General features: G+C 36.2%; 2 protein-coding genes across 2 annotated transcripts; one reads left to right on the top strand and one right to left on the bottom strand.

Moving 5' to 3' along the window:
• Positions 1–1,426: 1,426 nt before the first annotated feature.
• Positions 1,427–7,366, top strand: SAP30 (Sin3A associated protein 30). The gene is made up of 4 exons (XM_051964883.1): positions 1,427–2,180; positions 4,724–4,849; positions 5,211–5,309; positions 7,029–7,366. Exons 1-4 carry the CDS (start codon positions 1,839–1,841, stop codon positions 7,149–7,151), a joined length of 690 nt encoding a protein of 229 aa, XP_051820843.1. The 5' UTR covers positions 1,427–1,838; the 3' UTR covers positions 7,152–7,366.
• Positions 7,367–19,775: 12,409 nt separating this feature from the next.
• On the bottom strand, positions 19,776–35,945 carry SCRG1 (stimulator of chondrogenesis 1). The gene is made up of 5 exons (XM_051965250.1): positions 35,607–35,945; positions 29,279–29,369; positions 28,734–28,787; positions 23,911–24,160; positions 19,776–20,120 (listed from the first exon to the last, which is right to left on the bottom strand). Exons 4-5 carry the CDS (start codon positions 24,144–24,146, stop codon positions 20,066–20,068), a joined length of 291 nt encoding a protein of 96 aa, XP_051821210.1. The 5' UTR covers positions 24,147–24,160; positions 28,734–28,787; positions 29,279–29,369; positions 35,607–35,945; the 3' UTR covers positions 19,776–20,065.
• Between the last annotated feature and the right edge of the window lie 36,144 nt (positions 35,946–72,089).

Below are 72,089 nucleotides of genomic sequence, written 5' to 3' on the forward strand. Positions count from 1 at the left end.
TTTATATGTTACTGTTTTCAGTGACTTCCAACTCAGGATATCCAACAAGCTGCTGGATCTCTGGCAAAAAGTTTTGTTAAGTGGAAAGAACTAAACGCATCTAACAAAAATTGAAGAGATTTGAGGGCTCCATTCGAAATCAGCGTGTGTGAATGGTTCAGATCACCGAGGAACATCTTTACACACTAGCTGAGACCGAGAACAGGATAGTAAGAAGTGAGTGCAGAGAGAAAAGGGCCTAATTGTTTCGTTAGTCCAACCAAGACTTGAGCAGGCAATTCTCACTCCATTACCATGCTACAGGCGCAAGTAAAGCTGCAACTTCCAGCCAAATCCCTTAGCTGCTTTAGCAGCAAAGTGGAGGTGGGGAGGATGAGGGACGAGCTTTTTCATTTCCGCAGGCCAGGGAAAACAGGACGGTCACATAGACATTTCCAAGTTTCTACAAAACTGGGCTTGCGTTGCCTGGAGCCTTTAAAAGGATAAATTGCCTAGTGCATGCCCACGCCCCCTTCCCTTTCGCGGTTTGGTAGCGGAGACTCTCTCCGCCTCTTTATTTTCGGACAAGTTGTTAGCTCCGCCCTGGGAAAGGGATTGACTTTGCTCTCAACAACAACAAAGCTGAGAGGCTTAGTGTGCCCGGATATGCTGAGGGGAATAAAAAACTTTTCTCTCCTCCCACTCTCCCCCAGTCAACCGGGGAGCACGAAACCCAATCGCGTTGGGGTGACGGTTGCGACTCTCACCAAGAAACACACCCGTTTGGCTCCGGGCTTTTCCTTTCCACAGCTTCCTACAATCAGTTAGAAATGTGGGGCTGGAGATACGGGAAGAAATTTGGGAAAGAAATCCAACTGGGCGGGATGCTCGGCCCCAGCAGCAGCAGGGGCCGCGAAAGGCACACCGGTCCGCGGGACACCGAGCCGAGTGCGTGCAGACTCGGACGAGGCCCCAGGATCCCTTCCCCACTTTCTCTACTCCCTTCTACCAAATCCACACGCTTAACGAGCACAGCCCCAGCGAGGGAAGCGAGCGCCCAAAAGGGCACCTCGGGCATTCTGGCTCCCAGATCCCAATTCAAAGAGGGGAAAACCCCAGGCTTCTAATCCCGAGAAACAGACCCCACAGCTCCACCTTTTCTGAGCCAGCCAGGAGGGAACTGCGAAAGAGTCAGGCCTGCCAGCATCTAGCTGCGCAGTGCATGCTGGGATTGGTAGTTCTTCAACCACCCCGGCGAGCCAAAGAAGGGAAGAGATAGGTATGGGGTAGGAAGAGAACTGGGAGGGACTACATTTTCCAGGATTCTTCCTTCTCCGAGGTAGGAGGGGTGGGAGGGTAGAGTGTTTGTGTTGAGAGCTGGAGGGGAGGGGGCTGGCGGAGCGGAGAGGTGTCGCGCTTGCGCAATAGCTGCGGGCTGTGGAGAGGCGGAGGAGGAGGGAAGGGGGAGCAGCTTAACAGCTGAAGAGTCTCCACATGACAGAGTGAGCGCGGCCGGAGCCGGACGCCCCTTCCCGACCCGGGACACGGAGCCTGCCGGCCCGGGACGAAGAGCGGACGTCGGGCACGGCGTGTTGGATTGTCGGGGATTGTCGTCTACCCGTCCGGAGTGAGTTGCCGCCGGAGCCGGGACCGGAGCAGAGCCTCCCCGTCCTCCCAACGCAGGTGCCTCGGGGGCCGGGGAGCAGAGCGAGGACCGAGGCCGGAGCGCAGGCTGCTGCCTCCCCTCCGCTTTCCCACTGTCCGGCCCGGCCCGGGACTCGCCGCGGTTCGGAGGGGTGCGTGAGCGGAGAGAAGGAGGCTCCCCCGGCCGCCGCCGCCGCCTCGGAGGGGAGGCCACCATGAACGGCTTCCCCCCGGACGAGGTGAGCCGGGGAGGGGACGCGGCCGCTGCCGTGGCCGCCGTGGTGGTGGCCGCTGCCGCCGCCGCCGCCGCCGCTGCCTCGTCCGGGACCGGCGCCGGGGCCGGGGCGGGGGCCGCGAGCGGGGCCGAGGTGCCGGGCTCCGGGCCGGCGGCGGCCGTGGCGGGTCCCCCAGGCGCGGCGGGACCGGGCCCGGGACAGCTGTGCTGTCTGCGGGAAGACGGAGAGAGGTGCAGCCGTGCGGCGGGCAACGCCAGCTTCAGCAAGAGGATCCAGAAGAGCATCTCCCAAAAGAAGGTCAAGATCGACTTGGACAAGACGGTGAGTGACCCCGAGGCCCCGGCGCCTGCTGCGAGCGGGTCCGCTGGCAGGGGGAGGGGCTGGGACATTTGGGGCTCCCCTCCCTTCTTCCGCCTTCCCCTCTCCCCCGATCCAGCTACCGGGCGGCGATCCCAAAGTCACTGCAACTCCTGGCATCCTCTTCCCCTAGCCCATCTAGTACCACACTCCTCTCCTCCTCTCATTCCTTCTCTCCCTTCAGCTAGCTCTAACTCTTTCTCTTCTCTCTCCTCCTGTCTTCTCCCATCCACCTCCACCTTCTTCCCCCTGTTTACCTTTAACTCCTTTTAGCCTCCCACTTTGATCTGCGGCCCCCGGTCACTTCCACCTCCTTCCCTTCCCCCCCTCGTATCTAACTAACATGTCCTTCACTTTCCCCACTTCCTTCTTCAGCCCCCCGTGCACCTCCACCTTCTCCAGCCCCCTATCCATCTCCACCCCTTCCTCCCTTCCCTTCTCCCCCTCTAACTTCTTCCTCCCCACCTTCTTCTTCAGGCCCCCATTCTTCTTCACTTCCTCTCTTTCCCACCTCTAACTTCTCCCCCCATTTATCTCTAACTCTTCCTTTCCCCCCACTTTCTCCTCCTCCTCCTCCTTTTCCCTTCCTCCCGCCCCTCGGAGTCTTTTCGGGCACGATTGGGAAGCGAAACAAAGCGGGGAAGCGAGCAGGGGAAGAGTTGTTTTCCTCACAGCCCCGTGGCCCAGCCTGGCAGGGAAGCTCCTTTGTTAGGCTTCTGGAGCTGGGACTCGGAGCTTGGCTCCGCTAGTGGTTGTCCCTCCGTGCCGTGTTTGGAGCTGCCCGCCCGGTCTCGGGACAAAAGTGGAGCTGTAACTGGCCGGGGGCTCTGGTCGCTCTCCTCCCCTGCACACTCGTGTGTACACACACACAGGCCCGGCGGGGAGAGCCCTGGGCTCCTCCCACTGCGACCAAGAAGCTCTGGCTGTCTGTTGGGTCTGGTTGTCGAGGTCTTAGCCCATGCCTAGGGCAGTGCCTCGTGGGTGTGTTGCACGTAGGTCTTTGCCATTTTACCTTCTTCTTGATAGCCTTCCGGGACTGGTCTGGTGATCGTGGCTGAGGTTTTTTAGAACTGGTGGTGGGTCTTTTTAGTTCATTTATCCGGAGAAGGTAGAACTATTAGCTCCAAAGAGTAGCCAAAAGTAAGCCTCCTCCTTCCCCCCAAATTAAGCACGCTCTTTCCCAGATTTTAACTTCTTCAATATTAGAAATCAGTTCGTGAGGATCTGACGAAAAAAATCCTTCCCCTAAGACAAAAGAGCGCTCTTCAGAATGTGTGTATTGGAAAAGTGCAAGAAAACAACTCGCACATCTGTTAACCGACTATAGTATTTACTGAAACGTTCTGCTTTGAGGCTTGGTGAAACAAAAGATGAAAAATGACATTCTCTCAGAGTCTACTTTTAGTAGGCTTAATTTTAAAAGTAATATAATAAACGGTTGATAGATAGTGTTGGAGGCAAAGGAGAACCACCGAAGTACTGTGAGAAATGTGAAGAGGGAGAAAGACTTTTAGATGAAAGCTTTGGAAATGCTTCTGGGGGGAGGCACCTGAGCAAATCCTTGAAGGAATTTTGATTGGCTGAGCGGTGGAAGCATTCCAGGAACTGGGGAACCAGACCAGGCCAGAAATGCACAAAGAAGGCATTTCCAGCTCAGGGACTAGCTAGTAGTGTAGTTTGGGGAACTTAAAGTAAAAGAGGGGAAGTAATGTGAAATGATTTGACTCTAATGTCAACACACAGTTTTTAGTGGTTACTGTTACAACTGAAAAGGTTGTAAGTAAATTCGTTTGTTAAAAAGTTAAATTGTATTTGTTTCTACCAGTTTTGCCTTCTTGCGTTGGGGGTAGTTTCCATTTGAAAAATAAAAACTGGCATAGTAAAGATAATTCAGCTTATTAAAATTCAAGAAATTAAATAGACTAATTATTAGTAAAGAATATGAAATTAGTCGATACTTTAAAGTTATCTCTACTAAGTGTTTATGATACTTTGATTTAAGTTGGAAGTTATGCCTGGAAGAAAGAAGGGAAAAAATAGGGAACAAATAGAGAACAAACTTAAGAATAATCCTTTCTAGAGAAAGTAGTGTCATAGTCATGGGCACTCTATAATAAGACAGTCCTCTTATTTGAAAAAGACAACCCTTGAAGAGTCCTTCTACAGCATTTTGATTCCAGAAAGTAAAGGCCTAGAAGAAACTTTTCATTCCACTATCTCTCTTTAGCAGTATACCATTTCTGAAGCAGACTAGTCACAACACAACAAGGCAAAGTGCTCTTTGTGTGAAGTGAATCTAGGATGATTTAACATGAAGGATTTTTTTGGGGAAAGGAATATGATGGAAATAAACTTGTTCAACTTTTTTTTTTTTTAATCATAACTTTCCCCTTTATTCAATATAGCATGTGGACTTCCAGATTAGAATCTAGATTTTATGTAGTAATGAATTCTGTGGGAAACTTGATTTTTTTTGTTGTTGATGATGACTTTTTCCACCCCTCCAGGCAAGACACCTTTATATATGTGACTTTCACAAAAACTTAATTCAGAGTGTTCGAAACAGAAGAAAGAGGAAAGGGAGTGATGATGATGGAGGTGATTCACCTGTGCAAGATATAGATACTCCAGAGGTAGATTAATAGTTTTTATATCAAATTTAATATGTTGGCTTTATTTTTTATTTTTCAATTCCACAAATATTTATTGTTTCATAAACTGCCTGTTTCATAATTTTCTTACGCTGAAATAATTATGTAGAATATTATTGTTAATAGCTTTCCTGTAAGTAGATAAAGTTTGACTTTAGGGTCTTTTCTATTTTAAGTAGAAAATTTCTAGAATGTTTAATGTCTCTTTTAAAGAAAAGATTCTTTAAATTAATAATAACTGATTTTTTCAAATGAATTCGATAAGTTTTATGATAATTATAATTAACCTGTTTTAGCAACATGTACACAAATTAATATTAATAAGTATCTTAACTCTTTATAGGTCGATTTATATCAATTACAAGTCAACACTCTTCGGAGGTACAAAAGACACTTCAAGTTACCAACAAGACCAGGACTTAACAAAGCACAACTTGTTGAGGTAAAAGTCATTATTTATGCTATTTAATAGAAGTAAGGTTATATTAAATGTGCTTCTTTCCAGAAACTGATGCCCATATTTTGAGTAACGCTTTCTTAAATTTCTTGCATATCTATCTTTAGGCAAATTTTAAAATTTTGCATGATTTTAGCCAAAGTTTAAATGCATATTGAACCATAAGTTAATAGAAAGTTTACTTTGAAAAAAATTAAGTACCTTACAGTGTTTGTTTACCCTTTAGAAAATACATGCATAGGCCTTTATGTAATAACTAATGGATGATTGTTTTTGCTGTCCTTTTAAACATCAAGACCTATAAAAAACACTACTTACAGGATTTTGCTATACATGAAAAACTTTCCTTTGATATCAGAAATCACATTTTTTAAGATGTGTTATTTTAAGACTTAATACTCTTTACTATTAATGAGTTATTTTGAATTATAAACAAGGTATTCAAGCTTTAGTACAGGAACATACCGTTTCATAGATGAATTTAGTAATTAGCAAGTTTCCCAATATAATGACTTCATGAAAGTGGTGGACTAGCTCAGCAATGTTATTTCCTTGGTATGCTCAATGTAGTGAATTGAGTTTTACATAAGAATTATGATGTGATATCTTTATAGTTTATTACTTTTGTCCATTTATTATTTCATGTAAATGAAATCCAGCATTCTTAAATGTGGTTGAAAAAAGAAAAGTAGTATGTATCCTATGCAAGAACCTATAATCAGTACTTAGTAGATTTTTTTTTTTTCAGTGTAACTATTTATTTTACTCCCTCCCCTCCCCTCAATTAAGATGTGGATTTTAGAACATTCTATTTAAGACTAATAACAAAGTTAAGGTATTTAAAATCAAAATAAATCAGTTGAAGAGAGTGCAATGAATGTTTCTATTTTGAGATTTTATTAAAAAAAAAAAAAACCACAAATCCCCATACTATTAAACTTCAGACAGACTAACTTATTTTTTTTTAAAAATTATGTGGAAACTGGAGCAATTTTATGTTCTAGAGAGAGAAATGCTGTCTCTAATTCTAGCAGGAGTGTGTGTGTGTGTGTATTTTTTTTTTTTTTTTTTTGCTGAGGCAATTAAGATTAAATGACTTGCCCAGGGTCACATAGCCAGGAAGTGTGAAGTGGCTGAGAGCAGACTTGAATTCAGGTCCTTCTGACTTCAGGCCTGGTGCTCTATCCACTGTACCACCTAGCTGCCCCCCAGGGATGTATTTTTTTAATTTATTCTGCCTGTATATCAAATATAGAGGTTTTTAGGAGGTGTCAAGTTTCATATGTAGGTAGGGGTTTAGGTTTTTGTTTTGTTTTGTTTTGTTTAATTTATTTTAAAAAGGTACTAATTGGTAGTTACATATCACTGATCCCCAGCATCATAAGAATTGAAGAAAAAATATGATCAATGTTCTATGAACATTGATTTTTCTTCTGTTTTCCTTTGCTTATCTATTAGAAATAATTAGAAGGATGCATTTGTGTCTTCACATTGTCTTTTATTATGCTCCATTCAAGTTAATAGTTTAAAAAATGAAAGTATTAACTTCCTAATTGTTTTTAGTCTGTTCTATTCAGTCTGTATATGCATTTTTAGAAGGAATAAATTAGCATATAACACATGTTTTTTTTTTTTGGATGTAACTATTTAAAATAGTAAGCTAAACATATTAATCTCTAATTTCCTCAATTTTTCTCTTTATAGATAGTTGGTTGCCATTTTAGGTCTATTCCAGTAAATGAAAAGGACACCTTAACATACTTCATCTACTCAGTAAAGAATGACAAGAACAAGCCAGATCTCAAGATTGATAGTGGTGTTCATTAGGATGTCTGAAAGTGGGACTAACGCTTGGATATACAGATACTAAGACTGTTTTTTGAGATACAGAAACATCCATTTGTGCTTCCTCCCTCCCCCTACAGAGGACTTTTCTCTGTCTTTATTTTCTTTATTTTTGGTCTTCATAATTAGATGAGAACTCATGTGAAATGAGTTTTCATAGATGAAAAAAATATTTTAAATAAATGATATTGCTATTATAGTTGCTTCAGTGTATTTACTCTTTGAATCTTGACTGTTTTCTTAATCCTTTATTCTCAATGTATCTGTAGCTATATTTGTATGTATAGATATATACATGTATGTATATATGTCTAGACACACATACAGAAGCACACAGTTATCTTTTGAGTTTTCTCATTATAGAATCCCCTTTTAAATTTAATTAAAAGCTAAGTAATCTCATTTAGAAACAGTAACCAATGTAGTACACTTTATTTCTTTGAAATAATTTGTGATCTGTGATTTAGGATAGAACATTATTTTTAAAGTGATGATGATAAGTCTGAAATAATCACCATTTTTTACCAGTTCTTTTTTTTTTTTTTTTTTTTTAATTTTGAGATTCAACTTCACAGCTATGAAATTACTTAATTCTTAGAGTCATTGCTTAAGGAAAATGACATTGTGGCAGCATATTTGGAAGGATAGGATATTAGCACATTTAGAAGAAAAGAACATGAGAATTACTTCCATTCTTGAAGGAGTTGTACTGATTATGTACACCATTTAAAATGAGTTGCATTTTATCAGTTTGTTGCAAAATAGTTTTACATAAGAATACAAAAGATCCTTAGTATCCTGAAGATTTGACTTTTCTTTTTATTGTATGCTTTATCTTTTATTCACAAATCAGACATGCAAAATCTTCACATCTTCATGGGAATTCAGGTCCAGTAGGGCATTTCAGGCTTGATTGATAGTTCCCTTATTGCTCCAGTATATATATCATCTCTGCTTTGAGGAATTTTTCTCCTCTAATATGTAGTTTGCTGCATGAGATTATGTTGATTAACCCATTTCTTATAAATGTAAATCATATTTGCCAGCTTATCACACACACAAAAAAACTTGAGTTGCAATGAGATTGGCTGGGAAACTTAAGAACTGGTTCTGAAGGACAATATTATCGTAGTTAAAAGATTACAAAGGCCATACCAAATCTCTATTGATCTGAATGTGTTCTATAAGTAACTCTTTGAGTAGGAAAAAAATTAATTTTTAAATCTTGCTATATTTTAAAAAGTCAACTGATAACTTTAAAAAGTCAGGATAGACTTTGCTTTTATGAGCAAACCCAAAATATGCTCTAGAAAACCCTAAAAAATCATTCCTTAATTTTGCCAATAGAAGACAAATATGAAATAATGTAAATTTGGTCATTAAAATTTACCTTTCATATTTTTTATTTACATAAAGAAAATATTAATTTTTTAAAATGAGGATAAAATTGACAACTAGTAACTTAGGAAATTTTTCTCTGTAGATGCCATCTTTTCAAAATAAGGTAGGAAAAATTTATGTAGTTTCCCATATTAAGATGGCATTTGTGTTATCCTTTTCAGTTCCTAGAGTTATATGGTTTCACTTAAAATGAAAGGGAGTAAAATCCTGAATATATATTGTTATTATATAATAAGTTAAAATGTTATAAAAATTAACTTTTAGATAGTGTTTTGTATTTTACTGAGTGACAAAGTGCTTTTCTTAAGATATCTTTATGAAGTTAGTAGTTAGATGCAAAAATTATAATATCTGTTTTACAAATGAGAAAACTGAGGCTCAAAGAGGTTAATTTTCCAGTGTCAAAGATTACATTGAAATGCAGGTCACCTCAGAAGGCCTCATTTCATCCCAATATTAAATCTGAACTAAAGGTACTGGTATTAGAGTCAAATTTGCCTTGGTGCTTGAATTGGGAAATAGCCCTGCAAATACAGAGAGATGATCAGTGATGAAAGGTTTCATGATTCTAATCACTAAAGGGGATTCATCTCTGTGGGTTAGAGCAACCAAAACCCTGCTCAGACAGCAGGATTAACTCAATGGGTGCTGAAGGTGGCTGCTTGATAGGATAAAGAAAGTGTCAAGGTCAGGATTCTCTGGTTCCTAACCCACAGAAGTTGGATTTCTAGTCTAAGACTGAAAGTAAACTGGACGGGCCCATTCTGAAGTTAAAGAGGAAGTTCTTAGCTTTGTGCAATGACAGTTGAGGGGAAGCTGATGTATCTGGTGCTATACAAGTGAAGGGGTCACTCCTGATGGAGTTGAGATCTGAGAGGCCCTAGTCACGAACCCAGCCAATGGTTTATATACCTCCTGAGATAGGAACCATGAGTGTGGAGGAGAGTAGACTTGTGCAGAATCTAGAAACTCACTCAAAAAAAAAAAAAAAATAGATTCATTCTTTGCTTCCAGAAGGAGGATAATTACTCTCTCCCTTGAGGGAACTGGCTGTAGATAGACTTTCTCAAATAAGGTGCTAAGGCTGCAACTGTAGAAACTTAAAGGGAAACTGAAAAAGAGTTCCTGGAGCAGTGAAATGAACAATATCCAATCTCCCAGAAGTCACATCTGGGATGAAATCAATGCTATTTTAAAAAGGAGGAATACTCTTGTCCTGTGCTTTCTTGAATTCTCTCTCTTTAGGAGATTCTTACCTGATAAAATGGCTTCTTTTTGTACATCAAAATTCTGGTTACCCCTCTTTGTATCTTCTGTCTTCCCTAATGCAGAGTTGCTTTGGCATCAAGGTCCTTGCTCTCTTAAATGGCTCCATAAGCTCAGAAAAGTAGTTTATGTCCTTCTCAATTGTCAAACGTGTTTCCTCTGAAATGTTTTGGAGAACTCATTTCCAGAAAGTGTGTGGGGAACCAAAGGGTGATACTGTTGAGAGTTATCTTATTTTTTTTTTCCCATTCATCAAACTTTTGTTCCACTCACATCAACTTAATACACTGTTCTTAACAACTATACATGGATTTTTCATGAAAAGATATTAAATACAGCTAGACATCATCTCAAGTTGTTTCCCTGTTAATTTTTATATCAGTATCAAGTATCAGGCAAGTATCAAAAAAAATTACAAAGGCAAAAAACCTAAGTTAGATACATGAGATTTTTGTTTTATGGCTGTGCATAATATATTGTGACCCCACCTGGGGGTGGGGAATTACTCTTTCAAAATTCAGACCTTTTTTTTTTTGTGTGTGTGTGCTGCTGTTGTCAGAGCTAGTTCTGAGAATCTACAAGTTTTTGGTGTTTCCAAGGTGATGAGATCCAAGGAGAGATGCAGTCACTGCTCTCAGTCTTTCTTCAGAAAGAGTCCTACTCCTCTGCCACTGCAAACACTAATGCTCCTCTCTAACTTAAAACTGTGTTCAAAGTTCCTGTTCTCGTGACCAGTCACTGGCATTCTCCACCATGGAACTGCAACCTAGAAGTACATATAGGCAACAGAACTGTCAATAAGTGCCAACTGTACCCAGTGACAACAAAGGATCCTCCATAATTTTGATCTAGTCACTGTTTCTAGGCTGAGAGTTCCTGAAGCTGCTGCTGTTATAGCAGCTTTCAAAGGTGGTTCTCCAGCTAGTGCTCTGTGCCTGTGTCCACCTCAGTAACATAAACCTTTCTGCCAACCTCTTATGTGGTCTTAAGCTGGAAAAAATGTCTTCCTCTGACCTTTTGTTGGCTTTGCTGCTCCAAAATTTGATTTGAGGAGTTATTTTAAGATTGTTTATAGGGGAATATTGGGAGAATTGGGGTATGCTGCTGCCTTGGCTTTACCCCAAAAAGGTCCAGAAATTTTGGGAAGTTCCTTGGTTCTCTAATTGGTAAACCAGTCTAGGAACCTCAGCATACGGCAGTCCCTATCTACTTTCTAACCAAAGTATAATCAGCATCAAGGAATATGACATGCATGATACTTTGCTGTAATTGTTTCTAAACACAAAATCTTTATTATTTTTTTCTCAAAAAAGATATCACATAATATTTGGCTCCAAAAGAGATAAGGTAATCATGACTTCATTTTATCTATCTTTCTATATTTCTATCTTCCTACCTCTTCATCTATTATTCATTTTACATTTGACTCAAATAAATTTGAGTAGCGAAAGTTATGAACAGATTCTGGAGGCAAAATTCTCAAAGTCCTGCAGTAAGTATTCAGAATTGTTCTTTTTTTTTTTTTAATAGTTATTTCAAATATTGTATAATGCGTGGTTACAGGGAGTTACTTGTCTTTATAAAGATTGCCTTACCCTACAAAAAGAGCTAATTACATAAGTCTCAACAAAGGAAAAAGAGGAGGAAGCAGTGATATTATATAACTTTTCAAAAAACTTTTCCTTCTTAATTTTTATTCCTCTAAAAAGATTGTCAGAGCCATAACAGCACTCATTTTCCTCTCTTACCCCCCCCCCCCCCACCATATACATATGAATGAAGACTTTCTACAGTATCCTCAGGAGTTCATTAAGATGGGTGCTAGTACTTGGGGGGGAGGGAAGGGGAAAGCTTTACTTATGCACAGGCTTAAAGCCAATTCAAATAAAAGTGTACATGTTAAGCAAATTTTTAGAAGGACACAGAGTCACCTGAATCCCATAAGGAGATGTCAGAGGCTGTATAAGAAACATTTCTTATATAGTAATATAAAATATTTAAAATGGAATGTGACTATATAGAGTTAATATATCTCAGATCAATGGAATTTCCCAAATTGACGAATTGATAATGTTGACATTAAAATGTTTGACTTTCATTTTTATTTAATTAATATTAGTTAATGATGATTTAATAAAATTATTTCTTTTTTTATGAATATTCTTTTTTTTAATAAAGAACTTGGTAAACATCAACGAACACCACTTCCATATACAAAAAAAACCTAAAAAGAGGATAACATATGAAACCATGAGTCTCTTTTGTACTTCCTAAGGTTATTTTAAAAGATTTTTAAAGCACATAATGAATTTATCATGGTAGTTCTGTAGTTCTATTTTCTGTATCTTCTTCTGCGTTTTTTTCTTTAGAAAATATTTCATTGATAATTTTGTAACCCCCCCCCCCCTTTTAATATATCATTATCACTATCTTCTTCTGCCCAAATTTTTTTTTCCTTCCCCTAATAACAAAAGTCCCTCTTTGTAACAATTCAGTATGTAATGTATAGATATTCTGTAACTGACTGCTCTGCTAATTATTTACATGGCTGATGGCGGCATCTTTGATTCCAGATGTGGATCCAGATCTGGGAGTGCTTTCAAAAGGCCTTAGTTGATCTTAGTTTTGTTTGTTTGTTTGTTTGTTTTTTCTTAGTGAAGACAACTAAGAGACTGATCTAAATTTGACTCCATTGTTGACAGCATGACAGTAAGGAGCAATGACATAAAAGATGGGCCTTTGACTCTTTCCTCTTTGAGGCCAAAATGTAGTCCTATGAAGAAAGAGAGAGAGAGAGAGAGAGAGAGAGAGAGAGAGAGAGAGAGAGAGAGAGAGAGAGAGAGAGAGAGAGATTAAACAACTGAGTGAATGCTGTTCTAGCTCTGAGAGAATACTCCCTACAATGTACTTATATTGGTCATTTTTTAGTTATGTCTAGCTCTTCATGACCCCATTTGGGGTTTTCTTAGCAAAGATACTGGAATGGTTTGCTATTTCCTTTTCCAGTTCATTTTGCAGAGAAGGAAACTGAAGCAAACAGAGTTAAGAAACTTGCCCAAGGGTCAGACAGCTAGAAAATATCTGAGTCTAGATCTGAACTCATGAAAATGAATATTTCTGATTCCAGGCATGGCACTCTATTCTCTATGCTACCTACCTGCAATACTATAATAAAGCAAAAATAAATAAAATAATCATCACATTGGACATATCTAAAATTTTATGTCTATACCTTTAGACTATTATCCTTATGTCAAAATGTGGGAAGTCTAATTCATGATCAGCCTTCTGGAGTTGTGGTTGGTCATTGCAGTGATCAGAGTTCTTAATTCTTTCAAAGTTGTTTTCTTCAAATATTGCATTTATTACACAAACTGTTTTTCTGATTTTGCCTACATCTTTTTTATTTCAAAACTTTTATATAGTGATTGTTTTCCTTGGAATTGAAAAGCTTTTTTGTTTTTGTTTGAGATACAAATTTTCGTCTATCTCAACATCTGAAGATCAGAGGGATACATTTTCCAAATAAAGAAAAATGCTTTACTCACTGAACTCACAGATTGCCTCAGGTATTAGAATAAATAAAGGATAACATAAGTAATAGAATATAGATGGGACTATTAGATCTACCATTGTATTCATGTGCTTAAATAGTAATTATTTTGTTATTGAATGAGTTATTTCACTTCTATTGAATGACTTTAAAAAGGGCTAAATATTTTTTCTAATGAAACTCAATTGTTATATAGTTTTAAAAGTTTTAAAAGTTGTAAATAGATATAAATTAAAAATGATAAGCACATACATCACATAAGCATTTTTGTATACAAGTATGTGTTTTATCTTTCTGGCTTCAAGGTTGTCTATAAGCCATACTGATTTTCATATGTGGACATATGTAGGTGTGTGTGTTTTTGTACCTATGCAACCATGCATCAGATGATTTATGCTTGCTAATTGCCAAATGATATTTTTATACCTTCCCAGAAGCCATTGCCTGTCTGTCCAGTGGAATTAAAATCTACAATACCACTTTCCCCAATGAATCTTTCCTATTCATATTTATTTACAACCTTGAAACTAAGAAAACTGGTACATACTGATACATATTGACAGCAATATGTATGACAGCATGACTAGTGCTCTAGGAAACTTTCATAAATTATAGAGGAGGTGCTAACTTACATTGGTAAGTTTCTTTAGCAGATTCCTTTGTCAATGAAAATCATAGATCTGGTATCGATCTCTATATTAAACTTAATGTGATAGCAAAAACAAAAACAACAAACCAAATTGTCCTCTGTCTATATTCTCTTCTAAACTTTCTTCTCTCTTAAATGATTCATTCACATTATTTGTTTTCCTTCCTTCCTTCCTTCCTTCTTTCCTTTCTGCCTTCCTTCCTTCCTTCCTTCCTTCCTTCCTTCCTTCCTTCCTTCCTTCCTTCCTTCCTTCCTTCTTTCTTTCCTTTCTTCCTTTCTTCCTTCCTTTCTTCCTTCCTTCCTTCCTTCCTTCCTTCCTTCCTTCCTTCCTTCCTTCTTTCTTTCTTTCCTTCCTTCCTTCCTTCCTTCTTTCTTTCCTTCCTTCCTCCCTTCCTTCCTTCTTTCCTTTTTTCCCATTCTTTCCTCCCTTTCTTTCTTTTTCTTTTTCCTTCTCTTCCTTCCTTCCTTTCTTCCTCCTCCTTTCTTTTTTTCTTCTTTTCTTTCTCCCTCCTTCCTTTTTTCTTTCCTTCATTTTCCCCTCCTCTTTCTCTTTCTCTTTCTTTCCCTCTCTTCCTTTCTTTCTCTTCCCTCCCTCCCTCCCTCTCTCCCTTTTTTCCTCCTTCCTTCCCATCATTAGCACTATTCACAAACTCTTCTCCATCCCACCTCCAAATACAATCATCTGTATTTTGCAAGAAATAATAATAGTTAACCAAAAGAAATTCATACATTGGCCATATCTGGAAATATGTGTCTAATTCCCATCTGAATCTATCACTCTGTACCACAAAATAGAGAAGCATGCTTCATCATCAGTATCTGAAATTGCTCATTTTATTCTATTTTAATTCTCAGAAGTTATAAACTATAATACCTAAGAATTGGCCCTGCATTATTCTTAAGTAAAGGCCTGATATTAGAATCCATAATATGATTTCTGGGTCAGTGATGTGATATCTGATTAAAGCCTTTGCTATAAGTAATTTTTTTAAATTATTAAACTGATCTTACTTTTTCTCATTTGAAGCTTTTTTCCTTTTATGAATTTTTCTCACCTCCCCAGCTATATATTGATAGGCTTTCGGATTTAAAAGATAGTAAATACTTTCTTTCAAGACATTTCTTTATTAATAATCATGCAGTTTGGGTGTCTTGCACTTATGCTGACTAAAAAATGATGTTTACCAAGTAGAGAATCAAAATGCATAGCATTTTAGTTCAAGTAATATTTGTTTAGTAGAATAAGATATTCAAATATCCACCTTCTCTTTGATCAACATTAAATAGCATTAATGTCAATATTTATATAACTCAGTCTAGTTGTTAGATGTTCTTTGTGTTTGTGTACTAACACGCCCTAGTACCTTATAAGAGTGAACTGAGGAACAAGAGAGTTGGTCTAAAAGCTTGAACAACATCATCTCCAAAGATTTTTAAAACACAAAGATAAGGCATAGGTTACCATAAATGAGTATAGACACAGAAAAAACTAACTCTGGAGAAAACCCTAGAAAGAAAACTCCCCAAAAAGGTAACAACTGTGGGAGAGGGAAAAAAAACCGGATCTGGTTCCTGGATTAAATTTTTTTAATTGCCACAAAGTGGTACCATCTTTAAATAGCACCAACCTGCTTGAGAGCCCCAAACACTAGCTACCAACAAAATAGGTATCTCTGGGCAATGAAAATAGGTACTCTTTGCAAGGTGTACGTTGTGGGAGCTTTATATCTGGCTTAGAATTTAATCATAGCTTTCTAATTATTACAAGTAGCCAATTAGCAATAGCTATATTTTTCCTTTTTGAAGTGCCTTACAAAAGTTGAAGCATTTACGAGCACAACATTTATGGTAGATGGTTTTTCTAATATGATTGAATAATTGAGTTTTTTGCTAACTTACTACCACTATCTCTCATCCAAAATTTTGTGAAACTTGAATTATTTATATTATGCAATATATATGTGTGTGTGTGTGTGTATATATACTATTTGTTTGCCTTCCATCCTTTAATTTTTAATAGAGCCTTAATAATGAATTGTATTCAGAGTGCTTGCAACTGGAGAATTGGTGCCAGTTTATAATCTGACCAGTGGAAAAATGACCATCTTAGATGGGATTTGAACAAGGGAAGCCTGGAATTTCCCTCTACTCCTCAAATAATCAAATAAGCTTATATCAAGTAACTAGACACCCTAGTATAAGGACAATATTTACAAATGTAATATTGTCTGTCACATAAATTATTATCACACACAATATTATGTCACATACAAATCTAATTTTAAAATCGCTAGATACAGATCATATCAAGTATATATTTAAGAATTAACCATAGTTTTAAAAATTACTATAAGTAACATAATCAAAAGATGTGGGGGGGGGGTTTCTTACCCTTAGAAAAATTACAGTGTTCAAGATTATGGCATTTTTGTGGAATTCAAATAATTCAATCACTCAATTGTATTATAAAAGTATTAAAATGATTTAAATTAAATTGAATGAATGCTTTGCAATTTTGCCAGCCACTACCAATCATCTACAATTTTGGGAGGAAGGGGGAGAGTCTAAATATGAGCTATTTGTGACCACAGAATATTTTTTAAAAAAGAATCAAGCCAAAGACTATCAGTTGAATGATATTCAGAGAAATTTTATGAAGAAAGAATCATTAATCAAAAAATATTATTACTTGTTTTCAATGTCAGTGGACTATATGTGAGGTGTCCATAGTGAAAAATTAGCAAATGGATATGCATTGGATGAATTTGGTGGTCCTACAATATTATTTTCATTGTATAGAACATTTTTTTGTGGGTGGCAGAGGATAACTGTGATTCTATTATTCATGGAGTTCTAAAAGAACCTATTAAAATTTCATCTGAAATCATCTTTAATGGAAAGGCATGTAGTTGCATGTCTATAATTATAGGATGGCAAATTTGCAAAGTCTTTAATTTTTCCTCTACTTATTTGTTTATCATTTTGGTAAAATGCTGCCAACTCTGTAATGGTTCTATAACTTTTAAACCATGGAATATTTTTTAAAAAAGAATCAAGACAAAGATTATTGATTGAATGATATTCAGAGAAATTGTATGAAGAAAGAATCATTAATCAAAAAAAATATTATTATTTATTTTCAATGTGTTCAGTGGACTATATGTAAGTGAGGTCTCCCATAGTGAATATGCATAAAAAAATAAAATTTTATACCTTACTTAAGTGCTTACCATCTGAAATGGATTTATTTTTATGACTAATAGAGGGTAGCTTAGTTGATTTTTTAATGTAACCAGAAGTTGTCATAAAGCTTGAATGCTAATTTGTAGCATCAAGGCATTGTTTATTCACTATGGTTAAACAAAGTATTTGCTTTTTAGGAATAAGTGTACCAGTATATTGAAAGAGCACATGTAAACATTCAAAAGTTATATAAAACGAGGTTTTTAAACATTTTTAACTTACATGTAATATTGTTCAAAAAAGCTTTTATTTGGAAATGACAAAGAATGTTTTTCCTTCTATAATGTGCTATTGAAGTTAGAAACTGAATTTCATGTTACAAAGTAATCTACAAATCAAGCTGAACAAGTCTTGAACAGTTCTTTTTTTTTTAGTAACTTGGTAGTATCTTTGCAAAATACTAGCATTCTTATTTTCCCAGTTGTGGTGATTCTTGTTCTTCTTTATAATAATAATATAGGATAGATGGTTCTCTCTGGAAGAAAGAGCAGGTTTCTCAGGGAAGGTTTTCTTGGAGGCAGCAATTACCCCAAATGCAGGCAGCTAGTAAAAATACAAATGTTTATTTTTCCCCTTCCAAAGTAGCCTGGTTAATTGAGGCCTCTCTCTCTGCTTGGTTCCAAGAGCTCCCTCCGAATGTCTCCAGATCCAAAGGTTTTGTCCTTCAGCCTCTGCTTCTGCTTTCTTTAGCCTCCAGAGCCAGCACCAAGTTGAATCTATCTTGCCTCTGAGAGAGCCTTCTCAATCTTCACTGAACTCTCGACTCGTAGCTTCTTCCTCTGAAAACTCTTCTTCCGGGGAAAAATCGGAACAGAAGTGAATGCAAGGGATAATGTTGTAAAAAATTACCCTGGCATGAGTTCTATCAATAAAAAATTATTAAAAAAAAAATGAAAACTCTTCTTCCGCCACCAGCCAGCCAAGTGGAAAATATTTGAATGAATCACTCTTCACTGGCTTATATATGACTCTTCTGAGAGAATGGGATTATGGATTTTCTCCCATAGTGCTCTCTGGCCCTAAGAGCTTCAAGGGAGGTGTGAATTCAGATATCTCATACTAAACCCTGACATTTCCCAAATGAACTCCAATGAATAAAGGTACAAACACAAGCATTGTATCAATTAGTTCTACTTAGTACCTTGTTTCAGGTTCTGGCCCAAAATATCTTCTTGTAAGATCAGATCAATAATCTATCAACTCTAATGAGTTAGTAGTTTGTAAAGATTCCAACACCCAGTACCTTTTGTTTTTCTTATTAGATTTTGGTCACACAATAATCGAGTTATTAGAAAGATCATTCTTTCCACACATATTCTCTGATACTAATATATATATGATATTCATGAACAGACAGAATAGATCTCTGAAACGTTCTCCTTCAGAAGTATGGAGCATGGAAGAAAGACAGGATTACTTATTCTGTGTCTACCTAAGCTCAAAAAAAAAAAAAAAGAATTATTTCAGAATCAAAAAGGCAATAGACAGGAGGTCAAATCATCAGTCTGGCATTGTATAACAAAACAACTACTAGGGGCTTAATATTTTTTCCACTTTTAAATTTTGGTCAATAGAAATATACTAAAATTATTATTATTTTTATTATTCCTATTTATTAACAATAACAACCAACATTTATTGTACTTTAAGGTTTGCAAATCACTTTAAATTTATTATCTGTGTGATCTTAACAACAATCTTGTAAAGTAGATCAGGAAACTGAGATAGAGGTTAAGTGACTTGCCCAGAGTCATTTAGCTGGTATATGAGATTGTATTTGAACTTAGATTGTCCTGATTCCAACTTCAGCATTTTGATTCCTTGTGCTACTCATTAATTGAATTTTGCAGAATGTATTGAATGCAGAACACCTCAAGGGTGGTTTAAGTTAGCATACTTCGTGAAAGTTGAACTGATATTTTATCATATACATTTAGTGACCCACTTCCCTTGAATCCATGTGATCAACAGGTAACTGAAGATCCTTGTATCAGTGGCATTTTATATATTTTATTTGCAGGATGAAATGACATAGGAAGTTATTTCTAATCCTTTTGTTAAGTTTACTTTAGATTAATGAGCAAATCAGTAAAGGAAATAAATAGTTGTGTGAAGTTATATAAAGTGGCAGGTGTGTATATTAAAAGAGTATATTTTCAAGGAGGCCTTGAAAATGCCTTTTTTGTGTAAATACTGTAAGTGTCAAATTAGAAATGAGTGTGTTCTCAGCTAAATCTTTAATCAGAGGTTATAGATGTTAGTAAGGTGTGGAAAATGTTCTGGCTATACTGAATGGTTACAAAATTTACTAGTCCATTGACTTAACAAAAAGTGTGTGTGTGTGTGTGTATGTGTGTGTGTGTGGAAGATAAATATATTTGGAAATAACTGTGAAGTATAAACAAACTTGCCACTATCCTGGCCAACTTTTTGCCCTGGACAACTAGGATTTACCTTTTGCCTTAAGGTATTATTAAATAGAAGCAAACTCTCATAATGATTAAAGGTTTTATTATGATGATAATTGTACAAATTTGTTGGGGGAATGCTCTAGAATACATATGACACTTCAAGGTTTTGCAAAGCATTTGATCTCATTTGATCCTTATATAACATCTTTAGGAGGTAGGTTCTAGTATCTCCATTTTACAGATAAGCATCTTAGGCTCCAAAAGATTAAGCAGTTTCTTCAAGATCACAGTTAGTAAGAGCTGGAGGCAGAATTTGAACCTGGATAAGCTGCGATTCATATCTTGCATTCTATAGATAATATCATGAAGATTCTCACTGGTTGTTGCAAGGGATCACAAAAGAGATTTTTGGCCCAAAGAAGATGTCTCTGAAAGAAATTAAACCCATTCATTAAATAAGTGCATCCTGGATTTCTAATGTAACCATTCTTCTATGCAGATAAAATACATGGTCATAAAACATATTGGATTTTCTTTGGAAAAACAGAATAATTAATCTTTGTTTCTTTTTATAGACTCAATCCCATTGTCCATGAACAAAATATGCATTGAGTTCTGGAATACAGAAAAAAAAGAAAGATGTTTAATTATAATAAAAAAAGATTAGTGGACATGTGTAAATTTTATTTTTGTTTATAAGTATAATAAAATGTTAACTTTGTGCTTCCTTCCTTCCAAAAGCCCTCTCACTTTATGCCACAGATTTCCTTTTCCAGAAGTTACAAATATCTCTTAGGGATCATTTCTTACACATAAGTCAAATATGAAAGTTAGGACTTTTAGTCAGTTAATAAGTCACTTGTTTTGGGGCAAGGCAATTGTTAACCTCACAGTGGCAACTCCTTAAGACAAGGGTTCTTAATTTGTTTTTGTTGGTAAGCTTCAGGTGGTCTGATTAAGCCTATAAACTTCTCAGAGCAATATTTTTAATGTATAAAATAAAATATATAAGGTTACAAAGGAAAACAGTTATTTTGAAATATGTCTTAAAAAAAATCACAGGCTCCAGGTTAAGAATCCTTGTTCTGTGACAAATTAGAGAGAAGGTGTTTGATTTGCTTTGGAAGAGGAAGATCCTCATTTAAAGCTTCCTACACTGACAAAAATCACAGGTTAACCACAAATGATCAAGGTGATAGAACAGATAGAATAGATCTATCCATTCTTTCTAATTAGGAATGAATCACCTCTTTCTTCCAGAGAGAGATCGAGGGAGGGAGGAAAGAAGGGAGGAAGGGAGGAAGGGAGAAAGGGAGGAAGGGAGAAAGGAAAGAAGGGAAGGAGAAGGAAGGGAGGAAGGAAGGAAGGAAGGAAATATTTGGTTTAATCTGGATTCTAATCTCATCTGAAATGCAAAAATGAAGAATTTTCAGAGTACAATTTTAGGTTAGAAATCACAATTAGGACTGTCTAAGATTGAAACGAATTGCTTTGGTAAAAAGTTTGTGGTGAGGTTCCCATGGGATAATATTGTAAATGACATAGCATATAGTAGGTGCTTAATAAATGTTTGTTTTCTCCCTCCTTCTTCCTCCCTCCCTTACTAGACATCTTTTAAAATTATTTTAAAAATAATATTTTATTTTCCTCCAATTATATATAAAAACCACTTTTAACATTCTTTTTTTTTAAGGTTTGATTTCCAAATGCTATCCTTCTCTCCTTCCTCCCCTCCCTTTGACATGATAAACAATGTGACAGGTTATACAAGCCTTACTAGACATCTTGAAGAGGAGGCTGAACACTTGTTCAATTTTGCAAAGGGAGTTACTTTTTTAGATACAAATTGGACTAGATGATTTCCTGAGTGACAGTTACCTTATTTCATAATTTCCTTGCAAAGATTAACATAAAGATATGAGAGGAAGTATAATACAATGAAGAAAGAAATTGCTTTGGACTTGGAGGATGTGAGTTTAAATTCTACCTCTGCCACTACCGGTGTGACCTTGTACAAGTGAATTTATCTTCCCAGGTAATTTGATGATGCAGTGGAGTCAGAAAGTTGTTATTGTGGAGTCACATTTGACTTTTCATGACTTTATTGGCTGTTTTCTTGGCAGGATAATGGAGTGGTTTGCTATTTCCTTCTCCACCTCATTTAACAGATGAAGAAACTGAAGTAAACCAGATTAAGTGACTTTCCTAGGGTCACACATCTAATAATTGTCTGAAATCAGATTTGAAGATGAATCTTTCTGATTCCTAGCATTCTATCCACTACCTAGAATGCTACCTAGGTAGCATTCTACCTAGTTGCCCAAGAGTCAAGGAGACCTGAGTTCAAATCTAGCTTTCGATACTTGCCAGCTATGTACTCATACTGGGTAACTCTTTTAACCTCTGTTTACCTGAGTATCCTTATCTGTAAAATGGGGATAATAATAGCGCATTGTTTACTAAGTTGTTGTGAGGAATAAATGAGATAATATATGTAGATTCTTAATAAAAGTGTTTCCTTCCTTCTATGTCACAGTTTCCTTTTCTATAACATAGGGGCTTAGACTAGATGGTCTATGGTTATATCTTGAGATTGATGAACCTGTGATCTGAAAGCACTTTGGCAAGTTAATTGAACCACAAAGATACAAGGTATCCAAAATTGGATAGCTCAACAATTACCAGAAGATTATTTGAGGACTAGAGGAAAATGCATAACTGACTCACCTACTTCTGTTAGCTTTCAGGACTCCATGCTGTACAGTCTATCTCCATGTCAGTTACGGAATTTTCAAGTGGCTTGTTTGGCTCAGTTGTGATAATTTTAGACATAAAACTGGCAACTCTTTCCTAGACATGAGATTCTTTCTCTTCATTTTTACTTTTCTACCTCATTGATTAAATATTTTCATTCATAATTAAAAAAGAAAGCCTATTACTCTTAATTAATTCTATGATTGCAATCTGAAGTAAGTCCTTCCTGGAAAAAAAGGACCACTCTGTTAGAATCCTTACAAGGTGTTAAGTCCCTAGAATTGGTAGAAACAATGCTTATGTTTACACCTTTGAGAATTCACACATTAGCTCACACATTAGTTCACGAGTTTGGGACATTTCAGGATTCAGTATGAGATTCACAAGTTTACACCTCCCACAATCCCACTCTCAGAGGAGGAGTCAACCTTTGGGTTCACACCTTTAAGAGATCATATATAAGAGGCTCTTTGAGCTTCAGTCAAGAGACTTGAAGAGATTGAGAAGTGAGAAGTCAGTGGAGGAGATTGAGAAGCTAGAGACTGCAGTCGGGTAGAACTGGGGATTTGGAAGAGGAGAGGCTGAAGCTGGCAGAAGCAGAGGCAAGGGACTAGCAACAAGAGCTCTAGGAACCAAAGAAAGCTAACTGGTCTATTTTGAAGGAGACAATAAAGGATTTAAACTTTTAACACCTGGCTGCATTTGAGGTGATTACTGATTTGAACTGAAACTAAGGCTGCCTCCAGAACCTCCCCGAGAAACCTGCTCCCAGAGAACCATCCTATTTTAGAAAAGAAGAGAACACCACACCACTCTTCCTGGTAGGTTGAGTATCACTCAGTCCCCATACTCAACTGATATTAAAATTCTGTTTAGGAATTAAAATTAAGATTCAGATAGGTCTGAGTATTCATTTACCTTTTAAGCTCTGCAAAAAAAAATCAATTTCTTTTGTTAAAACACTTGGATTCACACATAAAACTGATGAAAACCCTTCTTCATCAGAGCTTCTCTAATAAATATGATTATATAACTTCTTCATATCAACTTACTTTCAGCCTAATCACTTAGTGGACATTACAGGATTGTAGTTTTACTATTGGAAGGGACTTATTACTTAAGAATCTATCTAGTTCAAATTTGTCATTTAAAGATGAGAAAATGTGACCCAGGAAAGTTAAGTGACTTTTTAGGTCAAAAGGTAGTAATTATTAAGTAGGTTAAAACTTCAGAGGCAGATTTTTCTCACTGGAGTCCAAATTCTTCACTTTACAAATGAGGTCTGGGCATATTAGGTGAGTTGCCCAGCATCAAGAAGGCAGCAAGAGAGTTAGGATTGATTTCTGTTCTGAGTTCCAAATCCAGGGTTCTTTCTACTACATTACGGGACTTAAAAGGAGGTGCTCTCTACATTCTCATGTAAGTTCATTGTGTTATTGAGGCATTGAAAGAAAATGTCCTTACTTTGGGCAGCACAACAATTCACTGAAGTTGCAATAACAGATCATCTCGCACCCTTTTCCATCCCAAAAGTGGTCCTGGAGATGTCCATCAATCTGTTTAAGGTCTGCCACTCCTTCAGGAATATTGTGACAGTTGCGATCTTTTAAAATCTTCCTGTAGCATGAGAGACGGCTGGTGGACATGGCATGTGCCCCTAACAACAAATTCAGCAAAACCAGCAGTGCTGTTGTTTTCATTTTGCCTTTCAGTTCTAGAGGAAAGGAGAATAACAAAAATGTCTCTTTAGGCACATTTCACATTAGAGTCTATCTTATTCTATTGTATTGATCAGGACATAGGATGGGTCTCCCAAAATAGAGCACCACACCTCTAACCTAAGTGCGTGCTCTCTCTCTCTCTCTCCATATATCCATATCTATATCTATATCTATATCTATCTATCTATCTATCTATCTATCTATCTATCTATCTATCTATATCTTTCTGTTTATACAAATCAGCCGCTCCCATTAATGACACGTTTTAGATCTCAAACATAACCACACAGTCAGCAAAAACAATCACAGATACAGGAAATGCATAAATGATAAATCATAGATCACAGTCTATGTTGAGTTTGGTTGATGTGCTCTCATCAATACACTCCATATCTGGGGGTTCAGGTTGGGGTGGGATGGGAAAATCTATCAGGAAAGAGTACTGGGGAGTAGTTGTACTCCCGTGCTTGAGATGAATCTCAACTCTGGACTGTTAAGACTTGGTATCATAGTCCCAATTGGGAATGCTTGCACCCACATCTAACTGCTTCACTGCTAAAAAGTGGCTCAGGATGCTTACAATTTTACAGCTGGGTAACTTTCTACTTTTGAATCAGGAGGGACTTTACAAGCTCTTCAAACTAAAAAACATCTTTAAAATAATTTTGGAAGTGTGTTTAGTTCCCTTTAAGCCAGAGAACTACCTAGCTAGGGTAGGCTGATTCTGAGAACTACAGCCCAGACCAACCCAATCACCTACTTTATCTGGACACTGTGTTAGCCAATCAAATTATAGCAAACGGAGCTCAGAGCAAGACAGTTCAAGCTGACTCCGAACAAATCAAATAGCTTATTCCGCTTTTCGCTCACCAGGATTCTGCAACTTCCAATGAAATCTCAGTATTTCTTCCTATGTAGCAGGGCAAAACTTCTTTCCCCGTTTTGCTTTTCCCTCTCAACCAGAGGAGGACAGCAGAGAGCAAGAAGCATGCCTCAGAAGCTTCATCTCTCTTAAAATCAATACTTGGTTCAATACCGCTGAGATTCTCTTCAAATGTCGCTGATTATGTAGGAGAAGACTTCTATTGACTGACTGCTCCTGCCCATCATCTTTTCAAACATCTTAGACAAAGCTGCTTTCTTTTTCTTTTTTTTTAACCCTCTTTCACCAGCTTATTCTTCCAACAAGTTCTTCAATCTCTTGAGTGGCTAGGTAGCCAGTAACGGGAAAGGCGGCCAGGAATGAAGTCAGGAAGAACTGAGTTCAAATTTGGCCTCAGATACTTACTATCTGGGTGACCCTAAGCAAGACACTCTACCTCTGTCTGCCTCAGTTTAATCAGCTGTAAAATGGAGATGATACTAGCACCTAATTCTTAGGGTTATTGTAAGAAATAACTGATGATATTAGCATAGTGCCTGGCACAGAGTAGGTGCTATATAAATAAACATATTCTGTCCTCTTTTGGAAATATGTTTTTGTGTTCATATTTTCCCAGTTTTAATAAAAGTTCTTTCTCTGCTTCCTTTAAACCACCACATTATTCACCTGCCTCAGTCTCAGCCTCTTATCTCCTACCTTTAAAAGATTTAAACCAGACCTTCCTGATATTCTTTTCTCATTTCTCACTTAAAAGGTAATAACTCATCCAATATCTCTCATGACAGAAAAAGTCCTTTAAAATCATAGATCAATCTTCAAATTGTTATGATTTCTCTCTTAAAGTTTGATCATCTTAAAACAGTTATATGCAAATGAGATTAGGTACATATCCTGTCCTCTGTCTCATTTTATGTCCTTGGAAATTTTTTTTTTGGTACTCATATTTTCCCAATTTTACTGAATAAAAAGTCTTTGTTTGCTCCCTTTAAACTGCCACATTATTCACATGCGATAATTTATCATCTTACATCTTTTACAAAAAGACTTGTTTTCATATTTAGTTCATTGTCTGTCCTAAACCACCTGATTCCATCTGAAAACTTTTTTGAACACATTTTAACAGTTTTTTAAAAATCAAAGTTCTTTTCTTTCTCACCTTCCCACCATCAAAATATTCATTTGTGAAAGGGACAATACCAGTTGACATCATTTTACTTTATGCACCAGTACTTTTTCTAGCCTTTTCAGCACTAAATAATTCAATATAAAAAGAGCAAGTAACACCTTAAAGTGCAATAGCTTATACTACTCTCTTAAATTCAGAAAATTGAAGAATGTGCTGTCTAGTTTCTCTGTTACAGTAGCACAGCATTTCTAGAATAAACGATGTTTCCAATTAGTCTAAGTGACTTTCTCTGTGATAATTTATCGGACAAGGTATTTATCAAACACCCACAAAGTCTCTTTGAATTTCTTCTTTAATTGTGAGGAAACTGAAGCTTTTAACCTAGGACAGAGGCAGAAGTTGAACTCCCAGTCATTAATTTCTTCAGCTGTTGCTGGCTATTATCTCTTTTCATTATAATGATCAAAAGGAAAATGATATCAAATAAGCCTCTCGGTCTCACTGGGTGTTTTGGAAAATGACTTACTTTTTTATCTGAAATTCCCTGCACTTGGGTGCAACTCAGATGACTTTTTTTTAAGTAGAGAAATGAGATTAACAAGTTATCTTAGTAAAAATACCTCCCTTAGTATATTTGAAATAAAAAATATTTTCTCTTATTGTAACAGGGCTTTGCCCAGAACAATGATCTGCTTCTGACAGAAGATACTTTGCATTCCTCTACCAAGAGAAGTCTTTTCCATTGGTTGCATTAAGCAAAATGGGCTCTCTTTAAAAGTATCAACTTGGAAGAATATCTTTCTCTTTTTGTCTGTGTCCAGGGGATTAAAGGTACTCTTTACCCATAGCTGGGAAGCCATGAATTGAGTTGGGTGAGGGAAGACTATCTTCACCACCTCCCCCCAGTAGACCTGTAGACCTGTAGACACAAGAATCAGGGTTGGTCTTGTTCTATTTGTCCTTTTGAGTTTTAGTTGAAGATGGTAGAGTCCTCCTGAGTCATGGTTTAATCCTCAATGACCATGGAGGCAGAATTGCCAGCCCAGTGGGATAGTACCAAGAAGAAAGGGGGCTTAAAACTTGAGTTCCTAGATAGGTTTGGAAGTTGGAATTTGATAGGACTGAATTATTCTCTGAACTTAATCCCTATCCTCATCTCAGAAACCAAGGCAATGGGGGGGGGGTGTGGATGAGGAAGAAGCATAATTTTACCCTCATGTGTATGAAAGAGGATATTTGTGTATTTCTTTCTGTACCTTTGAATCAAATATTCATTTTAAAAGTTACTCAGGCTATTAAGTGACCAAAAGAACCTAGGGGGCAAGGGAACCTTTAAACTAGGAGAATACCATTAGTAGGGGCTTGAGACAATAGCAGAGACTAGAGACCTGTAAACACTCTTAAGGTTACAGCAGGATCTGGGAGGAGGGGTGGAAATGTAGCAAACCTGGCCTTCAAGTAGCAAGAGAGAGTGTAGTCACTGTTATATTATCATAAAAGCATATGGACTAGTGGGGAGGAGACCTACATTCTGGTCTCAAATCTATCATAAATACTGTGTAACATTCAGAAAGTTCCTTAACTTATCTGGGCATTGGCTCCATATCTGTAAAATAAGGCAGCTGGGCTGGTAGATTTCTAAGATCCCAGAAGGGAATGGGAGAGACAGGAGCACCTCCTATCTTTCAGAAGAAGAAAGGGAGTTTTAAACTTTTTTCAGCCAGGTCCAAGAGGTTTTTCCAAAGTTCTACTCAGGGTGAAAATCTGGTACCGGCCACATAGACCCCTGTCCCTTTTAAGCCACTCAACTTGGTGGGACAATGCTTATTCATCTTCATTTTGACCTTTCCCCTCACTCTGCAGGCAATATATATACCCTCCTTCCACCACTCAACCTTTCCACTTTTTCCTATAAGAACTATAATCAGTTCAACACTGCCTTAGGTTCAGGAGGATAGTTAGATAGATAGATAAAGAAATGAGTGAATAATAGGTGGATAAAACATTTATTAAGCACTTGTATGCCAGGTACTAGGTTAGGAAGCAACAAATAAGCCGGTGCCTAACTTCAAGCGACTGACTTTCTAATTGAGGAAGAAGACACATTAGGGAGAACTAGAAAGTAGAGGTGAAGAAGGATGGTCTGGAAATACCGGAAATGGTGTGGAAAGGTAGATCTGATAAAAGCTCCCCTACAGAGATATGCAATAAAAGAGGGCAGAATTCAAGTTTCCTTAGTAGGAGAGATCGAGATGGTGACTGAAGGCAAGTGGGGTAGGATGGAAATGACCTAAAAAGAGCTTGTCAGTAGATGGTCCGATTGTTTTATTCACTATTCCTGTGACTTCCCCAGAGTACAATCCCTTCTCTGGCCATCCCCCTCTTCCCTGTGTGCCTCTCCCATCAGTATACAAGTTTTTACAGGGTAGGAACTATCTCCAGGGTTTTGCACGTATATAGTAAATGATTAATAAATTGTTTTTATTCATTTCATTCATTCTGTTTTTATTTATTTTACTCTGATGACCCCCAAATGTCCCAAAATATAAGATCTTACTTTAGTATCAATTTTTCTCCGAGTTTATGCAATTCACTGAGTTTTTTTTTTAACCTGGAAGAAAAAACAAAAGTAGAAGAAAAAGAATAAACAAAACATATTCTGAATTAAAGTATTTTTTTCAAGGCTTGATAGAAAACATATATAAAGATCAAAATGCTTTATTCATTATCCTTAACAACGGTATCAATGGCATACAACAGTCTATCTAAAAAGGATATGACAGTTCAAATAATTAAGAAAAAATGCTGACGACTTGAAAGATGGCCTAGTGTGACATAACTGGATTCAGAATCAGAAAAAGCCAGGTTCAAGTCACTCCATCCTGGTTGTGTTCCTGTGGGAGAGTCACTTAAAGTCTCAGTACCTCCCCAACTTTAAGTAGCAAAGCAAGAGGTGATCTGCATCTGTGTAGTGAATAGCCCCCATGGGTGTTCCCTTTTCCTATAAAATCATAGAGAATTGGATACCCCAAAAGTTGGGCTTCTGCTTGGAAATCTATAAATTCCCAAAGAAAGTCAATGAGGTGGAAGAAAAGTACCTACCTGTCTGGTGGTCAGGAAGTTGAGTTATAGGTGCTGTTCTTTATCTCCTAATCTTTTGACTCAGGAGAATGCTCTGTCTTCACCTTCTTTCCTTGTTAGTAAAACAAATAACAAATATTGAAGGAGATGGCAGGGCATTGTAGAATGACTTAGTTCTTTTTTTAATTAAAAAAATTTTTTTAAAAATTATAACTTTGTATTGATAGAACCCATGCCTGGGTAATTTTTTACAACATTATCCCTTGCATTCACTTCTGTTCTGATTTTTTCCCTCCCTCCCTCCCCCCCTCCCCCAGATGGCAAGCAGTCCTATACATGTTAAATATGGAATGACTTAGTTCTTTAGTCTTTGTGGTATAATGGAAAGAAATTCCGTCTGAAGTCAGAAGTCATAGATTCAAATCTTATCTCTTTAATAACGATAAGCGTGATTTTGCGTAAGTGACAACCTCCCTGAACCTCAGTTTTTCCATCTAGAGAATTAAGGGTTTTAGACTAAAAGGAATCTGAGGACCCTCTAAGATCTAGACTGATGGTCCCATGATTTATTTCACATTCATTTTGGATTTAAATGAAACCTTTTTCTCTTCACCCACACCTTGCAAGAACAGAAAATAGTCGAGTAGAATCAACTAATGTGGTGACTATGTCTGACAATGTACACAGCCTCTACAATCTTCCCTTTAGGATTTTTTTAGTTACAGGACTGTAATTGTGTGTTCTTCTTCAATCTGTTATGTCCTATGTACTTCTAAATAGCTAGATGACTCAGTGGAGAGAGCAGTAGGGTCAGGAATCCTGAGTTCAAATCTAACCTCAGATACTTACAAGCTGTATAAATCAGGGAAAGTCATTCACCTCTGTTTGCCTCAGTTTATTTATCTGTAAAATGGAAATAATAATAGCACTTGCCAGAACAGAGTTGTGAAGACCAAATAAAGTAATAATTATGAAGTGTACAGCATAGTGCTTGGAACTAATTAGATGTTATCTATATAAATGTTAATTACTCCCTTCTATATTTCTCTGAATTTCTTGTTTTTATTATTTCTTACTACATTCTAATATACCATTTTATTTTTACACCATAATTTGTTTAGTCATTTCTCAATAAAAAGTCACTGATTTTTGTTTCCAGTTCTATGCTATCATAAAAGAACAAATTGTATATTAAAAATTACCCCAAAAGGGTGGATATTATATCTTAATAATTTTATTTTTTGAGTTATTCTTTTTAAAAATTACTTCTAGATTTAGGGCCTGTTACATATCTACCAAAGGAGCATGAAGTAAAAAGTATAAAGTATATAGTACTTTTGCATTTCCTGAGCTCTGTACTTGAAGTCAGGAGAAAACTTTGATCTCTGACAATTTCACCTCTAACACTGACCTTAGCTAGTCAAGTTAAGTTAACCCCTGCTACCTTAGTTTCTTCAACTGTAAAATAGGGATAACTGATGGAACCTATATCTCAGAGTTGTAGTGAGGATCAAATGAGATGATATGTGTAAAGTATCTAGCTAAATAAATATTTATTTCCTCCCCTTGCCTTCCCCATTTCTTGGGAGGAATATCATATATTTGTATTCAGGAGACCTGTGTTCAAATTCTGCCTCTTGTAATAGCTTTTTCAGCGACTATGAGAAAGGCAGCTCTTAGCCTCAATTATCTCTTCTGGAAAACAGCTAATGATACACCATAGACCTCACAGGTTTTTGTTTGTTTGTTTGTTTTGAGAGGAAAACATGAATTTTAATGTAAATTATTATTTGGTAGTGGTATTTTTCTTCAATGAATTTTTTTTAAAGTATGGTTCTTAGTCCCTTCTCTTGTTAAGTGCCCTTCCCTAGAAAAATAGCAGCTAGGTGTTACAATGTCTAGAGCCCCAGACCTGGAATCATGAAGACTTGAATTCAAATCTTGCCTCAAAAACTTACTAGCTGTGTGAACATGGGCAAGTCACTTAAACTCTATCTGCCTCAGTTTCCTCATCCATAAAATGGGGATAATAATAGTACTTGCCTCCCAGGGTTGTCATGAGGCTCAAATAAAATCCACATGTAAAGTGCTATATAAAATGCTATCTATTTTTTAAAATTTTATTTAATAATTACTTTATATTGACAGAATCCATGCCAGGGTAACTTTTTTACAACATTATCCCTTGCACTCGTTTCTGTTCTGATTTTTCCCCTCCCTCCCTCCACCCCCTCCTCTAGATGGCAAGCAGTTTTATATATGTTAGATATGTTGCAGTATATCCTAGATACAATATATGTATGCAGAACTGAACAGTTCTCTTGTTGCACAGGGAGAATTGGATTCAGAAGGTAAAAATAACCCGGGAAGAAAAACAAAAATGCGGATAGTTCACATTTGTTTCCCAGTGTTCTTTCTTTGGGTGTAGCTGCTTCTGTCCGTCATAAAATGCTATCTATTAATATGACCCTCAGAATTGAACACACACTCTTAATTAACACTGATCAGTCCCAAAGTTCTGTATCCATCTAATTATGCTTTCATTCACCTTATATTTCTCCATCTTGTGCTTGAAGAAATTGTGACTTCCCCCAAATTCCAAAATGTCACTATTGAAATGTATCTCACAGACAAGTAGCCCCACCTGTCCTTGACCAAGAACCCCTTTTCCAATAAGATCATCCAGCCTTTAGGCGCAGTTTTTCAATAAGAGAGACAGCTCAAACCATTTTTGCACAGTTCCAGTTGCTCAGAGATTTTTTCTGATATTGAGCCTTATTTTGTTGCTTTCCATTTTCTTCTGGTTACTCTTAATTATTCTCTGTGGGAACAAATCTAACCTTTCTTCCATGTCTTCAAATATCTCTAATATTCTTTCAAATTTCTGAAAACAAGTATTATGTTCACATCTCCTCATCCCCAAGTCGTCTCTTCTTCAGCCCAATGGTCCTTAGTGCCTTCAATTATTCCTTATAGTTTATGAACTCAAGGTCTGGTTATTCTACTTTGAACATATTAGATGCTCAGCGATTCTCAAAGTGTGGTCTGGTGATCCCTAAGAAGATTTTCAAGGGAGTCCATGAGGCTAAAATTCTTTTCAGAATGATAGGTAAATATCAGTAAAAATAACCCACTTAAACAAAATTTCTGAGAGACAGGGGTCTTCAATAATTTTTAAGAGTACAAAAGGGTCATGAAACTGAAGTTTGAGAACCACTGATCTAATTTACCCGTGTCCTTAGGGATGTCATCAGGTGCTTCACTAAGATCCACGTATATCAACAACATAGGAAAGCTTTCATTGACTGAGTTTTTCTTAAACTGATTGACATTCCACTAATTATTCAATCTACTAATAACTTTCTAGATTAGATCCCTGCCTCTAGTCTCAGTGTCAAAATTTTTTCCATTTTTTCTAAGGACCATTTTTATTTTGTAATTCCTTTCTTATTATTCCCATCTTCTGTGTTCCCTCACCTTCAGGAATGTGTCACTACACTGACAATAACTCAGGTTTACTTGCCCAAGGTCACACAGCTAGTAGAATTATCAAAGCCAGGATAAACCCAGTTCTTTTGATCAGCACTCTTTCCACTGTGTGAATTCAAATTTTCTTAGTCACTTGTGAGCTATGTAACTCTGGGCAAGTCATTTAACCTTTGTAAAATGGGGATAATAATAGCACCTACCTCTTATAGGCTCAGATGACAGAATATTTATAAAATGCTTTACAAACTTTGAAGCTCTTTTAAGCACAAGCTATTTTCTAAATGCAGCTATTATATGGTGCTTTAAAATTCCTCTCTTTTTTTCTCACATAGCTAAGTCTTTTCTCTCCAATTAGCAATAATGAGGGCAGAGGGAGATCATACAGATTGCTGTTTTTACATTTCCCCGGCAGTACCCAGGAATATTCACTACTGTAGATATTAAGAATCTCCTCTTCAAGAAACCTAATGAATTGAGCAGTATGCACAGATACCATGAAAATACTTTTGCTGAGCACGTCTAGGCCAGAGAATAAAGCAGTCTGCCAAAGATTCAGCCAGGCCCAGAGGTGGAAAGTTCCAAGTTTGGCAAACACTCTCTAAGGATTTTTTTCCCTTTTTTTCTAACACTTTATAAATTACAGTTTGAAACTGAATTATCCTCTTCCTCCATTACTAATTACAGATAAATTACTTTGACTGCTGTTCAACCAGTGGGAGAATGTTTGCAGAATGAAATTCTTGTGACCTATCAGTTGGTTTCCTTGTTAAAAGGCATTGAGCTTGATGCACTGGCACCCTCTCCCTCTCCCCCCTTCTCCCCCTTCTCACAACATCCAGGAAGGCCATTCATTTTCCAGGACTAAGAGATTCAAAAATTTTCAGATTGATTTGGAAGAAACTGCACTAATTTACTTAGACTTTTGGGTGCCAAATACATTTACTTTAAATTTTCCTACTGATTGTATCTGAGTTACAAAAACACCCAAGCCTAAAAATCCAAAAACATTGAGGAAGGACCATTAATTGTCTTCTTTTTTTTTTATTAGAGCTTTTTATTTTCAAAACATTAATCTTTGCAAAACCTCATTAAATGTCTTCTAAGGGATGCTGGTGTGGCTTTTTTTTATATTATCGAGGAAAATTCAGTACAGGGAAAGGCTTGCTTTTGAGCCAGGAATCTTTGCCAAGACCTTAGGGACAGAGAATTTCCATTTTGGGTTCTGTCAAGATCCTTGGCACTACCTAAATTTTGGAATGGTTGGGTCTAGAGGGAGATTTAAAAAGAAGATTCCTTTACTCCCTTCCCCCAACAATGGCCCAAACTAACAGGGCCAAGCAGCTTGAGGGCTTTCTGCCATTGAGGCTGCCATCTCCTGGGACAGGCAGCTGATGTCATTCCTGGGCACTAGCACGTAGGGCATGGAAATGAGGAAGAGTTGATGAGTTAAACAGAAATGACTACTTGGATTTGTTTCCATTCATATCCTATAACAGGAAAAGGGAGAGCAAAGAGTAGTGAGAAAATAGAAAAGATCATCCCAGAGAATTATGCTAATTTTAAGAAACCAAAGTCACAGGGCTATCTTGGCTTGTTTTCCTTTCTATTTCTTTATTATCTTCAAAGAAATTTGTCCTGGGATGACCGGTTTTTTCAGCCCTTTTATAATTACTTACATCACAGGTTCAAATCATGGCAACAATCTTTCAATGGGAACAATTCTTTTCAAATATGCTGAAAACAGACCATAGCAACTCACCCATAATGGAGAACTTGATTAGAAGTACAATTTGAAGCCAAAATGCTTTTTTTTTCAGCCTGGTGGAAAAGGTGGAAGTTATCTTCCTTTAGGACTCAGCAAGCTTAGGAGTAAGCAAGGTAGTAGAGCAGGAAGAATGCTGGGTTCAAATCATGACTGATATTTGCTAGCAGTATGACCTTGCTTTCTGAGCCTCAGTTTTATTATTTTTAGCTATCTTCTCTTTAAGAGAAACAATACTTTTACCACAACATCAAATTGTTTTAAGGGGTTGAAACAGACAAAAATGATATATTTATCTTAAATTTGCTAATTGCTTTCCTATCTACATCTTGTCCTTATAGAAGAAGAGAGAGTTTTTGGTGCTCTTATGTCTTATACTATAAGAGCCTTAAATGAAAGATTTTGTAAACCTAAAAGATAAACTCCTTTTTATGCTGAGGGTATAATCTTGGCACTATGATTCCTGGTTAGGACACTTAGGATGATGTTAATGCATCTTACATTATATATACACTTTATATTATTATATAATGCATACTCTATGTTATATGGCAAAACCAAGCTTCTTTTTTAGGAATTAGAGGTTGGTTGGTTGGTTTGTTAAAGAAAACCTCTCATTTGAGTAAGGCTAAAACTTTCAGAATAAGACTAAAGCATGACTTATGAATTCTAGGAAAATATCTAAACACTGATTTTTTAAAAAAAAAAGGCATCTCTCATCCTCCACAGCCAAGCTACTGTCCCAAGGTCAGACTGGTATCTCACTGTGGAAAACCCACTCATTCACTAGGATCCAGATCTCCTCAAAAAGTTAGGAGCTAGATGTCAGATTTCTTCCTTTTTTGTTCTCTCAGGAAAAAAAAAAGATTTTCCCAGCTCACTGAGAGGGATGCTGTTCTCTCCCTCTGCTTTACTCCTTATGCTTCCCCATTTATCTCGAGAATTCATCTTTCTCAGTTCATCCCCAGGCTCCCCAGGAGTTTCTTTCACATCCAGTTTAGCATAGATTTCTTTCTGTCCTGACCTTGAGCAGCAGATAGTTGGAGGAGAACAAATGAGATGAGAAAAACAAAAGCCAAGCAAATCCCACAAACCTACCTTTCTTCGCCTTCTCTCCTTTTCAATCTTCTTGGCAGAGAAGTCTTATTAAATGCCCAAGCTCTGAGTTTGAGCAGGAGGAGAAGAGAAGAGGGGCTGGAAGGAGTTCTTTACAAATGACCTTTTGTCTGCTCTGTCTTTTTGCCCACGATTGACAGAGTCTCTCCTCTAGCCAGGAGCTGGAGGGGAGGCAGGAGAGGGGGCGGGAGGCGGAGATGAGGCTGCAAGAACCCAGTCCTTCAGACACTTCCAAACCCGCCGAAAAAGCACTGAACAACTCCTTTACACAGGGAAACAAATGGACTATACACGAGCTAGAGAGAGGCATACTCATTGCAAAGGCAAACATAAGACCTGTGGAAATAAAAAAGAACACGGACATTTTTCCTTTAAATGAAGACTGTGATTAGATTGTCTCTGTCTCTCTCTCTGTCTTTGTCTCTGACTCTGTCTCTCTGTCTCTATATCTGTCTCTGTGTGTCTCTTTCACTGTCTCTCTATCTCTCTCTGTCTGTCTCCCTCCCTCCTTCCCTCACCCCTTTGTCTCTTTCTCTCTGTTTTTTTCTTTCTGTCTATATCTCTGTCTCTGTCTCTCTCGCTTCCCTCCCCCTGTCTTACTCGCTGTCTGGCTCTGTCTCTCTCTGTGTCTCTGTGTAAAGAGGAGAGAGCTAAAAGATAAGAGGTAAGAAAAAGATAATTTAGGAAAACTGGAAAGCTCTCTTTTCCTCCTCAATGGGGCCTCTGATTCCCCCCCACACCTCCCTCCCACTTCACACTAAGCTTCCTCAGCCAACCAGCCATCTCATTTCTCATTATAACATTTTGTGAGGCGACAAGTCCTGACTCCTTCCTGATTTACCCCCCAAAGAGTCATCCCTGGGCAAGAGAAAGCAAATTAAATTGTTTGAACTGTGAAGTAACCAAAGGAAACCTTTTCTCACTCTCCAAAATGGAAGGAATTGAGGAATTAGCCTTGCTGGCAGACCAACCTATTAATGGAACTGTGATGGCAGTTCTGAAATCAAAATCTATTAGCTACCTGTGGGTAATCTCAGTTTGTCATGGTTAAAAGGATCTTTAGTGTTGTAAGACACTGTACTGTTATACTTAATAAGACCTTGGAAGAGAAAGTCATTATAATGAATATTTCATAAAGTACTTAATCTTAAACTTCTGTACTTTCATTGCTAAAAAATGACTAGTGGTGATGGCTCTTTAACATTTTGTAAATTGGGTATTCTATAAATGACTGGCTATATAGTATGTGAGATCTACTTCCTATACTCTCTGAAAGACCAAAGCCCAGTGAAAATGTTCACTAATCAACAGGTGAGAAGGTAAACTGATTTTCTGGTATCCTTCTTATATCCTGTCTTTATTTCCCCCATGAAACTCTGGGTTATTGGTACTACAATAAAATTGCCTGGCATAGAACCCTGACATCTATTTGTTGTTTAGGCACTAGAGTACCTTAAGAAAGGAAAAACTCAGTGTCTCCATTTTCCCTTTTATAAAATATATGTACAGTAAATTCTTTTTTAAAAATTAATTTTTTTTCAGTGTACTCAAATCCATTTTCTCTCCCTTTCACTTCTCCCCCAACTGGAGCAGGGAAGAAAAACAAATCTCTTGTAATAAATTTGCATAATAAAGCAAAACAAATTTGCATTCTAGTCTCATCCAAAAAAAAGTCTCATTCTTTATTCAGTTATTTTGAGCTTATGAAGAGATATACCAATAAGTACGATACAAAAAATTCAGACAATAACAAGTCCCCTGTCATCTAAACTGCCAGGTAGGGACTGTTTCCTCTTTTCTTTGTGGCTGTGAAATATGGCCCTGACCCAGCCTGACTTGGTAAAGCAAAGAAGTTCTGGGCCAGATGATACAATGAGATGGCCAATAAGGAGTGAATTTCATAATGAAATATATTTAAGGCATCCATACAGGATTCCCTGAAAAGGAGGACAAAAATTTGTACCTGTACAGAGTTTTCCTGGCATTGGAGGATACATCTGAATCCTAGGACCTTAGATTTAGCATTGGAAAGGCTCTCTAGTGTCCTCTAGTCTCATTTACAGATGAAGAAATTGAGGTGCAGAGAGATTAAATGAGTTGCCCGTAGGCAGCAAATGTCCTGACTGAATCTGAACCCAAGACTTGTCATTCCGAACCTAGCACTTCCCCCCCCCCCCGCCCCCCGCCAGTATCATGCTGCCCTTCTAATAAAGATAAATTTTTGGCAGAAGCAGTGCATAAAAGGGGCAAAGAGCACTATACTAGAAGCAAATATGATTCAAATCTTACTGCTCCCAGGGGTATAAACTAAGGACAAGTTTTAAATATCTTTGAGCCTCAATTTTCTCTCCTATTAAATATAAGATAATAGTATTTGTACTATCTATGTTACCCACAATATAGATAAGCTCTTGGGCCAAATCTAGGTTATATTTTAAGATGTAAATCTTAATTCAGAGGCCTAAATTTGCCCAATATTGATTTAGAGGGTCAAATGGGATGGAATAAATGGAAGTCCTTAGAACTATTAAGCACTCTGTAAATGGCAGTTATTGTAAGGAATGTCTTCATTTGTGGACTTAGGACCCATTCCTGGTAATCTCCTGAGATTGTTAAGAAACTCCTTAATTTATTCATATACTGCTCTCACTCACCCTCTTTATTTGGTCATTTTAAGGAAAAATATTCCAAAGTTGAGAATTATTGCTTGCCTTTTGAACAAGTGTTAAAAGCTAAAAAAGACCTTTATTAAGGATCCATTCTCTGTCCCTGTGCACCCCTGGTTGTGGGAATGACTGCCCTGTGGTCATCTTCATTGGCAGCAGTCAGTCCTGAAAGAGCAAATAGACTGTCCATTCAGCACTTTGAGTTTGGGGCAGGAAGTGTGAGAATTAGGAAAGCTGATACCCTGCTGTGGTGGCTTTCCCATGAGAAAGCTGCTTGCATGAGCACATATGTGCATGCACACACACATACAACATACACACAAAGACACAAACATACACACACACACACCTCGATACTATTATGGATCTCTTGTATATGAGCAAATGATATGTTGGGATTTTTAACTTATGCTACAAATGAAATTATGTAATTTATAAGGATTTAATGTATGAAATCACGTGCATAGGAGAAAATTTGAAAACACACTAATGGTTTACATTGTGTATATCCATTTAAACATTTTAGTGAATGTTGATTGGATGAAACATGCTCCTAATGCTTCTGCAACAATGGCCACTTTTTTTTTTTTTAACAGTAGGTACTTAAAAAAATCTCCTGCTTTAACTCTCCCATTTCCAATTTCCCTAAATTTTCCTTGTGCTCCATTTATACTCCAACGAAGTTGAAAGCCCTATGAAAGAGAGAGACAGAGAGAGAACTAGAAAAACAAAGAAAGAGACAGAGAAAAAGAGAAAAAGACACACAGAAAGAGACAGAAATAGAGGCAGAGAGAGAGATAGGTAGAGAGAAACAGACACATTGAGATTTAGAGAGACACAAAATCAGAGTGACAAAGACATAGAGGACAGAGAAAGAGACAGAGAGAGACAGAGAGACAGAAACAGAGACAGATATTGAAAAGTACAGGAGAAGCCACTTCACTATAATTGAATCATTTTATACCTTACAAGGAATCTGAAACTTGAATAGGTAAAATGAATGTGAAAAGGAGAGCAAAGATTTGTTCCAAGACATAGTCTGACTAACTTTCTTCCTAGTCACCCATCTGCATAAGACCCAATAAAAATCTGGGAAGTGGAGCTGAGGTACCTATCACAAGTAAGAGTGAGTTTTCTCCCTGGAGATGTCGATGAGAGCATAGATACACATATATACATATATACACATAAATATATGTGTGTATATCTATCTATCTATCTATATATATAATAATGTACACGTATATACATATGCATCTATGTGAGACTGTATTATGCTTGTTTGTCTTCTGTTTCTCTGAAGGTGGATAACATCTTTTTTCATAAGTCCAAGTCTTAACATATTTTTCTAACTCTACCAACTCATTTCATGTACTCCAGCAATATTCCAACTTCTTACAGTTTAATTATTTTAAATAGTTTAAAATAATATTACTATGGCTAACATATAATGTAGTTTCTCTATTTTTCTCTTTGATTAAACCTATTTTAGTTTTAACTTTGTCTGAGATAATGATTATTATTACTACCCTGGTTTTTTGTATAATAAATTCTACTCTGATTTTTATTTTATGTTTGTGTGTATCTCTTATTTCTTATCCTTCCTGACTCCTCTACTTTACTTCTACCTGATATCTTGCCTTCTATTATTTAACCTATACCCTCCAAGGATCCTTCCCTTATTGTTTCTTCTACTGAATTTAGAACATTTTTATAGCCTTCCAAATTTCTCCTCCTCCTCTTCCTTCTCCTCCTCCTCCTCTTTATCCTCCTCCTCCTCCTCCTCTTCCTCCTTTTCTTTCTCCTCCTCCTCCTCCTCCTCCTCCTCCTCCTCTTCCTCCTTTTCTTTCTCCTCCTCCTCCTCCTCCTCTTCCTCCTCTTCCTCCTTTTCTTTCTCCTCCTCCTCCTCCTCTTCTTTCTCCTCCTTCTCTTCCTCCTCCTTTTCCTCCTCCTCCTCCTCCTCCTTCTTCTTCTTTGAGGCAATTGGTGTTAAGTGACTCGCCCAGGGTCACATAGCTAGAAGTGTTAAGTGTCTAAGGTCAAATTTGAACTCAGGTTCTCCTGACTTCAGAGCTGGTGCTCTGTCCACTGCGTCACCTAGCGGCCCCCTACCTTCTTACGTCTTAATAAAATTAGAAGTCCTTTATTCCTTACTCAATGAATATGTTGTTCTTTCTTTCATCTCTATCTGATGTGAGTATGATTCCCTCTAATAATTTCTTCCTTAGTCTTTTCCCCTTTCCTATCCCTTTGCCTACTTATTTCTTTCTGAATTTAGAGAACTTTTACACATACATGCATATATATATATATATATATATATACACATACATACATATATATACACATACATACACACACACATATTGTTCCCTCTTTAATTCATTCCTTCGAAGAATAGGGTTCCAAAACTATCAACCCTCCTCTTCCATTTAATTCCTCTGTGTCAGTTCTTCCTTTTATCTCGTTTGTATAGAATAATTACTCTTCTTACCTTTTCCTACACAGTTTTACTTTTTAGCATCACTTCATACTTACCTCTACCCAGTTTTTTTAACTACCCATTTACTAATGACAATGTTAGACATACAGTTTATTTTCCACATTAAAAAAAAATAAAGTTTGTTCTTATTAAGTCCCTTGTAATTAGTCATTGATGTTTACCTTATATTTCTCTTAGACCTTGTATGTCAAATTTTCTATTAAGTTCAGGTCTTTTTGCAACTAAATCTTGAAAGTTTGGTGATTCGTTGAAAATCCTTTTTTTCTCATCCAGGATTATGCTCAATTTTGTTGGGCATGATATTTTCAACTGCAACCCTAGTTCTTTTGTTCATTGATAGTGTTCCAATTCCTGTGGTCTTTTAAAGTAGCTGCTGCTAGGTCTTGTGTGATTTGAATTTTTTTTCCTTGATCTGCAGATTTCAGAATTTGGCTAAGATATTTCTGTAAGTTTTCCTCATAAGATCTGTTTCAGGTGGTGATTAGTGAACATTTTCTATTTGTACTTTTCCCTCTTGTTCTAATACTTCAGGACAATTAAAAAAAATTATTTCTTATATTATTGTATCAAGATTATTTTATTTTCTATGGTTGGGTTTTTTCTCTTTTACCGGATATTTTAAAATACAAGCTTGTTATTATAATCACTTCACACAGAGTTCTGGAGTGTGGGGTGTTGCCTCTGGCCCCAAGTCCTCCTTCAGTTTGCTCCTCTGGTCTGCAACCTCTTCTAAGTGTCCACAGCCAACAGTGTTCCTGCATCAACGCTTCTATACTAATCTGGTATGTGCGGGTTCCTTCTAATCTAGGGCTGTTTTAGCAGCACAGCAGGGCCTGGCATCCCTTATCGACAGAAGTTCCTTCAATCTTTCCCTGCTCAGATGCTTGATTCCCAACACTGTCTGGGAAATGAAAATTCCTGCGTCTGGGGCCATGGCTACCTCTCAAATTAGCCTAAACCCAGGGCTTACTATTTACTATTTCAGTGGAGCTAATCTGGAGGTGTTAACACCTCATACCAACCAAACCCAATCTTGGTATATTTGTTTGGATCTCTTCTCTGATTATCCCAGGAGAAACACTGTTCTCCCCCAACTCTTGTTTATTTTTATCACTCTATGTTCTCCCCGAAGTGCTATTTTGTCTTGTTTGTGTGTGGGGAGGAATCTGGGAGAGCTTGGGATTTTCTGTCCTACTCAGCCATCATCCCGGAACAATAACACTGGTAGGGATAGTTACCTACAAGGTTGTCCCTGGAAACTGTGGCTGCAATCACCCCTTTGGGGACTCAACCTAATAGTCTAAGTTTGAACGGGGTAGATATCTCAGAAGAGGCATTATACCAGACTCAATAGAAATCCTGGAAATATGACTGGTTTGGACCCTCTCCAAAAAAATCTTGATCTGGATCAGAAGTTATTGAATAAACAGAATCGACCTTTTCTATCTTCTGCCTGGGAGATGACAAACTTCTGATCTGAGTTCATCACCCAAAAGTCCAGTAGGAGAGGTTTTGGGTAATCCTACGCTAAAGGTTATTGATCTTGTTAAAAGACAGTATAGGATTCTAGTTGAAAAGAGCTCCATAATACTCCAACTATGAAAAAACAAGTTCAGTAACATTCCACCTGAGGAGAGTACAGTGCCAGCCAGCCAAGACAGTGGCTTAAGGTAGAAGAAGTCTGTGTCTGTCTTTTGGAAAGTGAACCCAACAGACTAGAGGAGACATAGCACCCAGAAAAGAATCCAGTGGCTGAGACATGCTGCCCTCAAAAGAACCGAGCAATCTGTTCCCCTGAAGGCTGAAATAATTTAACTATATCACCACACTCATAGGGTCATGGTCAGATTGAACTCAGAGATCTAGCCCAATGTCCTCATTTAACTGAGAAAGAGACTAAGGGTCAGAGTTAGTAAGTGATTTGACCAAAGTCCTACAGTTATGCTTGCTGCACAAGTGAATTCAGACCTACGTTCTTCAACTCCGAATCCAGGGCTTTTTCCTACATGATACTCAGCCTGTCATTTTTCTACTTTGAGCCCTATTGCTAACCGAATCTTTATACTCTTTATAAATACCTAACTTTGGCATTCAAACTCTTCCACAATTTGGTTGCAACTTATCTGTTCAGGTTTATGTATTTTAAATTTTAAATTTTATCAGGGAACATGTTCATACTCTATTATTCGGTCTCTTTCCCATCTTTGATCTCTATTCATGCTGGTTTTGTTTTTTCAAAATCCTCTTCTTCCTTTAAGTCCCAATTAACATGTCATCCTCAAGGAAGCCTTCCCTGACTCCCATCCCTGTGCCAAAATGAGTGTGATAGCTGTCCCATCAAATTTCCTCTACAACTTTGCCAAGCACTAGTTTCAAATCTAGTATCTGTTGTTTGTCATCTGGTCAACCAGGTAGACCTGGCTAGAGATTATTCTAGACCCATAGGGTCTACTAGAAAGGATCAGACAAGGCAGAATTAGTCCTGAACTGCACAAAACCCACCAACTTGGCCTTACCTTGGGGAAAAAGATTTTTCTGAAGCTACTTTAAAAAGGTACACAATTGGCTGGCCAATAATAATGAAAATTGAATCTTTAACTGGAGGGTCAGGAATGCTAATTCTTAAAACCAGTGGGAGAGAGGAATAGGAAAGGGCCAGAAAGCAGCTATATACTGAGAAGGAATTTTTGTAAACTGCATTGTGTGTTGTCCGAGTTGTTTCTTGACCAATAGATCCCCTTCCTACTCTCTCAGTCCAGGTGATAAAGTTACAGAGCAATAGTTAATAATAATGGCTAACATTTAAAGAACATTTTAAAGCCTGCAAAACTATTTATGTTATCTCATTTGAGCCTTACAAAAACCTTTTGAAGTAGATGCTATTATTACCCCCCATTTTATAGATGAGAAACTGAGTTGGAGGGAGATTAAGTGATTTATTCAGGTCACACAACTACCAAGTGTTTGAAACAAGATTTTAATTTAGGTTTTCCATTCTATTCACAATGCTATTTAGTTGTCAGAGATGAGGTATTAATATGTTAAATGAAATACAAAATCATGTCTATTCCTTCTTATTCTTTTAGGAAATAGGAAGGAGTTTCCATGAAGAAATTAGAGCATCAGCTTATCATTGACTAGTAGAAGATTGATCATACCACTTCAAGCCTTTACTATCTGAGCTTGTCAACTCTGGGCCCTTAAGCAGGAAGCAACTTTGTGGAGGATATGCCCTGATTATATCTCCAGAGGGAACTGGAGAGAGGGTGGGGGAAGGAGGAGAGAAAGGATGGTATAATAGATATAGAGGCTGCCTTATAGTTGAAAAGTCCTATCCAATCTGGCTTCTAACATATAATAATTATGTAATCCCGGGCAAGTCACTTAAGTTTAAAATGCCTTAAGCAAATCTTTAAGCCTATAAATTGTGGAGAAGCTACAATGGTAAAGGAAGTTTCCTCAAGTCACAATGAAATCAGATGTTTATCTATGTCCCTGCTATCTCCCTTTCTCCTCTTTGCATTTACCATGTTGTGTTACAAAAGAGTTACCCAGTAGGAGGTCTCACTTCCAGCTGAAGGATGTGAGTTGAGACAGGAAGCAACTTCATGATTCCTAGATCATAATCTCTACAATTATCCCTGACAGCTGGAAGTTGAGTTGCATGAAAAATCAGGTCCAAGAACCCCAGATAAGTGACCTTGCTGGCAGAGATACTGAGCCTAGTGCAGTGGTAGAAGTTTGAGGTGCCCTGGTCATATTTATATTTCCTACATGTGGGCCTAGTTACTAATGTACCGTATATATGTACACACTTTCCTAATGACTCTGGGCATATACAAAGGAGAACATACCCCACATTAATAAGAGAAATGTTTTGTAGTTACTAATTTTTACTATGTCACTTTAGCGAATGCCTTTGCTTTGAGCCAATAGTGTCTATTGCCTGACTATTAAAGGTAGTGTGTTAGGGACTCATAAACTATGATTGTAGGAGTCCAGACCACAAAATATCTTTGAATCTAGAATCCAAGCTGATTCAATGAGTGACAAGCTAAGGAAGTAGTCCTGGAGTACTACATAATGCAAATAAATTTCACTGAAATCATTGTTACAAAAGTGTTCCAAAAAGTGTGATAAAAGACAGATAAAGTCACAACAAAGAATTGAAATATTCTCTAGATATTTTCTCATCATCTTCAATAATGATTGACTTGCAAAAAATTTTTTAGAGATGATTGCTTAGGTAGACATTTATAAATTTCATTCAAGCATGGCATTCCAAAAGAGGTAAAATGTGGCAAATTCCCATGAGATTAACTCTTTGAATAGATTTTCTAGAGACTGAGATTTTCAGGAACAAAAGATAATATGTGCTTTGTATAGAACAAATGCTCAATCAAACAAATGCTCAAGAGAGAGACAGCAAGATGTAATGGAGAATTGGTATTAAGAGTCAGAAATCTGAATTTAAGTTTCACCTCTGACTCATACTGAGAAGACAAGATATTTAAGGTCTCAGGGACCCAAATTATAAATTACAAAGCAGTTGTCCATCTACATTGGTAAAGGAAATTTCCTCATTAGAAATTCCCTATAACAACAAAATTATTGATATGTTTTTCCCCACAACCCTAAAGCACTCAATAAATGTTTATGTGTCTCCCTTCTCTTCCTGAGCACATGCAGAACAGGTTCAATCTAGGGAGAGCCTGACTCCAAAGAAGGGAATTAGGTTTTTCTATTATACTCTATCTAGTTATGCCCTCAACAAAGAGTGGAATTCCAGATAAGAGCTCTTTTAAAAAAACCAGCTTGCATTTAGATCATATCTAGAGATCCTTCTAAAAGGGATTAAGTTCTTCTAGAAAACATGTTCAATGTACAAAAATATCAGGCATAGGGCACCTATTTATTTCCTTCTCCATGAAAGAAATTCTTAAAAAATAAAAGATTCACAAATACACATTAGCCAGCACCTAAAGCATAAAACAATAACCTATCATTCTCTCAAGAAAGGTGAAGACTATTTTTTAAATCTGTGAAGAGCCATTTTACATTCATTCTTGGATATGCAATAAAAAATTCATAAAGTTCAGATCTTCTGATCAGGCAGTCTTTTCAGGTTCAAGATGATCCTGGAGGTAGATATTTCTATGATATCAAATGGTGTTGTGAAACTATAATTATAATTGGACTTCATCTTATATAACAAAGGGGGTCATCTAGCCAGGAAATGCTTTAATAGAAGGCAAAGGCAAGATGTGTGGAGTAAAAAAAAGTACATATACATATATACAGATACACACACACACACACACACATAGCCTTATAATGACTCAAGAAAAATTTGCAGTTCAAAATTGTGCACATTTAAAAAAAATTTAAGCCAAAAGGAAAAATTTTGCTGGTAAGTATATCTATATGTCTGCCTTATCATATTGTCTATATTAACTTATTCCTGTGACCTAATCAGTAAAAGGAAGAAATATTTTTAAAAGAAATGTTAAAAGTTTTTTTTAATTAAATTTTTTTATTTTTAAAACGTATGCATGAATGAATTTCAATATTCACCCTTGTGTTCCAATTTTTTCCCCTTCCTTGCCCTCTCCTCTCCCCTAGAGACAAGTCATCTAATATATGTTAAACAAGTGCAATTCCTCTATACATATTTTCACAAATATCATATTGCACAAGAAAAATCAGATCAAAAAGGGAAAAAAATGAGAAAGAAAACAAAATGCAAGCAAACAATAACAAAAAGAATGAAAATACTATGTTGTGATCCACACTCAGTTCCTACAGTTCTCTCTCTGGTTGCAGATGGCTATCTTCATCACAAGACCATTGGAACTAGCCTGAATCATCTCATTGTTGAAGAAAGTCATGTCCATCAAAAAAAGCTTTATTTAAGGAAAGAAAATCTGTCTGTTTCTCTCTTTTTCTCTCTCTGTTTCTAATTCTGGCCAAGTTGGAAGGTCAGACAGGAGACTGACATGAAGGTAAGAAATCATTATCCTTAATTTATAGAAGTTTATGAGATGAATTAGACACTAAATCCATGACAGAAATCTAAATTCTGTACTGTGAATTTCCACATTTTATAAATGCTTAAGTAGATTAATACATATGTTTTTTTTTGAAAAAACTCTAAAAATTTTACTGCAGGGGAGCAAGGTGATTTCATTGATAACTGAATTTTCCAAGTGAATGAGTTTGTGGTTTAGTTTTAGAAGAAATCAAAAACAGGAACTAAAAGTAGTATCAGTGAAGTTCCAAAGTGAAATGAAAGAAACTTGTTTTAATCAGGGAATAACTTAAAAAGTGAGTAAAATTTAATTTGGAATAATATTTGCATCTGATTTTATTGGTAAACAAAAAACAGTCACTTTAAAAATTAGGAATAAACTATGTTCTTGTAAAGCCTTTAAGAACCAAAAAAGTGACAATATTGAAATTAATTGGGTTTGTGTAATTAAAAACCATGTGCTAAATTGAAAAGGGAAAATTCATTACAAAGAAGATCTATAGATATCTTGAGATATAATTGGGGAATAAAGACTAGAAAAATTCTGAAAGAGTAAAAGTAAAAAAAACAGTGAGCAGTCAAAATGTAAAGTGAAAACTTAATTGTAACAGTTTCATAAATCTTAAAAATATTTGTGAAACTTTTAGAAAAATGTCTGTCAACAACATCAGACAGTATTATAAGACTACTCCAAATGGGAATGATTAGAAGTAAAAGTTTTCAATATAAAATTATTTGAGAGTACTAAAGTTTTTCTTGGAGTAAAAAATGCAATGAAGCATTGATGCCCCAGGGGAAAAATAAGATTTGTATTTTGTCTCTCTTCTTAAAGACAGTCTAGATTAGGCAGTAAATTATTTGGTTCATTGTGTGATTTTGAGTTAACTTAAAAAAAGTTGGCCCTGAAATTTGAAATATTAAAAGTAAATGACCAATGGGAAATCAAGATTCTAAACAGTACTATTTGAGACTGGAAACCTTAAAATCAATTTGAGTGATCTCATTTTCAATGAGGTGTTCTCTTAAGGAAATTATAGTAAATCCGAATTTAACACAAAACACATTTGCTAATTTCTAAAGGGCATAATAATGGTACCCATCTCTCAGAGAAATTGAGAGGCCCAATGTTATTTTTGTTACAATGTCATTGGAGGAAGCACCTCTCACTGGGCAACTGGCATTGACTCAGGAGCCAATCAGTTTCTTAAATTTATAAGGTAACTTCCAGGGCTGGAAATATTCATGTCTCAGGACCACTGTTGGCTGACCTGGGCTCAAAAGAAAAAAAAACACACAAAATAGAAGAGGCATGCAGGAATTTAGGAGCTAATCTTAGGCTCACTTGCACAAAGGCACTCTCCTATTGCCATGTGCTCATAAATGCCATTGCTACTGGGAGAAGGGAGGGGAGGAAAATCTGCTCACCTACCTTATTAAAAATTTAAAGAGAAGCTACCTGGCAGAGACTCAAATCATCTTACTCAAAAGAGATGGAGGTGGACACATTCTCCTCCTTTTATACCAGCCTTGGGATTTTTTTTTCTTTTCTTTTCTTTTCTGCTCAATCATCAATAATCATCAGTTTCCCCAATTGCAAAGAATAAGGGATCAACAAGGAACCACTGAGTTGCTTATGTTCTTTAGTAAGGGAACAGATCATATGTCCCATCAGAAGGTGTTAAGAGTACATGCCTATTTCTCTGGGAAGTGCCCCAGTTCAGCAAAACAGAGATGTTCCCTTGATTATTTTTCTTAAAGTTGAAGGGATGGCTTTTTTGGGGAACTGGTGTCTGCTCTCACCAAGAATTAAAAAAGAAACAGAGCTTACCAGTTAGACTTTTCATTTTGTATCTCATTCAATTCTTCCCTCTTCCCTCAGGCAACTTTTTAGGCTACATTCATTATACTCCTGGACAAACCCTCAGTTTCTCCCTCTATAAAACAAAATTCTTACCGAGTGGATGCCTGTCAGTTGGAAAATAGCTGAATAAGTTATGGTATTTGAAATGTCATGGAATATTATTATTCTATAAGAAATGATCAGCAGATTGATTTCACAAAGACCTGGAGAGACTTACATGAATTCATGCTAAATGAATTGAGTAAAATCAACAGACCATTTACACAGCAAAAAAGATTATGTGATAATCAATTCTGATGGATGTGGCTGTTTTCAACAATAAGGTGGTTAAGACCAATTGCAATACATTTGTGATGGAGAGAGCTATCTGCTTCTAGAAAGAGGACTATGGGAACTGAATGTGGATCACAATATAGTTTTTTTCACCTTTTTTGTTGTTGTTTGCTTGCCTTTTTGTTTTTTCCCCTCATTTTTCCTTTTTTTGATTTGATTTTTTTGATTTTTCTTGTGCAGAATGATAAATGTGGAAAAATGTATAGAAGAATTGTACATGTTTAACATATATTGGATTACTTGCTGTTTAAGGAAAGAGGTGAAGAAAGGGAGAGAGAAAAATGTGGAACACAAAGTTTTGTAAGAGTGGATATTGAAAACTATCTTTGCATGTATTTTGAAAATAAAAAAACCTATTATTCAATTTAAAAAATAAAACAAAATTCTTGGAAGTTCTTTCCAATTCTTGATGTCTGTATTTCTGAATATTTTCTTAATATGAACCTCTCAGAAACTAATTTGTACCATGAGTTTTTTAATCACTTGATTTTCGATAACATAAAATTTGGCTTTAAAAATAATTAATTGATAAAGGTACAATGTATGTGTTTGGAGTTACACAATACTATATATATATGTATATATATATGTTCACCAATAGTATTGTTTCCTTACGGCAATATGGAGTATATAGGATGTTCAGAGAGGACTAGCATTTCAGGTGTGAAGGCTTGCTACCTCTCACCTGCCAAATTGCCTGTGACTCCAAGAAGCTGTAGCATACTCAGTGGCCACATCCCCATTAAAACCATCTTGGAGACACGGACTAAACCAGATTGAGAATAATCAATAAGCTTCAAATCAATCAGTGAGTTGGGAGGCATGAGTGAAACTGTTAACTTTGTGCCAATTCTGCCTCACCTAAAATCCAATTCATGTGAAAGTCAAGACATCACTATATGATGGCATTGGTCTTCTAGGGAAAAAAACAAAAAACAAAAACCAAAAATCAACGATGACCAACAACAGCAATAAAAAACATACTGAATGTTACATATTCAGAAATTCAAATAAAAGAACTCTCAAATGTAAAAATGTAATAGAAATGCAATTTAGTATAATACAAATGAAACCATAAAACTTTGAAGTGCAAAAGTATTGTAGAGGCAATCTAATCCAAAATGTACCAACCCTTTGGTTAGATTTTCTAGTGATTGAGATGTTCTGAGACAGAAACTAGTATATATTTTGCATGGAGCAAATGCTCAATCTTAGAGACAGAGTATCTTAGAAAGATAGCATAATGAAGTAGTGAACTGGACTCAGGAGTCAAACCTGGGTTTAAGTTCCATCTCTGACAGAAGTGCAATCTATCTGTCTCCATCTCTCTCTTACACACACACACACACACACACACACACACACACACATGCATACACAAGAGATACAAGATGTGTGTCTCTGACTCTATCTGCCTGCCTCCTTATTCATAAATCTCTAAAATGTTTTATTTAACCTTTACCTTAACCAATAATTTAACAATTTAACAATAACCTTCGGGGAAGGGATTCCAGGAGTATGGTTTCAATGGTGGGGATTACTTGGTATGGAAACTTCCTTCCTTTGAAAATCAGCAATTTGTCAATCAACAAATATATTTTAATATATTAAAATTATATAGGTGTGATTTACACCCATAAAGGTATGGAGAGTGTTCTGGGTATATTAAAGATTAAATAACTTGCCCAGACTCAACCCCATTTTCTTGACTACAAGACTTACTCTCCCACCTCTCCATCTTTTTAATATAAAAGAGAACCTTTATACTAATGCTTATTGCGTAGAGACATATTTAGCTAAATCACATTTCCCTAAAACATGTCAACTACAAACTTCACACTATAATAACTCATATTTCAATAGCATCTTGTGGTTTGCAAAACACTTTCCTCATAATTTTGTGTGGTGTCATCCCTGTTTCACAATTGAAGGATTGAGCTTCCTAGATGTGAGTGGTTTGTCTATAGCCTTACCACTAGTAAGTGTAGGATCTTGGATTAGACACAGCAGACCTTCTGACTTCAAATCCAATAGTCTTTTCATGAATATGTTCCTCCTATAAAGGAGTTACTGTCAATCCTGGCCTCTAATACTAGTAAATACAAAGAGCTTACTATCTTTTGGGTGGGCAAAATAAAAATTAGCCCTATTCAAGATGTTCCTCCCTCATGGAATTTTCAGCAGATTTTCCAAAGCCAATTCTATGTTGGGGGCATGATCAATGTTACCTAGGTTTTGGTTATTCTTGAGAAGGAAAATTATAAAATTATAAATGCTAAGATTTATTTTGATTGTTCCAATGTTTAACTGAAAACATTTTAAAACATTCCTAATGGAATGGGAGACTGTATGGTGTAGTGGATTAAAAATCTTGAAATCAGTCCTATTTCTGACATATAATGTCACATAAGTAGTGACCCTGGATTAGTCACAGTATATAAGTACCCCAAGCAACTTTTTCATATACCTGCAGAGTAAGTTCCAATGTTCATTGATAGAGGTAGTTTCCTTATTGGCAACTCCCTATACTATGGATTCAATTTAACTTCTCCTTTTCCCCTAATAAATAGCAGGATTGGGGACAAAGGGTTAAGTGCTAGTGGAGAAAGGGTATTTTAGTGCTAACTTTTTGTGTGTGTGTGCGCGCGCGCGCGCAAGCGCGTGGGATGGGGGGGAATGGAGGAGGCTAATAAGTGTATGAGGTCAGATTTGGATTTAGGTCTTTCTGATTCCAGTACCTGTGCTTTATCCATTGCACTACCTAACTGAACTTAGTTCTAACTTGATAAGGCTTTTGGTTCATCTTCTTCAGGAACTGAAAATTTCTAACACTAAGAAAATTACCCAATAAAAGTAGTATAGGCTAAATTCAGGCTTCATATTTCCTGATATAAAAGATCCTGGGGCTGCATCAGGCTAGGAACTGGTGTGGGTCCCTGAAGTGGTTAGGGATCTTTCTAGGTTAACAAAGTACCTTACAGGGGTATATCTTAATTAAAGTGGACCTATCTTAAAAATTCTAATTTGCCAGACAGGTAGATGGGAAGTGGGGAGGTGGGGGTAGAATCCTGAGCATCTATTATTATTATTTTAAATCATAGAACTTAAAGCTAGAAGGAATCTTAGCTATCTAGTCCAATTTCCTCCTTTTACAATGGAAGACATTGAAGTCCAGAAAGATGTAGCTTTGCCTAAAGTCACATAGATTACAATGTATCATGCCCTCCGTGTTACTTCCCTAACTTGCACTTGCACGGGAAGATTGGGTTCCCAGAACCATGGCTGCTACCATAGATTATAACAATAACCCTGTAAATGACTACTACTATAGTTTATAAGTCCCTAGCAGTGTGATTCCCATCAATAATCAGTCAACAGACTTATTTAGCTCTTAGAAAAGAATTTTACTCACATGGCATAGCAAGGGCAATAGTTACAAAACATTCTCCAAAAATAGTTACAAATACACACAGAGTTTGTTGTTATTTTGAGGGAGCTGTTACAAACTACCTCTAGGGGAGCAACATCTCGACTGAACGGGTTAATTTGCTGGCTTTGCTCTTCAATGGGTAGCTTCAGCTTTCATCACTTTAGTAGAGTTCTGGCTCAGCTGGTTGTTACTGTGCACTTTTAAACTGGAGTACAGTAGCAGTCTTTCATAAAGGGTAGAGAACTGAGGTCTTAGATTAGCAGAAGGCTCTCTTCTTTGACTCTCTCAGGCCTCAGTTCTGAGGTTTACCATCTCCCAGAAAGGAGATGGCAGAAGTCTTACCTCTTCTGTTAAATAATTCTTCTTAGTTCAGAACTGAGTTTCCTTAGTAAGGGACCCATCTTTACTTATGTTGACTAGTCAGTTAAATTTCCCATTTTCCTTTTAGAGTCTTATGCAAATGATTAGTTGGGGATAAAGTTATTGTGGTAGATTGTATTCTGTGAATTCATTGTCTTTGTGGGCCTTTTCACGTGGAATCAAGCTATTCAAAGACTCAAGACATCTTCCAATGTGTGGAGTGCTTCATTTACCCTGAATTTTATCTTTTAGATTTTATTTTCTCTGTTTTTGCTCTTCAGGTGGAATCATTGGGCAAGTCACTTCACCCTGTTTGCCTTAGTTTCCTCAAATGTAAAATGAGCTAGAGAAGGAAATAGCACACCACTCCAGGATCTTTGCCACGAAAATCTGAAAGGAGATTATGAAGCATTGGACACGACTGAAAATGAATAACCAACAACAATGACAACAAAGTAAATAAAGCCAGGACAATTTCTATAGCAACAGCATTATAAACACAAATGACACAAAGACTCAAGAACCCTGATCAAGGCAATGATCAGCCATGATTCTAGAAAACTAATGATACACTATCCTACTCATCTCCTGACACAGAGGTGATGGATTAAGAATGTAGAATGAGACTTTTTTTTTTTTGGACATGGCCAATATAAGAATTTATTTTCATTGACTTTGCATATTGTTAAAAGGGGTTTGTTTTTTCTTTTCTTTTTTTCAATTGGTGAAGAAAAGATATTGTAGAAGAAAGAGAAAATAGATTTTTGTTAAATGAAAAACTTAATTTTAAGAAAGGAAAACTGTGGTCTAGAACAGAGATGTCAAACATAGGCTACATGTGGTCCACAATACTCTTGGATCAGATTAAAATGTAACGGAAATATTTAACAAAATAAAGAAAAAATAACAAAACATCAATAGCATCACTATGTGGTTTTCACTATGTCACTATGCAGCTTGCAGGTGTCCTTATATACAATTTAGTGGCCCCAATATCTGTTTAATTTGACCACTGGTGAAGAGGAGAGGTGAAAAAAAACTGTAGATGAGAAAATGTTCCAATTTTCAGCAAAAACAAAAAAAGGAGGATTTTTCTAACTGTAGTTCAGTATGCTTGACTTTTATTCCACTCTCTCTCCATCCAAATTTAGAATATATTAGTAAATGAATCATTTGTGAGCATTCTTAAAGAGAAATGATGATCACTAAGAGATTGTATGGTTTTATATGGTGGAGGTTGACCAAGTTGGTAAGGGCATTGAAAATGGGCAATACCATTTGAGAACCAGTTAAAGGGGCTGGGAGAAATGAAGTCCACAAATCTTTGAAAGGCTGTTGTACTGCAGGTGAATTAGACTTTTTTTTCTGGCTGCTTAGAATATTTTTTTTTTTTAATTTTTATTTAATGATTACTTTATATTGACAACATTATGCCTTGCACTCGTTTCTTTTCCGATTTTTTTCCCCTCCCTCCCTCCACCCCCTCCCCTAGATGGCAAGCAGTCCTTTATATGTTGGATATGTTGCAGTATATCCTAGATACAATATATGTTTGCAGAACCGAACAGCTCTCTTGTTGCATAGGGAGAATTGGATTCAGAAGGTATAAATAACCCGGGAAGAAAAACAAAAATGCAGATAGTTCACATTCGTTTCCCAGTGTTCTTTCTTTGGGTGTAGCTGCTTTTGTCCGTCATTTATCAATTGAAACTCAGTTAGGTCTCTTTGTCAAAGAGATCCACTTCCATCAAAATATGTCCTCATACAATATTGTTGTCGAAGTGTATAATGATCTCCTGGTTCTGCTCATTTCACTTAGCATCAGTTCATGTAAGTCTCGCCAGTCCTCTCTGTGTGAATTAGACTTTTTGCTCGACCTAGAGGCAATGGAAATTACATAGAAGTACGTTTGGCTTGATGCAAGGGAAGAAATAACTCGCAGATAGCCAAATCTATCCTGAAGTGGAAACATTGTCTCAGGAGAATGATTTTTGTCCTTGAAGATTTTTTAGTGGGGACTAATGACAAATGGTCAACAATGTTAGGGAGGAAAATCACATTTAGGTGTGGATTAGAATAGACAATATTTGGGATTCCTTCTAACTCTGAGAGTTGATGAATTTAATTTCATGAAATTCTGTCATATGCATGACCTTTGCCTATTCAGGCTGACTAATAAGGTTCTCTGAGATACATTGTAATTACAAAAACTTTAATATTCTGGATATTACATCTCAGAGAGAGAAGAATATACAAGGAGAAAGAAGTGGAATGATAAATCTCTTCTCATTGCTCATATGCTCTGTCTCTTCTCATGTAATGACCACTGTTCTTATATTATCATATATGACACATTAGAAGAAGTTTTTCTTGATTAATAATAAGGGCCCAGCTATTACATCTCTAGGAAAGTTAAACAACTTTCTTTGTTCTGAAATATTATCTAGGTGATAATAGAATTAGAGCCACAAAGACCTTTATTTTATGGTTGAAGAAATTGAGGTCCAGACAGATCAAGCTTGAAGTCACAACAACTAGTTAGTGTTTCAAGTCGGATTTGGCTTAGATTTTCCTGACCAACATCCAAGACCCAACCTATTGTACCACCTACTCTTCACATAATGGATTCACCATTATGGTAATCAAGTAGAAAATTGAGACAGGATCAGCATGGGAAGCCACTGACTGCTTGCAATCCCCAGATCTAATTAACAAATCACCAACAGTGACTTTCTTCTTGTAATTTAATTTTCACCACTGCCATGAATGTATACTTGTTTTATGGATGCACAGTTTCTTTGGGTTGATTCATTAGGATGCATTTCAAAATTACATTTTTTAAAAGACATTAACACTAGCTGAAAATGACTCTTAATTAACCCATTTCCTGAAACCTTCCAATGCAAAATGACCGAGGACAAAATGTATTTAGTTTAGGTCAGAGCAGAGTTTTGTCAGAAACTGCAGGCATTAGCCCACCCCTGCTAAAGAAATAATTTTGATGGTGTTGGTGGTGGAAGGGTTGGAAGTATTCTTCACACCTTTCTCTGGTCAGCTGGGGACCAATCGGGTGGGATCCTATTAATCTCTGTTTGTACCCAGAAAGATTTCTTGGAGTAATATACTGGAAGATTGTCTTGGAAGTTCCTCGAATAAAATCTCAGTTACTTCTGCCTTTAAAATCTTTTCAGAAAGACTGCCTGCTGATGCAGTTTGAATGCAAGTTAAAGCATAATTTTAATTTTTTCTTTATTTTTCTTGCTTTTTTTCAATATGGCTGGTATATTTTGCATCATTTCACATTTATTATTGATATATTCCTTGCCTTCATAATGTGTGGGGGAGAGATAAGAGGGACAGAAAGAAGTTGTAACACAAAATTTTAAAAAATGAATGTAAAAATAAATAGTAACCCCCTCCCCCCTACACACACATTAAAAACTGTTATAAAGAAAGACTCTCTGTACCTAAATATGCAAGGAGTTCCTGCAGCTTCTCACAACTCTAGGCTTGAGAAAACAAGTTAAATAACCTCATGAGATCTGGATCACTTCTCCAGAAGTAGTTTCTCTCTCTCTCTCTCTCTCTCTCTCTCTCTCTTTAATAACCATAATGAAATCAGAAAGTTTCATCTTTAAATGTGGCCTCAAATACCCACTAGATATGTACCAGGAAAGTCATTTAACCCTGTTTGTCTTAGTTCCTCATCTGTTAAATGAGCTGGAGAAGGAAATGACAAACAATTCTGGCCTATTTGCCCTTCTCCCCAAAAAAACCCCCACAAACAAACCCAGATGGGGTCATGAGGAGCCCGAAATGACTGCAATCACTAAAGAACTACATTCACCAAATTTTGCAATGAAGTCCACCTCCAATGTCTTGTCATGGAATGAAGATCATGAAATGATGCTCAGTTTTTCTTCCCCTACCATAAATTCAGATAGATGACCATCCTTTTTGCCCCCGGGGTAGATTCTCAAAGACTACAATAGCAGAGTGTGAGGTCTAGTAGATTTTACCAAGCAGGAAAGATTTTGGATATGAACCAAGGGGCAGAATTTAAATATCTGTTTTCTTAGGAGCAGTCTAGTTCAGTTTGAGTTGGCTTATCAAAAAAAAAAAAAAAAAAAAAAAGGTGGGGCGACCTATTTTTACAAACAAGCTGTGACATATGATTATTATGAATATTATTGTGTTATGAAATGACAAACAGGATGATTCTAGGAAACTGTGGAAAGATTTACATGAACTAATACAAAATGAAGTGAGTAGAAACAGGAGAATGCTGTACACAGTTATGGCAATATTATACAATGAAGAATTGTTCATGATTTAGCTATTCTCTGCAATATAAAGATTCAGGACAATCTTAAAGCATGCTATCTACTGTTTTTCCACTTTCTTTGGTCTTCCTCTTTTTTTTTTTTTTTTGTCTGAGTCTTTTTATACAAACTTACATATATAGAATGTTTTAGATGTTTTATATAGAAATGTTTTACATGACTGCACATATATAATCAATATGTATTTGCACACTGTCTCATAGATGGGGAAGAAGAAGGAGGGAGGTAAAAAGGGATAAAACTTGGAGCTCAAAACATTTTTTAAATATGTTTTTAAAAACTTTGAATATATAATTTGGGAGGAAATAAAATATTCTTTTAAAAAAAGAAGAAAGGTGCAGTGGGTGATGATATGTGTTTGTTTTTTGGGGGAGGGAGAACAACTCATAAAAACTGTCTACTAAGACAAAGAGGAGCTGTGATGTGAGTATCCAAATCCTGGACTTTTCAATTAGTGAAACAAGTACTTCTCCAAATTCCTGACTTCACAACATCAGTGAATCTATCTCATTGGTATAAGTATGCCCCCTGCTGGTACAAATCATAACCACTCCAGTCTTCCTGTGGTTGACCAGTTTAGTGGGGAGTTCCTGGATAGCTAACTCTAGAAGGATCAGGTATATCAATTTTGTCAATTAATGCAAGAATTTAAAAATAATTTAAAATAATTTTACTATAATTTATTATAATTTTATATGCTCAAATATATCTTAATTACAAATAATTATAAGCAGATATTTAATTTTACTTTGAAATAAAATTTTTTTAATCCTACTATCCCTAGTATGTATAAATGTACTGATGCTATTGATGAAGTCCTTATATTCTAGTCCCCTACTTGGGGGTAGAGGATGACTTCATCACATCCTCAGTCTTTCCAGCTTAGATTCTTCCAAACTGAAAAGGTGTTCTGTAATAGTCCTTAATGAAGTACAGTGTCTGATACATAGCAGGTATTTAATGTTTATTGAAGTAAATATCCACACAATGAGGATGCATTGGAAAAGGACTTTTGCAAAGGTATTGGAGGTATCTTTATTATAGAGCAGAACCAGTGATTTCATGAATATAAGGAACTTGCAGACAAGGAAAACTCCCTCCACTAAAAGAGTCTGGTATCTCTCTGTGACTTATAGTATTAGAACAGGAGCTTTTAGTCTAGAGTTTGTAAATAGACTTTAGGGGTGTTGGTGAACTTGGGTGGGGGGTGAGTAGAAATCATTTTTATTTAAATATAATTGGCTTCCTTTGTAATCTATGTTTTATTTTATGTATCTAAAAGCATTCTTTTGAGAAGGGGTCTAAGGCTTCACCAGACCACCAAAAGAGTCTATGATACAAAAATTGTTAGAGATTTCTGTCTTACAGAATTACTTGAGGCAGAGGTGTCAAATTTTCAGTCCCAGAGCTGCTTAAAACTTAAAACAAGTAGTTTTGTAGCACTACTGAGGTCTCCCCTGAGAGGAATTTGGAATTTAGGTTTACAAGATAATCAAACCCTTTCCCATCAGATCTGCAGTCTAAATAGATCACAGTTATAGAGGTGGGACCTAAAATTTTCCCCCCAAATTCTTTACCAATCTACCAATTCTAGAGGCATGTGTTCACTCATCTCTTTTGTATTAGACGGGGTCATGAAACTCTGAAAATTCCTTGAGAAGCCTGGGACTCAGAAAGACTTACTACTTTACTCATACCCTGACTTTTGACTTATCTTAGGCCAAGTAGTTCCCTTTTTTTATGTAGACACGTATTTTCTTTCTCCATGATTGCCATTTCTGGAAACAAGAATCCGTTGCCTTTTCACAAATAAGTCCAGGAACATGGAGTTTAAGAACTCAGACTGTTCAGCTGCTTTTATCTCTCCCCCTAGGAGGCTCTTTCACTGGAAATCTTCAGTTGACATCTTGGGGACTGAAGGTGACTGGTAGGAACATAGTTTAAAGGCAGAAATTTCATAGCACTCTAAGCTTTCTGGTCTCAAGACTGTGCTTGACTTTCTCAGGCTCTTTCTCTATAACCCTGTAATGCACCTGTCTCTTCTCTTTTATAAGTTAAAATCTGATAATAGTCTAAATCAAATGATTTCCTAATGACAAAACTCAATCAATTAATGAGGATGTTCTCAAATCATTGCCCAGAACCAAGGCTCAGACATATAGAGCCTGGCACATTAATAAATGCTTATTAATTGATTGACTGTTGAGTTAACACCATGTATTCCTGATCAACATTCTAAAGAGGATTAGACTTGTTTTGCCTAACCCCAGATACAGGTCTAGGAACAATGGGCAGAAGTTGCAAAAAAGGTTGTTTTCAATATATTTCAAAGAAAAACTTCCTAACAGAACATCTATGAAACAGAATCCTGGTTTAAGACTTTCTTTCAAAACACACTTTTAAGTGTTTTGAAATGTGTGTGTATGTATATACACTTTTTTATTGATATCTTTTGTTTTTATAGCACTTTTATTTCAGAATTTACTCCTTCCCTTTCTGGAGAGTAATTATTTTAAAATAAAGAATAAAAAAATGCAACTCAACAAGACAATAGGCATATCAAATGAGTTTGATCTATAACAGTTCCTTGGCCAGAAAAAGATTCATTTTCTCAATTTTCCAGGTCCCAGTTTGGTTGTGAAAATCACAGACCATATGTTTGTGTTTTTTCTTTTTTCAATTTACATTATTGTACTGGAAATTTAAAAATCTAGTGAAATAGAAGAGAAGTTCATTATAAACCAGATTTTTATGAAGGATCTATGAGGTGACAAAAGAATGTTTCTTAGTTCAGGGTGTTGGTGGCCCATGTTTGGGGAAGCAAGATATTAGGTAAAAAGAAAGTAAACTATATTGTGCAATTTGTTCTTCTTCTTTATGGTCTTCTTAGGTGTGAGAAGCCTGAGATTTCAACACTGGCTCAGCTTGTTGGACATATCCAATGCTCAGCTTCTATTATAGAAAAATGGCTTAAGGGAAACTTTCTACCATTTGCATCTCTTACTTCTTGGAAGGCTGATATTTAGAACAATGTTCTCCAAATTTGTTTTCTCATAGGACATTTTTGGTCTTCAAATCTATTTATGTTATTATAAGAGTTTTCTTTTTTTTTCAGTTGGACATGACAGTGGGAAAAATTAAAATCTTATTAATTGAAAAATTAAGTTACATTTAAAAAAAGAAATATATTTATGGAACCCATATGTGCTAGTCCAGGAGTAGGGAAAACTCTGGAATTAATGGGAGTGGAAGAAACTTTGGAGCAAAATGGAGACAGGTATGTGGCATAGTAGAGAGAGTGCTAGTCCTGGAGATTCATCCTCTTGAGTTTAAATATGGCCTCAGACACTTACTAGATATGTGAACATAGGTAAGACACTTAATCCTGTTTGACTCAGTTTCTTCATCTCCAAACGTGCTGGAGAAGGAAATGTCAAACTACTCCATTATCTTTTTCCAAAAAAACCCCAAATGGTGTCATGAAGAGCTGGACAGTCTTGAGCAACAAGAGGAAATTAAGTTATTTCAATTTTAAAAAATTCTATTATTTTATCATTGTAGATATTTCCTTCTACAATATGGATCACAAATTCCTTTGTCTTAATAGAAGTATTTGTGGATTACTGTGGCTAAAATACATCATCTGGCAACCAACCTTCTGTACTGAGCATCTCCTGAACTATTCTAAGCAGGCACTTGAATAAGAGACACACAACTCACTGGCAGTCTTGCCTATACTCAAAGTTTCTCCAGTTGGTTAGGACCAGTTTACTTTCTGCTGTTACAGAAACCTTTAATAACACATGGTTAGCGCTATACCATGATAAAACACTGTAAGTGCTTAATAAATGTTTTTTGAATTTAAGGGAATATAGGGGAATAACTCTAGTATCAGTAGTTTCTTATAGGATAGGTCACTAGTATTTCATAGAGCACAGTTTGGGAAAAGCTGGTTTAGACATCTCAGTCGCCTTTCCTTACCTAAAAAGTAAAGGTGAAATACTAAGGGATTTCAAAGACATTGCTACTAAGATTTTCTTTTAGAAAAAATGTAAAAATCCATATATTCAAAAATATCCACAACATTTTATTATCATTAATAACTTAAAATTATATGTAGGAATGTATTTTCTATAAGTTAGAAATAAAGTGTGTGCTCAGTAGGGAGTGGCAGAATAAACTATGACATAACTATGTGATAAAATATTGCACAGGAAAGAATTTTAACAGATGAAGGAAAGGTACTATGATGTAGTGAACAGAGAACTGACCTCTGTGTCAGGAAGACCTGCAAAAGGGTCTTTTAGAATTCTGCAACATCAAAGAGAAGATGAGATGAACATGAATGGGATGTTTCTCTTGAGCGATTTTTCTGTCAAAGAAGCTGAGCTTTCACCATGATGGATGCAGCCAAAAAGCCAGGCTAGGACTGAAATTTCAGGCTTCTCACACCTAGCAGGACGACAGAAAAAAAGAACAAGTTATACAATATAGTTCAAGTCCAGACTCTGACACGATTGGCTCTGTCACTTAACTCCTTAGTGTCTCAGAAACTTTCTAAGAGTGTAAGTCAAAGAGCAGGTGCTGACCTGCATTGGTAGAGGGAGTTCATTACCAGGTACACCTTCCCCTGGTGAAATTACATGTCCAGTTAAAAAAAAAGAAAGAGAGACATAAGAAAGACTAGAATTGAAGTGATGCAAAATGAAATGGTAGACTATGAACCATTACATAGAATTTCCAATCCCTCTATTTTTGTCCACCTGAATTTTTGATTTCCTTCACAGGCTAATAGTACACTATTTCAAACTCTGATTCTTTTTGTACAGCAAAATAACTGTTAGGACATATATGCTTTAACATACTTAACATGTATTGGTCAACCTGCCATTGGCGAGAGGGAATGAGGGGAAGGAGGGAAAAAATTGGAATAAAAGGTTTGGCAATTGTCAATGCTGTAAAATTACCCATGCATATAACTTGCAAATAAAAAGCTAAAATAAAAAAATGAAATGATAGAGCAGAAGACACATTATACAATAATATAAAAAAATATAGATTATAAAAGCTACTCAAAGGTACCTAGAGGCTGGGGAAGCATGGGAAAGGAGGTGAGCAAAAAATAACAATGAGTAAATAATGATCCCAGAAGAATACCAGTTGGGAAATCAATTCAATTCATTTCAATAAACATTATTTAAATATTAACTATGTAGGACACACTTCCAAATCAAAAATTAAATAGTCCCTGCCCCTCAAGGAGCTTATTTACTATTGCAAAGAGAAGGAATCACAAACCATAGTTGTAGAAGGGAAGAAAGTTTAAAAGATGATCAAATCTAGGAATTCTTAAACTTTTTTGTGTGTATTATGGGACTTCTTTTTACACTTTGGTAAGAATTAAGAATATTTTCTCAACATAATGTTTTAAAATACATAAGATAAAATATATAGAAAATATCATTTACATGTGAATATATATAAAATATGACAGAAATCAATTATATTGAAATATAATTATTTTAAAAATGACATGTTCATAGATCTTGGGTTAAGAATCCCTAATCTAATCTAACTCTATCATTTTAAAGATGACAAAACTGAGATCACCTCAAATTTTCAGATTAGAAAACTGACCTACAATACACCACTAACAAGTATCAGAGCTAATTATCGGCACCCCGGTAGCTTCTGTCTCTCAGACCGATTCTTTTTCTTTTGTTAAATCCTCACTTCTCTGTAGTTTATATAGAAAAAAAACTCCACTATCCAGGACCAAGGTAAGATGTCCCATCAAAATGCGAACTACAGAGGAGTCACCTTATGCTTTCCTAATTGACTATAAGCCTTATAATATTCTATAGTTCTTTGTTTTGAACTTTTTTAAAGCATCTGGTTAATTAATAGACATTAACAAAAAAACTATTTGCTCTCCTTCCCTTCCCCTCATTGATTATAACAAATATGCATAATCAATCAAAGCAAATTTCTATATTTATTATGCTTTCTATTCTAGCATGGTGAGGTAGATAGCATATATCTGATACTTGATGTATGACTGTGGGCAAGTCACTTAATATATCTGAACCTCAGTTGACTTTACTGTAAATGGAGAATCTCTCAGTTTTATTGTAAAGTTTATATATGATAATGTATTTAAAGAAGAGATATATAAAATGTGGAACCCAGTTCCTGCTTAAAATGGCCACTTTGGCCTCAGTTATTTGGAGACCCAGCCGTGGGTGACTCATGATAATTGTCTGCCTAATTTTAGGAGCTCTGGGTTTGGTCTCAAACTTTTTCAGCCCCTTACTGGGAACCAGAGGCTGGGGAAATTGGGGAATACTCCTTGGTACTAAATCCTCAAAGTCATGCATTCTTGAGAAATTGCTTTCTAGAAAAAAATTTGAGATTAAAAAAAAAAAACAAATATAGACAAATATGTGGAAGTTTTTTTTAACCAGATTCCTTCTGTAACTTAATAATTCTGATGAATCATGATTCCAGAATATTGATGATAAAGCATTCTATTCACCTTCTGTCAAAGAAGTGACAGACTAAATATGCAATATGACAATATGAGATATATTTCTCACGTAATCAGTGTGAGAATTTATTTTTCTTAACTATGGATATTTGTTACAAAGATTTTGCTTTTGGTTTTTTTTCTGATGTGACAGAAGGATGAGGGAATTGAGAAATAAATGCTTATTGATTGAAAAATAATTTTTTAAAGATTTCTTGTTTATCTAAATCTAAAAGTAAGATGCAAAAATCCCTCTACTTCCCTGTTATCATCATCCTATTGAATTGTTCTGCTTTTTAGGTTGTTATCTAGTGCCACCTGGTGTTAGAAACAAATAGCCAAAGTGAGAAAAAAGGTAAGAAGCAGTCATATATATCACAGAACCAATGCATTTTAGTGCTGCATCGGCCCTTCCAGGTCAGTTAGCCCATTTCTCTTCTTTTACAGAAGAGGAAACAGATCAGGAGAGGAGTGATAGCTTACTAAATGTCAGTGACTAGAGACCACAACTAGAATCTGGGAGTCCTGATGATTATAAATATCCACTGATCTCTCCTTCCCTCCTCCTCCTCCTCCTCCTCCTCCTCCTCCTCCTCCTCCTCTTCCTCCTCCTCCTCCTCCTCCTCCTCCTCCTCTTCCTCCTCCTCCTCCTCCTCCTTCTCCTTCTCCTCCTCTTCTTTTTTCTGTCTCTTTTCTTCTCTCTCTTTCTTTCTCTTTCTCTTTCTCTTTCTGTCTCTGTCTCATCTGTCTGTTTTGGTCTCTGTCTATTTCTGTGTGCCTTTCTATCTCTGTCTCTTTGTTTCTCTATCTCTGTCTCTATGTATATTTCTTTCCATCTTTCTCTGACTCTATCTCTACCTCTCTTTGATTCTCTTGTCTCTGTCTCTCTGTTTCTCTGTATCTGTGTCTTTCTTTTCATCTCTCTCTCTGTCTCTATCTCCCAACACATTTATATTAGAAAGATCTTTATACCTCTTCACTAACTGCTGAAACAGGATAATTATTTCCAGGGTCATTCATCTATTTTGGCAAAAATTGAAGCTCTGCTGAGGATGTAGCTATTAGTCAATGAAAATCCTTTTTAAGAGATTACCTTAAAAAAAAAAAAAGATGATCTCAGTACTCAAAAAGGTGGCTTTAAGTGTACGTCTTCAGCAGTATGGCCAGTAGAGGTCACCAGTGAGTTCTTTTAAAATTGTTTAAATGATGGTATTCCTTGTGTTTCTCTATTGACTTCTTCCTTTTAGATGATTGAGCATTAGTGGGGATTGCTGAAGGTCACCTTTGCAAAACCTTGTATTCCAGTTTTTTTCTCCTTCTCCCTCCCCTTCTTTCTCCTGTAAATAAAAAGCAGTCCACTATAGATAAAAACATGTGCAAATCTTCTAAACATGAAATATGTTTTTTAAAAAAGAGAGATCTGGGACTAATCCCATGGCTTCCATGAACTTGCTTGGAGATCTTGAGCAAAACCTTCTTCTCTTTGAGCTTTGGTTATCTTCTCTATAAAGAAGCAAATACAACAAAGGGCCTCTCAGTACCAATTCAACAGGATTTTTAAAAATAAAAATATTGTAGTAGTTAGCACCACCCAGATAAGTTAAGGTACTTGAAAATATGCAAATACTGCCATCTAACGTATTGGGTATTCTTCCAAACTCTAGGTCATTGGCAAATGTGATAAGCATACCAGCATACCAAGAAAGAGGTGGATAAAACTAATAAAAAGCACAGATTCCTACACAGATTCCTGAGAAGATCCCACTAAGGACCTCCTAAACTAAGATGAAAACCATGTTAACTTGTTGCATTCAATCATTCAAACAGTTTTAACTTCACTCAACCTTACTATCATCTAAGCAGAACACATACTCACGGGCTGCCATTGCAGGGAGGCCATTGCATTTCTGGTGCACCTGAACCAGATAAAATACCATTGGAAAATATCTAATGAAATAAATGAAAATGTGATAAAACGTAAAACATGTTAATGTATAGTTTTCCAAATCAATATGCACTCCACAGAACACTTTAGTGGCCCTGTTTTTATTGGAGTTTGACACCATGGATCTAGATCACATCTCTATTTTGTTCAAAACAATAGCATAGCAGATTTTGTTGAACGTTTTGCTAATAGATCTACCAGCTTAATAACCATCTCAAACAGGTTGACATGACCTATTCCAAATAGTCTTTTATTTAATTTTTTATTTTTTATTTAAAATTCTGGCTTTTAATATTCATTGCTTTCTTTCATAAATGTTAACTTACCTTTCCTTTAATTATGAATTCTAGAATTTTGCCAGAAATTCATCAGGTTCCCTGATTTACTGAAAATTGAAAAAAATATTGACCTGTTCTGTAATTCTTCTTGATCTTTCAGAGATTGAGGATGAGCATTCTGGACACCATCTCTATTGGATTTCATCTCACTTTTATATTCATATTTTATTTCCTAGCTTTTGCTTCTTGTATCTAGTATTGGTCCCTTTAAACAAACTCCTTTATCTTCCTCATCATGATTTTGTTTTCTGTCTTTGGAATTTTTCCCTTTCCTAGAGTTATTCCTCTTTATCAGTTCTACCTAACCTTAAGCCTTTTATTATTTTCCTGCCTTAGGAAACAGCTGAATTGGAGTCAGTATATAGAAGACACTTGAGGGCATTCATGGGATCCTTCATCATCAGACAGTTATTAGGTTTCCATTCTATGTTAGGCATTATGCCAAGTATTGGAGATACAAAGAAAAATGATATTTTCCTTGTCTTCAAAAAGTTTACACTGGGAAGTGAGAATGGAAAGGATAAAATGTGAACACAAATTAGTACCATATAAAGTAAGGAGTGAAAGGGGAAAATGAGAGATGGGAAAAAATGCCCTCATGTATCCGAGAAAGCAAGGAGCACTAACGAGTGTGAGATAGAAATACCTAAAAACTTGGTAAATTTTTGGTAGAAGTTATTTGTAAATGCATCTGGTCCTGGATTTACATGTGACTTCTACCAAAAATTTAAAGCACAATTAATTCCCATATTATATAAAATATTTAGGGAGTCCTACTAAATTCATTTTATGACACAGATATGGTCTTGAAACTAAACCAAGAAGAGCTAAAACAGAGAAAAAAATTATAGATCAATTTCTCTAATAAATATTGATGCAAAAATACAAAATAAAACATTATTAAAGAGATTACAGGAACTTCTCACTAGTATAATACACTATAATCAAGTGGGATTTATTCTAGGAATGTAGAGCTGGTTCAGTATCAGGAAAACTATCAGCATAATTGATCATATCGATAATAAAACTAAAGAAATCATGTAATTATCTCAATAGATGCAGAAAAAGCATTTGACAAAATATAACACCCATTCAAAAACAGTAGAAAGCATAGGAATAAATGGATTTTTCCTTAAAATAATAAGTAGTATCTATCTAAATTCATTGGCAAGCATTATATGTAATGGGGATAAGTTAGAAGCATCCCCTATAAGATCAGGGGTGAAACAAAGATGTCCATTATCACCACTATTATTCAATATTGTACTACATATGTTAGCTCTAAGTAGCTCAGTTCAGATTTGAAGGAAGAGGTATTAGTCCAAGGTCAATATCTAAGAGCATTTCCCAAAATATTTCTCCCTTCACCATGGCTTTTTCTCTTGCCACAACCCTCACAAGGGTTTGAAGTACTTCAATGCAATATTCTCACTTATATAAATCTTCTCAAAGCTTATAGTCCTGTCCATGAAAGTGATGTCAGGTTCCTCCTTTCCTTTCTTCTGTTATGTTACTGTTATTTTTTAGTGTATAAATTCAGTTTAAGAAGCAGCATGAAGTTGGAAATAGAGAAAAAACCTGGAAGGCCTAGGTTCAAATCCAGTCTTAGAAACTCATTGGATATGAAACCTAGGTAAAGTCCCTTCTCCCTTTTAATCAGGTTGTTCTCTAAGGCTGTTAAGTAACAGACAGAGTAGGAACAGATCTGGATTGATAGAAGGCATTAATAAAGGGAGCTCTTCAAAGGCTTACCTCTATGAATAAAATCATAAACATGAGTTTAAAAAACTCCAACAAAATACACAAATATCACACATATAAGTGAACAGGAGTGACTTAAACAAGTTTTTAGCCAAATCTCAATAAATACACTCCTGGTAATGAGTTTGGTGAAAATAACTTTTTAAACTTTATAGCATGTTCACATTTGCCAGTAGTTAGCAAATATTGGGCTTGCCAGACTTTAATGTGGTACAAATGCCATGTTCAAGGCAAAGAAAACAAAGTATAATAAGATCTGGCAAAAATCAGGACCATTATTAACAGCTGTGGGATTTCAGATGTTTTTTGTGATTAGAACCATAAAATAAGTACTAATTCTTTTTTGGGGTTTTGAAATGAAACATCAATATCTGCTTTATGAATGTGCAGTTATCACTACATTGATAACATTATGGTAATAGGATACTAAGAATAGATGAAGTGCCAAGGTAATCTTAAAAAACTTGGTCTATTTCCAAAGATGATTAGGGAAAAAGGAAAAGAGTCTATATATTCTAAAATATTTCTAGCAGCTTTCTTTGAGGTGGTAAAGAAATAGAAATTTCAAGGATGCCCATCGATTGGAGAATGACTAGATAAGTTGTGGTATATGATTGTGATAGAATACTGCCGTGCTATAAGAAATGATGAGTTGATTTTAGAAAAAAAACATGGATAAATTTGAATGCAATAATGAGGAGAGATTACAGAACCAAGAGAACATCACATAGAGTAACAGCACTATTGTTTTAAGAACAACTTTGAGTGACTAAGTCATTTTGATTTTTATAAATACCCAAATTTACTACAAAGGACTTATGAAGGAAGACTTTATCTGCACCCAGATAAAGAACTGATAAATACAAGTATGTATGAAATGATTTTACATATATTCAATGACATTCAATTACATATATTCACACACACACATATATATATGTCTTTGGGGGAAGGAAAGCAAAAAGAACTTTATATAACTTTACTATATATTTAAAAGAAAAAATAAGTTGCACATGATAGATTTACAATGCAATCATTTAAAAAAAATCCTACTATTATGAAAATGCTTATTTTATTTCATAAATTAAAAATTAAATAAAAAATTGATTATAAGTAAATACTTAATGCTCATAAATTCTGTCAGACTTGATCAAAATAAGCAAAAATAAGTTAAGTTTCATCTGTCTTCTTACCTCTTGGTTAGTAGATATATAAAGAGAAAAGAAATCATTTAAATGTTGTTACTAATATATTATAGTTAAAAATGAATCCCTTTTTTTCTATTAACAGATGGTAAACTACTTAAGTGTAAACTTGTATGTACAATCAGTGGAAATCACTCTCTTGGGTACTTCTGCTTAATTGTCTGCTGAAATTCTGCATCATGAGGGATTGAATTATAAGGGATTTTTTAGGGGGGAGCAGAACTGTGTGATATTTTCCTATCACTAAAGGATTAAAATAGAAACAAACAAAGAAAAGATGCAAATAAGAAGTAAAGAAATGATTTACACTATCCTATACTAATTGAGCTCTGATTGACTGAAGATCATGTATAACTGCTGAATCTATACAAGGTCAAAACAATCCATTAAAAACCAAAGCAACAATTATAAAGGTTCAACTGCTTTATTAGCTTTTTCGATCTTCCACCCTCCCATCTACAGTGGCGTTATGTAAATACAAAACCTACATGGATCCAATTAAATTTAATAAGCATTTATTGAGTACTTAACTATAGACTAGGCATTTTGTTAGGTACTGGAGAAATAGAAAAGGGAGATAGCTTCTGCTCTTAAAGAATTTACATGTAGCTGAGAAGAAACAGCTGTGTGTGTACATGTGCCTGTGTGTCTGTGTGTCTGTGTATCTGTGTGTCTGTGTCTGTGCCTGTGTGTATTTATTTACATAGACAAGTTATGTTGTTGGGAGCAAGAGTGTTATTCTCATCCTATAAAGGTTCCAGTAGATACAGATTAAATGTTGTATCCTGGAGAAGACTGACTTAAAGTTTAATAGTAATATCTCCAGATTTGGCAACAATCTGTTTAAGGACATGGAGGAGAAAATAGCTTTTTGTGAGACCATTCAGGAAGGACTATATTACTAAAGGTGAGACTGTTACTTCCCACTTCTCAGATTGGCTTAGATGACAGGAAAAGATAAGGATGAATGTTAGAGGGGATGTGGGAAAACTAGGACACTAATACATTGTTGGTGGAGTTGTGAGCTAATCCAACCATTCTGGAGAGCAATCTGGAACTATTCCCAAAGGGTTATCAAAATGTGTCTACCCTCTCCCAGACCTGTATCCCCAAAAGAGCAAAGAATCCACATGTGTAAACATGTTTATAGCACCCCTTTTTGTAGTGGCGAGGAACTGGAAACATCAGAGGATGATTGAATAAATTATGGTATATGAATGTTATGGAATATTATTGTTCTGTAAGAAACGACCAGCAGGCTGATTTTCAGAGAGGACTGGAGAAACCTACATGAACTGATACTAAGTGAAGTAAGTAGAAACAAGAGAACATTGTATACAGCAACAGCAAGATTATACGATAATCAACTCTGATGGACATGGCTCTCTTCAACAATGAGGTGACTCAAGCCAGTTCCAGTGGTTTTATGATGGAAAGAGCCATCTGCACCCAGAAAGAGCACAGTGGGTACATAGTATGGATCCAACATAGTATTTTCACTTTTTTTGGTTGTTTGCTTGCATTTTGTTTTCTTTCTCATTTTTTTCTTTTTGTTCTGATTTTTCATGTGCAGAATAATAATTGTGGAAATACATATACAAGAATTGCACATGTTTAACATATATATTGGATTACTTGCCGTCTGGAGAAGGATATGAGGGGAAGGGAGGAGAAAAAAAATCTGATACACAAGGTTTTGCAAGGCTGAATATCTATGCATATGTTTTGAAAATAAAAAGCTTTAAAAAATAAAAATAAAGATGAGGCTGTTGAATATTTCTAAATCAACTAGAAACTGATGAACTCTCGATAAAATTGAAATTATTATTATTATTTTTAAATCAGGTATGACCCTCAGGATATAAGCTTGAGTTTCTAGGAGGATAAAAATATCCTTTACAGTGTTGAGGAAATTTACAAAAGAATTGAGTTTTGAGAGGGAAAAAGAAGTTCTGTTTAGAACCTGTTGAGTTTGAGGAGCTTATGAAACATCTCAATAGAGATATTCAACAGGTTGCTAGTGATGAGTGACTAGAATTCAGGAGAGAAATGCAAATATAGAAGTCATCAGCTTGGAATTGATAACTAAGTCCAGAGGTGCTGATTAGTTCACCATTTCTATTAGTTCCCCTGTACCTATTTGATTTTAAAATTGTATTAAATTCTAAAATTTGGGGAGGGTTCTAATACATTCACTAAATTTAGACAAATGAAAGAAAAGTGCAGTGTGGATTAATAAATTTTGCAGAACATTTTATAGTAATATGTACTAGTTTTTCTTTTTCTTAAAAAAAAAAGGAATGCAATTGTATTACTCTCAAGCATTCATTAATTGAATTTTCAAATCATACTAAGCAAAACATGGATTTGTAGATCTGGAAGGAAATTTAGAAATTATTTAACCTTTCATTTTTGAGATGAAACAATAATTAATCATAAACTTTTATTGAATGCATATTATGTAGTAGGCAATTAAGTGTCAGAGATATAAAAAGAGTCAAAAGAGAGTCCCTGTTTTAATGGCGCTTACAATCCAATAGATGAGGCAAAGCCAAACAGTGTGTGGCAAAACTAGGACTCCAGTATAGAACCTTGACTTCCTAGTATAAAGAATTTTCTGTGATATCACATTGCTTCCACCATCACAAGGAATTCTTTCCTTCTTTTCCTCCCTCCCTCCCTCCTTTCTCCCTCTCTCTTTCTCCCTCCTTTTTTCCTCTCTCTCTCTCTCTCTCTTCTCCTTCCTTCCTTCCTTCTTTCTTTCTTTCCTTCCTTCCTTCCTTCTTCTTTCTTCTTTCTTCCTTCCTTCCTTCTTCCTTCCTTCCTTCCTTCCATCTCTCCTTCCTTCTTTCTTCTTTCTTCCTTCCTTCTTCCTTCCTTCCTTCCTTCTTCTTTCTTCTTTCTTCCTTCCTTCCTTCTTCCTTCCTTCCTTCCTTCTCTCCTTCCTTCCTTCCTTCTTTCCTTCCTTCCTTCCTTCCTTCCTTCCTTCCTTCCTTCCTTCCTTCCTTCCTTCCTTCTTCCTTCTTCCTTCTTCCTTCCTTCCTTCCTTCCTTCCTTCCTTCCTTCCTTCCTTCCTTCCTTCCTTCCTTCCTTCCTTCCTTCCTTCCCTTTCTTCTTTCCCTTCTTCTTTTCACCTCCCTCTCTTTCTCTCTCAAAGGGACATCTG

This window comes from Antechinus flavipes, chromosome 6 (genome assembly GCF_016432865.1).
Source record: "Antechinus flavipes isolate AdamAnt ecotype Samford, QLD, Australia chromosome 6, AdamAnt_v2, whole genome shotgun sequence".
Taxonomy (NCBI): Eukaryota; Metazoa; Chordata; class Mammalia; order Dasyuromorphia; family Dasyuridae; genus Antechinus; species Antechinus flavipes.

Coding starts and splice junctions, on each gene's coding strand:
- SAP30 (XM_051964883.1), top strand. CDS start 1,839: ATGAACGGCTTCCCCCCGGACGAGGTGAGCCGGGGAGGGGACGCGGCC. Junction 2,181..4,723: donor AGATCGACTTGGACAAGACG/GTGAGTGACCCC, acceptor CCACCCCTCCAG/GCAAGACACCTTTATATATG. Junction 5,310..7,028: donor ACAAAGCACAACTTGTTGAG/GTAAAAGTCATT, acceptor TTCTCTTTATAG/ATAGTTGGTTGCCATTTTAG.
- SCRG1 (XM_051965250.1), bottom strand. CDS start 24,146: ATGAAAACAACAGCACTGCTGGTTTTGCTGAATTTGTTGTTAGGGGCA. Junction 20,121..23,910: donor GAATTGTTGTGCTGCCCAAA/GTAAGGACATTT, acceptor AATTTCTTTCAG/AGACATCTTCTTTGGGCCAA.